We start from the raw sequence: 72,089 nt of genomic DNA on the forward strand, positions 1-72,089 counted from the left end.
CCTTTCCCTTCTCTCAGTTGTCGGCCTGGGAAGCAGTCGTGGGGGGGATCTCTCACAGTCGCCCAGTGTGCGTGCATTTGTGTGTGAGTGTGTTTGGCAGACAGCTGTGTGGACGGCCGGGAGCAGCCGTTACAGCAGGGACACACACACACCCACAGCCGTCTCATCTCGGCATCTCACCCCACCCTCTGCTCCCCTAATACTCTCATCTCTACTTCTCAGCAAAGGGAGATGTCAAATGAACAGAGTCTGAGGTGTGTGTGTGTGTGGTGGTGTGTGACTGTGTGTGTGTTTTATGTTTGGTATAAAGGCAGAAATGGCAGTCCAATGAAGAGATAGGATGTTACAGGTACTGCAGCTTATTATATGTGTGACAGTGTATGCCAGTGTGTGTGGTGGGGGTATGACCACCAGACGGCAAAGCGGTGACCTCTTTACAAGTGTGTGTGTGCGGGTGTGTATGTTGAAACAGGGTCATATTATATGGTTGAGTAGGTGTTCATGTACCATATACCATCTTGTCCGTGTCACCTCGTGTTTGTGTGTGTTTGCGATTATCTTCATGAGTCTAGCCAGGAGTTCTGCCACGAGATATGGAGGCGCATAAAGAAGGTCCAGCTAGAAAAATCAGACGCACCATTTGTTCCCTAAAGAACTTGTAGGCTGTAAAAACACCAAACTGCTACAGCGACAATCAAGTTTATGACCCCGAAAACTATGTTCCTCTGACTCTTTTTGAAGTTCAACCTTGTCATGCACATTATCATATATCATGTCTGGGCGGAGATGCTGCAGTTTACAACTTTCCAGCCCAGCTCCATCATTTAGCTTTTCAATGCTACATCACATGCCAATAACTGCACAGCCACCACATGCACACCAACAGATAAGCTTTAAACAATTTAAGTTAAGTAAAGGAGGAGTAAAAAGGACATTATAAAACAAATTTTGGGGAGGAAACTATAAGTAAACTCAGGAATGAGGAAAAGAAATCAAGCAGAATGAGAGTATGAATAATAATGAGACTGGAATTTACTGAATCACAGATAGATGCAGGGTTAGCTTTGTTGCTGCAGTCAGTCAGTGATAGCTGTTTAAGTTTTTGTTCTGTCAAACAACTTAAACTTTTATTTGTTAATTTATTGTGCTTGATTGCCAGTAAAGTTTGCTGATGTGCAGATTCATGATCAGTGAAACATCAGCCCTCTGAGTGAAGCTGTGCTTTTCTGCAACTACTGAATTTGTGTATCTGCTTTACTTTTCAGCGATGAACTGTCGAGCTGTCCAGGGTGTACCCTGCCTTTTACCCACAGACTGTTGGGATAGGCTCCAGCTTCCCAGCAACCCTTCATCGGACTAATGAATGCTTTACATCCCTACATTACAGTTAACAGGAAATGACATAACAATAGCAGCATGTTTATTCCTTCTACATTATATATTCAGTATTGAAGTATAAAATGAAGAAAAAGTAGAGGGAAGATAGACATAACTAGGAAAAATTAAACTGCACAATTGAATGCAAGATTTGCTGATAATTGTGCCAAAATTTGATCAACCCACAAAATCAAATTCTCCTTTTACTTTTTCTGTCAGTTTATGAAAATAAAGAAATGGCAATAATTAGCCTTCATATGAAGACAACAGAATGTTTACTTAAATTGAGCTTTAGAAGAGTACACAGTGTGGTTTGTCAGTCACTGTAGTTTAATCTTCACTTCACGGGGACGGTTATGTCCAGCAGCTGTTTTAGACCTCTTCAAATTTGACCTTTTTCATCAAACATATGCAAACTGATATTATTCCCAATCTCCAAGGTCTAAACCAACTAAATATATCAGTTATTTTGGTCCTGGACCTTGGCTATGCCTGCCTCATGAGCCATGCAGTTTTATTATTAGACGTTTTTCAAAAAAAGACATTATGTCCTTGTTTTCATTGTAGCTTCCCAGAGGTTGATACTGTAGCACTGAAAGTTGAACCAAATGAAAGCTATTCTACACCAGGCACTGTGTAACCACTGTGTAATCAAATTTACACTGTTGTTAATGTGTTTACAACCATATGCAAGAACATTTTATTAGCTTTCATTTGGTACAACTTTCAGTGCTACAGCATCAACTTCTGGGAAGCTACAATGAAAATAAGGACATAATGTCCCAAATTTTGCATTGTTTTTGAAAAACATCTCCAATAAAACTACATGGCTCATGAGGCAGGCATAGCCAAGGTCCAAGATCAAAGTAAATGATATATTTAGTTTATTTAGACCTTGGAGAATGGGAATAATATCAGTTTGTATATGTTTGATGAAACAGGTCAAATTTGAAGAGGTCTCATAGACACAAACTAAGATGTGATTTTAGAGTTTCAGTTTCAGTATAAAGATTATTGATGCTGAAAACTTTTGTTGGAGCAAGTGAGAATACAATGTTACAATGAGAATACAATATTTCATCAAGAAGCATGATGTCGAATTCACCTTGAATACAGACAGAAGGAAAGCTTTCAGTTTTCATAGAACTGCATGTTGTAGCAATTTTTCTATTGTTTAATCTTCAGTCATTGTCATTTTGAAATGTTTTAGTTTCATATAATCTGTGTTGTGGTAAAAATTAAACTATCTTGATCATTGAATGGTAACACACAGGTTGCTAAATTTTGATTGGCTATTGGACTGAGACTACAAAACAAAAGAAAAGAAGATCAGAAGCCATTGGACCTTGGAGCAACACAGTCTTTTGACCTGACACTGTGTTTCAGAGTGTTTTGTAGAAAGGTCTAGATTTAAGTTTCTTTGTGTAATGTTTTGGTTTTTATTTTTACCATTAAAACCACAGAAAGAAGAATTGGTTTCTATACTTTTGCTTCCTGAAGTGTGTTGATTGTAAAAGAACCCTGAGGTCCAAAGTTAATGGGTCAGCCTTCTGCAAATTCAAAATGTGCACATTTAGCAAGTGGACAATCAGGCATGGAAGAATTCATTAAAAATGACAAATTTCCTCACAATTTACAATTTGAAGAACAATTTATATCATTCAAAACATAAATTTTCCCCAGTTTCTCTGTTTCATCTCCTTGAATTGGGAAATCTTGTGTTGTAATCATAATGATTTACTGTGTGTTATTTTGAAGCACAGACAGGAAGCTTGCTGTGGGAGTCTTTGGGTGTGGGGGGGACAGAGGGAAGAGTGTGACCCCAGTGTTAGTGTTGGTATGACCACTGGGATCCAATAAAAACAGAGCTGTCAGTGGTGCTCCTGACTGCTAGGCTCTGCGTCAACCCACAGACCAAATAAACAGCAATCAGAGCTGCGCTAACTACTCTGTGACAAACACACACTCGCAGCAAACCCTAAAGCTTGGTGAGTGAACAAGGACTCAAATCACAGCAACCACACACAATGCACTCCAATACACACACACGTCACTCACAAGTCCAAAAGCAAACAAGCTGGGGAAGTCTGTCTAATTAATGTTTTGAACATGGCCTCTGACTGATGTAATAACAACACACAAGTCTTGTAGTCATACACCATCGGTGTGCAATGAGTCTCTAGCTTCCCACAAACCTGGATTTGACCATTGGTGTCTTTAAAGCACCAGCATGTAACCTCTGAATCTCACATCATGCCATAGATCTCATGTAATAAGAAATATCATAAGGTTGTTGGATTATTGAGAAAACAAGACAGATTCAAACTAATACTGTTGTTCATCTCCTTTCTCTTAGCTGCCACAGATGTTTTGAGGTCATTGACAATGAAAATAGTTCGTATCAGCTGGGAGCTGTTGCTTTGTTTTGTTTCAGGCAAAATATTTATTTTTTATGATAACAGTTTTATCATTGTATATGTTTGTAAGTATGGACAAAATGAAGAATGAATACATAAAGTTTGAACATAGTTAAACTCTGTGTATAGAAGCAAAAAGCAAACCTGATACCTGATACTTTCACTGATATCTGCCATAAAAATCATAGATATTGATTTCAAATGGATATCTTGGACTCATATAAATCTTTTGTGGAAATTGTACAAGCCACATCCACATGCACACTCACACCAGCTTGTGCAGCTCTGCTTATTAAAACATTTCATTAACTTCAATTCCTTGTACGCTGCCTAACCCCAACCTTTAATCGTAGTCTTAACACTATGTAGGGCCTCAGAAATTATGCTCTGGTTCTTAGGACAACTTGCTGGCTCCTGCTGCTCCTGACAAGGTTGCTAATTACCCTTGTAAAGATCCAAATGAGGTAACAAAAACAAGAACCCACACACGCGGTGATCTCAGTCAACAGCAGCCAAGCATCGCCACATTCCCTCCTGCATGATGCAAAGACATGTAGGCTTATGACCACTGACTGGCTGTTTCATCCAGTCCATTCTCAGGCCAGTATGATGACAAATTATATTATTTTAATGTTTAATGCATTTAAAGGATTTCTAAGGCCAGTAATGCTGCTCCTAATCAATACTGCAACATTGCAGGGCTGATTTTAAAGGAGTTAATCTGATTTGCAGGACAGCAGACATCAGATAATATTCCATTCAGCAATTAATTTTCTCTTTATTTGAACACTCCCAAAACTCTTATATAACATATCTGGCTATTAGCATCCTCATCCTTGTCATCATTACATATATATATAAACTATTGCATAATTTAAGAAGCGCTGTAAATTTTGGCTGGATTTTGGACAAATGTTTGCTCTGATTTTTTAAACCCACCTCAAGAAATTTCTGAATTGGGTGTGCCCATTTGATAGAGGTCCCATGTATAGTGAAGGGATCAGACATCACAAGTCCCAGCTATTAGATGTGATTGTTTCAAAATGTCTGTACAAAGCCTCTAAGAGGGCACAGACAGACAAATGGGCTCCCAAGATCCCTCTGTGATTGAATAAGCACAAAGAGGGATTGGTTTTGTCGCTGCCATTAGAGCCTGCAGATATGACTGAAGTGGTTGCATCTAAAGAGGCAGAGCAGACAGACAGCGGACTGTTGGCCTAAGAAAGCTCTAAGAGGAATAGCAGATGCTGAGGATGAAAGAGTAACCATGACTTCACTGGAGGGGTCTGCCTCACCGACTAACAGTCAAACACAGACCAAAACATTATATCTGCATCTGTCCTGCTCCCTTCAACACATTCGCTTTTCCTATTGGATGTATCTGGTTTCAAGTGTTTTAATTGGATTACATGCTATGTCAACAACATTAAAATGTGTTCAGAATTACATTGAATTACACACGTGCTTCAGTAGAGTGCAACAGAACATGGTCTTTGCTGGTAAGTAAGAAGTTACGCAATTGAAACAGTTGCACCTCAGCAAACAAGCAAATCAATCCTAGAACTTTTAGTTATTACATGTTATTACCAGTGTTCAAATCTTGATTTTCTTTTTCAAACTTGCAGGACTTGTCATTTAGTTAAGAGAGAAGAATCCTTGTTGCAATCAGATAACATGTGACAGGTAACACTTCAGTATTTAATGCTTTTCCTTTGGAGTATTTTCTAAGAATTTTATTTGAAACACTGTTCAAGTAGCAAAACAAGAACAAAAACAAACTTTGTACAGCAAACTCCTATAAATAAACAAAAATAATGGGGTGTGGTTTAGCTTTTATATGCACTAAATCAAACTTTACATTGGAGACTGGATATTTAGTCCAATGTGAGTTTATTCTTATAACACCTCGGTTTTCCTTTATCTTCCATTTTTTCATATTCATTTTCAAATTCAGGGTTGGATTGTGGTGCATACCACAACTGGGTTTACAGTGCAGAGTTGGCATACCTGCTCCATGCTTCCATTGGTTTTCTCCAAATACTCCTCCTTCATCCCAAAAACATACTTCTTATTTTAACAGGTGATTATTTTGTGAATACAGTATATGCATGCATCTTATTTATCTTGTTATTGAGTGTGTGTCTTGAGTGACAATGTGTTCAGGTCACCTGAACTTCTTACCTAAATGTAAAGATGGGCTTCAGCCTTCTAGTTATTCCAAGTAGGATAGCGCAAATATCAAAGATTACTGTAAATTAATGTGTCATTATACTTCTGGGGTGGGGGGGGTCAACTAAAGGTTTGCATACACTAAAACAAGTTTGGTCCTCAAGATCTACCAATCCTGCAGCTTTTTGATGCAGCTCTGTCCAACACAAGTAAATCAAATGAATGGCTTGTTCCCAGGCCTCTGCAGAGCTGGATGACATGAAGAAGAGGGAATTCAGCTGTTTGATTCAGGTGTGTTGGAGAAGGGCTGCATCTAAAAGTTTCCAATGGTAGATCCCAAGGACTGAACTTGGTCACCCCTGAACTAAAACATGCAAATTCAGTGCACACATAAACACATGTGCAATCTGATTTACTAACAGCATGCACTGAAGGTTGCATCTTTCAAAGGTGCAAAAAAGCACATCTGCATCCAGTTAGTATGTCTGTCACAATGAATATACAATAAAGGGTGTTCAATGCCATTTTGGGGGGGGTGTTGGGGAAAATGTAAATATATTAATTGAGTACCTGCAATTTGATCTATCAAACCTGAGAGCAATTTTGCTCATAGAAATTGTGCCTATTAACACATTTAAAAAGGAGGTGCAAACAGTCTGTGTGCATAATTGCACACATGGCTGCGGTTATTGTCACAAGAAGGAGACATTGAAGCAAAGCATGGAGACACAGAGAGCCTGCTTGTGTGAATATTTATGGGCTGAACAAGGAAACAATCATCAGAACATATCACTTGTCCAGCACTGCCATTTTGGAGTTGTTGGAGGAACTCATGATGGAGTCTTGCATACCTGCAAATGTTGCATGTCACTTGTGGAACTCCCCAATCCAATTTTTCAGATGTGCTGTCCAAGTCCTAAATGCTATGTGTCGCAGGATGGTCTAGGTTTTTTTTGTCTCCACGCACTCTGCGGTCTTCAACTGAGATCCAAACAAGGCTTTTTTTCTATTTTTTTTTTTTTCCCAGAGGAATGGGCAGTGCTTTTCAAAAACGTGTTACATTTTTAAAATCTGTAAAGCACTGTGTGCTACATTTTGTTGTATGAAAAATGCTTCAAAAATAAGTTATGATTTTGTTTTATTTGTGAAGCTGTCGTACAAATCATGCAGAAGAAACCACGTTGAATCAGTGAGTTTATTTATCTCCAAATTACATCAAGGCAACAGCTTTGCATGCAAGCCAAACAAAGCTTACCAATAATATTAGTCTTAGCCATAGTCTATGCTTGTCATTACTTGATGAAATCAACATGTTGTTCAACATGCCTTTTCTGATAACTTGCTTTTGCTTTGTTGACACGGTGAAAGAGACACCATGTCATAGCCTTGCATCAAATGGGTCTTTTTTTCACTGAACAGAGTTAAAGTTTAATTATTTATTAAATTATGAATATACCATCAAAGAACATTGTTTAATATTACAAGTCGTGGTCTGTCTGCAAGAAAATATAAATAAAATAAATTGGAATTAATAAATAAATATTTTAATAAATTAATAAATATTTAAATAAATAAATAAATCTAGATAATATTGTCAATTTGATCCAAAAAGATGGTGTGCGGGGCTTGTGTTTATTTTTGGGGATATTAGTATTTTGGGAGAGCTGATATAAAGCAGTTCTCACATATCTTTTTGCTTGTTTAATAATAAAAAATAACAAGGAAATTACATAATAAGAAACATTTTTATAGACCACTATGCGTTTTAAATGTTTAAATTTGGATAGAATTCTAAAGATCACAGAGTGATATAAATTATATCAAATATATCTGATGTGCATTTAATGAAAAAGTCATTTGTATCATTGAGTCTGAAACTATTAAGCAGTTGTTAGCACCCATAAATATTACTCAGTCTGACATAAGCAAAGTTCCCACACGATTATAAAGCAGACTTTTCCACTGCAATCAAATGCTGAAAGGCTGAGATCAGAAGGAAATCGCTGGTCAATTGGTGGTCATCAATCATGATGTGTGAATGTTTGAAAGAGTTGATATGTCAGCCTCAAGGACAACTCCCTTTCTCTGGCTAAGTATCTGACATGTTTAATATGCTGCATCAGTTGGCAAGTGAGTGAAAAGCTACAACCAATGAGAGCCATGCAACGTGCTTGGGGGACATGACAAGGGTTAAAGTCAGAAAAAGACAACTGCTCAAGAAACGGAGAACTTTCTTCAGTGTTGGCAAGATCAGTCTGATTTGATGTCACTGGAAAAACAACTTTACCAAAGGGGAAAGCTTTTTCATTAGATAAGATTAACATTTTTATTTCTATTCAAGATTTATGACTGATTTATTTAATAGTGTTTTTTCACCTTCATGATGAAAGAAAAATACACCTTTTTCAATAACTGTTGCTGTCAAGTAATTTCCATTCATTTTAACTAAAAAAAAAATCAGCCAACAAACATTAAGACAAACTTAAGATAACTTTCAACTTTTGGTGATTTTGCTAAAGTCATTCATGATAAAGTCGCATTCACAAATAGTTAATGATATTTGATCAGGTCAGTTTTTAGTGGAAAAAAGTAGCAATCACCTTCATATTGTGGACCTTTTCACATGTAGGTTCTGGCTTAATGGCAGAAAAATAAACCATATTTATTAACGCTACACTTTTCCTCTGGGTAATTCACACACTGAGGCCCCTCAGCACAGCATCAATGTGTGCTAACACCCAACAACCTGTCATTGCGGTGCAATGACCAACATTAGCTGCAGCTAATAAATTAACATAGCAATCTTTTTTACCTCATTGTTATTGCTTTTTCTAATTTGTTTGTCTGTCGTAAAATTTTTGTTGTTTTAAACTTCTATTTTCCACTATGACCCTTTGTCATCATCAGGAACGTTATTGTGTACATGTAACATGATGGGAGAGACTTCTCTGCGTGATGACTGTAACTGCTTGACGGAGATGAGTTGGGGGATAAAGTTTGGGAACATTCTTGCTGTGTGTAAACCTTTAGTTACATATCACGCATGTAGCATGGCCACACCCGGTCATGAAAGAATAAGGGTTGTTAGAATGAATGATACAAGCAAATTGAAAATCTAGCTATTACATTTAAAATAAAATACATTTGGTGTCCCACTTGCTTTATTTTCAGTTAAATCTTTTCACTCTACTGTCAACTGTTGGACTCATTTCCACTGATGTGACTTCTGCCACAGACACTCCCCTTCCACTCATGCACAACCACCACCACACATAAGTATAAATACACACCACTGGTTCCCCTGAAAAGATCAATTTCACAGGATCACACAGCAAGCTCTGGTTCCCAGGCGCTCCTCACGCGGTCTCAGATGCAGACGGTTCCTTCACATAACCTGACTCTTGACCCTCCGTCATTATGAGGGTCAGAGGACCAGCAACCCCTCACTGCAGCAGGAGAGGAGGGGGGCCACACTCTCTCCCAAGACTGCGAGGATGCTGAAGGGAGGGTTATTCTACTGGAGGCCAAATGTCAAACGTTAAGACATGTTTCAACTTTTGAGGCTTGTTATCGAATTAGTGAGTAAAGATGAGTGATTAGAAGTTTGTGTGCACTTGGAATTTGTGTTGTGTCTGTGTGGGTGTGTGGGTCTATGTGTGTGCGTGTGTATCGTCACATTTGACAAATGTGTGAAACCAATGTTGTTTTTCGCCTCACATTTCAGCATACCTTCATGTCAGGTCTCACAGATCACACAGCAGCCATATCAAAGGATCAGATGTAAAGCAATCGGAGTCGGTCATGGCATGAACCATGAACTTCTGATGCTCCTCGTGACTCCTGTCGCATGCCAGCAGGTTCTCCTTTCTCTAATCTTGGCTGCCACTCGTCCTATGTACTTCTATATTATATAAATTGTCAAAACAAGACATAATTTACTGTTTGCCAAAGGCACAAGGCCAGCTTGAAAGTGTGACCGGGTCAAACTCAAAGCGAATAATTACCTCAAGCTGAGATGAAAGTTAAATAACTGTCTTTGTTCTCGGACTTTCTCGCTCCTCTCACAGTGACCACCCACCAGGAGTTTCACTGACTCCAGACATGAGTCACATCCAAACCCCCACCCCCCAAAAGAAACCAGCCGCTCCGCTTCCCATTTAACCTCCACACTGAAGTCAGACAGCACTGATTATGGCCAGCAGGTACTTTTTGATTTGACTTGACAGGATGCAGCAAATGGGAGTCAAATGCCAACTTCTACATCCCATCCACCTGTTGAATTTAGATATCAAATGTACCAGACTGAGGATTACAGGGCCATTTAAAGGATCAGAGAAATGCAGATGAAAGGGTGTGTTCAGGTTTACTTGGTTTCCTGTTTGGGGGGAAGAAAAGAAAAATCACTAAAGTGATCCCTGTAACATATGTTGTTTGCTACAGGTGCCTCAGAGCCCTCACTAAAGTACTTGCATTTTCCTCAAAACTGTAGGGTTGAGCACATGAATAGACCTGCATGTCTCTCAATAAATGCAGAAGATTGTGGGAATTTTATCAACATGGATACCAGAAAAAGTTAAACGTTGACTGGTTTAACATGAAGTGTGAATCAATTGCACATCATTTCGAGCACGTTGTGTGTATTTATGTGTATTTTTGGCTGTAAATAAGGCTTGTTTAGATGTCACAGCAAACATTAGGGTCAAGGTTAAGATATAAAATGACACAAAACACAAAAAGATTCCTGCATAGCACTTTTTCTGTGGGTATTTTGGTGATAAAACTGCTTCTATTTGGACATCATTTTCATACTTTTATTCTTCTCCCTGAACGCAACACGACATAAGATTTATAACATTACAAGTCTGAGCTTCTGACTTGTTTTGATGGCATACTGACATTCTTAACATACATTCCTGGAGCTGCAATTGCCATGCGGTATCTCGGGGCTGAGAAATCGCTTTTCGCAACGTTTGATTTTTCCAGCCCAATGCATCATGTGATGGCTAAGTTTTAATTTATACCATGCCAAACAAATATACACCAGCAACTGGATATGAGCACACTGGCCATTTTAGACGCGCACTGCAGCTGACTGAGCAAAGAACACAAGAGGACATTATCAGAGAGCGGAAAAGAAAGAAGAAAAATGACAATGAAGTGTCAACATCATACTGACCTTTACTTGCTGTAGAGTTCAGAGAAGAGACAGGATGAAAAACAGATGCCAAATTAGCTCCTGCTGGGGGGTGGGGGGGTTACTAAAGTTAGAATATGTTCAGTAGTGTTGCTTTATTTTTATTCCTACTTTCTGTAGAAGCCAACCAGTGCAAGGGTATTGTTTTTCTCCTCCTCTGATGATGCTGTTTGCCTCATTTTCCCAGCAAATTATTCTAATATAACATATATCAAACATATTTATCAGATATATGTTTGGTGTTGTAATAATGAGATAATTGAAATCCTGCCTCCAGTCCCTCAAAGAAGTGATTACAGATTTTAAAAGTTGATGTTGTCCCGGATTCAGTTTTTCAGGGCAAAAGCATGCTTTTTTGTCAGCCAGACTGGGGTGTGAGATTAGACGCTGATTGAAGCGACACTGCGACTACATCAGAGTAGAGTTAGCCGTTAAGAAACTCGACTTGCCGTAAAGTTTGTGACACTAACTGAGATTGGATCGTAATGTAAAACTTAAAGACAAACTTGGAATAAAAAGCATCTACTTGAATCTGGAAAAGATTTTCTTTGGTTGTACATGTTCGTCTTTAAACTAACGTTTCCTTGTTTTTGCCTGTCTCTTGATGTGTGGGTTTCAGTGTGTGTGACAGAGTGGGAGGCCCTTCAACACTTCCCATGGGAAGACAAGACAGAGATGAGTGTCACTGGGTCAACTTTGACACGTCCTTCACTTCCTCAATACACACATGCACACTGACTGATCTGTTCTGTGTGTAGTTAATGTGAAAATGGGGAAAAGAATAGGAATCAAGAGGGGTGAAGGAGAGGATCTCGTCAGCAAATTTCACAGGGGAAACCAACAGTGACTGACAAGGGCAAACAATGCAGCCACGTTCAAACCCCCACCCGTCTTAAGGACAATACCAGGGTGTCACATGCACATACAACCCTCACCCCTGCCTCACAAACAACCCACCCTCTTAAAGACACTCACATTCATGTCTCCCTCTCTCACACACCCCCACCTCGCTGAGGGACAATGGTCCGGTGTCATACATGTCTGGGGCAGAATTAGCCGTTGCTTCCTCTCCCTGTCAGGGGAAACAAAGTTAGCCTTCCTCAGTGCGCCACACAGCTCTATTTATAAACAATAACAAGGCTCACCCTCCGCAGGGTTTCACCAGAGAGAGGCTCAACATATTGTTTCGAGCGGAAGAACATCTGTCTGTGGCTAACCTGCAGACGCCGCAGCACTCAGCGTCTGCGGATTCGATGAGAGTCAAATCTTCAAAAGTTCTGCCATTTGGTTTAAACATACCCAATGCAACCAAGTCACATCTAGTCCTGCTGCGCTGTGTAGTTTATTTAACTTCAACTGTGGGAAAAAACTGTAGAAACGAAGAATAAAACTTTTTAAGTTTTTCAGTTTTTTATGATGAGTATAAATTCACAACGTATATGAATAAACAGGAATTTCTGACATCACAAGTTAGACCAAGTAAGGTCTGGATTGCTACCAAAGTAGTTTTCACACATGCACTGCAGCCCTGATTCCAGATATCACCTAGAATCTGTTGGAAAGGACATAAATCAGCTACTACCAATTAGCTCTGCAGGGTAAAGTTGATGCATTTTAATGTCCTGTTTAGACTGTGTAGCACGAGGCAGGTCTGCAGATTCCCCTGCACACCAGCAGCATGAAATAGGAAGAACAGAAATACCCAACAATGCAAAATAAGAGTCATTAAAGACCAGGAAAAAATGACCAGCGTCAAACTTTCAAAAAGGAACAACAAGGGTACTGCAATAAAATGTAAGGACTAGTAAGATATTAAACATATATGATCAGATTAAAAGAGAGATTACACAGAAAAAGGAGCAGTTCTTGTTTCATGTGCAGATGCCATGTTTCATCTAAACCAAACTGCATATTTTTAGTGGTAAATAAGTATCTGACTTGGAGACTCTCTCATATGAAAAGCTCATTCCAGACTGTATTAAAACCTGATTCTCTTGAAATTTGATGTCTTCTTTAGTGAAAGCAGCTCTGGATGAGTTTGATGTGGAAGCTAAAAGCCACTGGCATTCCTACACTCAGAATTGAATTCATGCTACAGCAAAGAAGCTTGAAATCTTTAAAAGGATCTTTATTTCAGCTGATGTGGTTTAAAAAAATGTCATTTAAAGAAACTATTATCATTTAAAGCAGAGAATTTTTTTGGATGGTTATCATTTCAGGAAGCTGGTAAAAGCGTTGCTGCTTATGTTTTGATCAAGTTTACTGTCGTGTAAATCCTTAACTTTTCTGTCAGTTCACATCAATATTTTATCATTTGCTATTACAGGATAACAGCTTTTTCTCTTCCACCTCTGACAAACGAACAGATACAAGTGGGTCAAAACTAGAGACTAATTCATTTAATCTAACTTAACACTGAAGTTTGATAGCAAACAAGCTCACACCGATCAGCCGTGGCATTAAAACTTAAATTCTTATTTTGCAATAATCCACTGGGAAAATCTGTACCTTGCCACACAAGCATACTGGGATGCCTGCTACCCACCTAAACATCACTGCAGACCAGTCAAAACTCCATCAAGCTGCAGTCCTGCCCAATTGAAACAGCTTCCCCCAATAGGACAAACTGCTTAAAGAGGACTCAAAGAGTTTCCAGACTCTCCTGATACCACAATGATTGAATGCAATGCTATCTGTGGGAATCAAGGTTAAACCAAAAACACCCCACAACCCACAGGACCCAAAAGATATAAATACACTCCTGTGCTCCTGTACACTCTAGGACAATCTCAGATGATCTGGGTGCTTGCCATGACCAATCAGAACTCTTGTAGCTCATGAGAAGGACCTACACAATATATAAAAAAGGATCTGTCCACAGAAGACCCTGTTTGCCTCATTTTCCGAGCAAACTATTCTAATATCAAATAACATTTATCAGGCAAAGATCAGCTTGTTGGCTCACAAAGTCTTTGCTGATCTTTGAATATTTCCCCTTTTCGCTGCCGATTTCTTTAACTTACTGAATCTGGAAAATCTAAAGATGAACACAGAAATTGATTCAAATTTGTAAATATGCTTTTAACAAGTAACTTAACCAGGAGTTTTTACTGTGTAACAAACTCTAAAGATCCACTGAGAAATTTCTGACTCATGACTTGTTCAACTGCTCAAGAGTCTGTAAACAGACAGAAACTTTTGACACAACATTTTTCTGTGTGACATCACATCATTTCCAGCCATCTATGTACAAACATGAACTGGAAGCAGAATAGAAAGACGACAAGCACGATGAACTGCCACAAAGAGGATTACAGCTGGATGTGCGGAATATAGGTTTACTTGTAGCCGTGCTGCATTATAGGTTGTCTTCTTCTCACTTCCTTATTACAGGCTTTACATTGTTCTTTATAGTTCACAGTGAATAAGCACAGAAGTGGAAACTGGTGTTAAGTGCCAAATGAGGCAGAAAACATCTGCTGTCAAGATCTTTTGTGTGTAACTCCATGTTTCTGAGTGATTTTAGCAGCAACAAACAGATACATTAAGTTCCCCTGTGAATAAATGCATCAACATAAAGTGCTGTTAATCCCCCTTTGCTGCCTTTTCACTCAGTGTACCATAATATTGTCATTAAAAATCATTCATAAACCCAATGCCAACACGGCGCAGACATTTAAAACGGTTTGACTTACAGCTTGAGTTTCAGGTTTATGTCTTGTTGGTGCTCGAGAAGCATCAAGTTTAAGCCTCAGTCTCCAAATACTCGTCATGTGGTGCACAAATCCAACTGTGTTACTGGCAAGGAAACGCAAACTGCATCCACAGAGCCAAAATCACTGGGTCTTTATAGAAGCTTGGAGCACAAAAACATCTGCTTTATAAATGGTAGCAGTGGTAAATGTGCATGCACTGGCTGAGGCGTGCTTCCTAAAGAACGTTAGCATCCGAGGAAATCTGGGAACTATGACATGACAGGTTGCTCAGAGAAAAAGTCTCAAGAGCAAGAGTTGAAGACTCCTGTCGAGAATTACTTCCTAACATGTTCCTCTAACATGAAAATGTTGAGACATGGATGTTTATTTTTTTAATCTGTGGGGTGATATTTAAGGTGATGCTACATTGTTCTAAGACTACAGATGAGCTAGAAAATATAGAAACACATGCCACAATCCCTTTAGGTTGAGTTTAAAGGGCCTGTGTTTTTCCTCAGTCATCCAATCGTTCTTATTTAACAACCCTCATGCTGAGTTTTGTATGTTGTATAAAGACAAAATAAAACTCTTCTGATGCAAAAACAAAGCTCTGAGTTTACCTGTTAGTTTGTCTTCTGTCATATTAAAGTCAAGACAAGCACATAAGAAAATGAACAATCCTGCAGGAAAATCCCTCCTCCCGTTCTCCTGAAAAGGTTTAGGGTTTTCTGAAAGCAGTGATGATGCAAAGAGATTAGAAACTTTTAAAAGCCCATTGTTTTCATTGTTTAATTCTGTATCAGTCATCATTAAGCTGAATCAGTCAGGAAATAATTCATTTGCCCAAATGAAAGCAAGCTGAGCAAGTTCGAACACAAATTAATGCGGTGGCTTCTCTCAGTATTGTTGCTCAGGGATGATTCCCATTTTGAATATTTATTTATGTTTCAGAGACATGAGCTCATTTGCCTTGTGATGATGCCATGATGTACATTTTACTTTACTTTTTAATGACACAAATAATCTTATCTCCAAAAGTTATCCCCAAATAACTCTGTCATGTTAATATATTTGACTAGACGCATGAACAGGGACTTCAGGGACACTTTGACATTTGAGAGCTTGACATTTTTCAGGACTTATTTAACTGAGAGTTCCTGAATGTGACATCAACTCCATTCATCAACGTTGCTCTGTCGGCACTGCAGCCTAGCTCCATTTATTCTCTCTGAACTCATGCAGAGTTACATAAGCTCTTTGCAGGAAATCACATCTAAACAAGCCATTACAGCTAAACACCTGATGATATGTGGATAACTATGCAAATACGTGCAGCAAAAGTAATTACACTTGATGTGAAAAATATGTACAGCACCAAGGTGGGCTTATTGGTGAAATCCTCCTTTAAAACAACTTCAAAGCCTAAATGTTCAGAAGCATTTCCTCTGGTAAAGCAGTCTAGACTCCATTTGTCTGAACCAACGGCATGTAATCACTGCTGCAATGCACCCTCGGCTTTCAAATAAGCCACAATGCTAACTCTTTTTTTATTGTACTGTGCAACAAGGCGAAGGATGTGGAAATGTATGACTCAGATGGGGGAAACTTAAAGATATAATTTCTGAATAACTATCTCAGTGTCTCCCATTTGAATGGACCCTTAATCATGTGTATCAATAGTCTGCTTCGGAGGGGATTTGGCGTCTAATGAGTGTTTGAAGGCACTAAATTATCTTTGATTTCAATCTTACAGCAAAATTAGTCATTGGGACAAAGCAGAAGCAGGGTGAGGGCATGTTTCAAGAAAAGAAGACACGAAAAAAGGTGAAAATACATCAGATATGAAGGAAAAAAGAGAGATGAATACATGACAGAGGGAGCAAAGGAGGTGAAGCGTCATTGGGTTTGATTCGATTTGGTGGCCTGATTTGCAGGGGGAGAAGAGGACGGACGGGGATTTGATGATGTGGTGTTGCTGGCCCTCACCTTCAAAGGGCGGCCCCTGAAAGGCCCAACTAATCACAACATGTGATGAGACCAGTAGAACAAAGACAGCCGGGCAGAAAATAACAGCGTGGGAACTCTGGGTGAACTTGAAATACAACAAGAGGGCTCACACCCCCCTCCTCATTCTCCTCCTCCTCATCCTCCTCCCACTCCCGCTGGTTTTGCACACACATACACACACACTCTTGGAGCCAGAAACTGATGTGGAAGCACACCTGTGTTTATTGAGACAAAGGCTTTTGGCTGCGTGGACTTGGATGTGTGTGAAGGCAGCTCACAGTGCTCCATGCGCATGCATGTAAGACAACTCTCCAATGATCAGCTCACCAAACATTGTCGTACATCTGTGTGTCTGTCTCCCTAAGTGCAGCCTTGTACGACAACAATAAGATGAAAACAGTCCTAAGTGCTTCCTCTCATTCATATAAACCAAACAAGGCTGCCTCCTCTCTCTCTGATGACTATTGCGCCTTTGGCTCCAACTGATAAAGATCTGTGTGTGTATGTGGAGATTCTGATTCAGGTTTTCTGACGTTATTTATTAGCATGAGTTTAAAATCTCAACTTACTCAGTCCTTCAAAGAACCAATTGAAGGGGGGGGCGGGGGGTCTTAATAAAGCTTGTTCAGTGGTTTTCCTTATTGCATGCTCATTGCATAATTACTTGATTTGTTCCAAAACTTTTATTGCCGTTGCCTTGTGCAGATTAAAGAAAAAAAAGATTTTCTCCTCTGTCTAAATTACTAGCTGTTTATTACTGGCACTGACAGTATACAAGTTTAAAATATTTCAAATTATTATTGCTATTTTTTTTTTTTTTTTTTTTTTGGTTAATTTAGCTGTTTCCCTTTTTTCATATAGACTTAAATTCAAACCTGTGATGGACAGGTGACCTGTCCATGGTGTACCCCATGTCTCACCTGATGATTGCTGGGACAGTCTCCAGCTTCTCCACAACCCTGAAAAGAACTAAGCGCTATAGAAAGTTAATGAATGGAATTCAAACATATATCAGTATGTAGTTTAGTAAAAAAAAAATAAAATAAAAAAAAGAACAAGTTTTGTTTTTTTTAAATAAAAAAAGTGTCTTTACTTTACTACTACTACTAATAATAATGAATATATATATATATATATATATATATATATATATATATATATATATATATATATATATATATATATATATATATATATATATATTCATTATTATTAGTAGTAGTAGTAAAGTAAACTTTATTTTAATTAAAAAAAGTGTCTTTACTTTACTACTACTACATATATATATATATATATATATATATATATATATATATATATATATATATATATATATATATATATATATATATATATATTCATTATTATTAGTAGTAGTAGTAAAGTAAAGACACTTTTTTTAATTAAAAAAAAGTGTCTTTACTTTACTACTACATATATATATATATATATATATATATTCATTATTATTATTAGTAGTATATATACATATATATATATATATATTCATTATTATTAGTAGTATATATATATATATATATATATATATATATATATATATATATATATATATATATATATATATATATATATATATATACATACATATATATATATATTCATATACATATACATACATATATATTCATTGTTTAATAATTCATTCATTCATTCATTCATTTTCTGAACCGCTGATTCCAATTCAGGGTCGCGGGGAAGCTGGAGCCTATCCATATATATATATATATATATATATATATATATATATATATATATATATATATATATATATATATATATATATATATATATATATATATATATATATATATGTATATATATATATATATATATATATATATATATATATATATATATATATATATATATATATATGATACAAACTGAATCTCAATCTTTCATATCTATTTTATAATTATTGAGTCATTGTCTTTTTATTTAAAATGTATCTGAGTCTAGATTGATTTTTTAATTCCCAGCATGTGCAGCATGTTTATGTGAAAAGCAGATCTACATTACATTATCCTTGACAAATATACACAAATCTTCTGCATGTGTGTATACATATCCTCATATTTAAATGACTCAGTATGTTATATACTACAGCCAAAGAAGTATTTGTTCATCTTAAACTTATTCTGGTCATAGAAAATCAACACATCTTTTTTAGAAATACAGGTTGTTAATCCATATAAAAAATTAACTGATTAATGTTTTCTCTAAATTAGTATTGCAATGATACACAAAGCAATGATTAAAATAAATTTTATGTTTTTTCACATTTGAACAAAACTGTAATATTTGTAATATGAAAATGACATTTTGTGGGAACAAGTGACAGAAACTATGACAATTAAACATAAAGCAAATAATGTAACTACATTAAAAAAGTAATCACTTTATTTTCTATAGCTGTAATGGTAACAACTTGCGTGGCTGTCATCTGACTGAAAGATCAGTTTTGTTGAATAAAAGCTAAATTTCATTTTAAAAACGGTCCTAATTTTACCAAATAAAAGAACATGCTGGCCTAAAATGTGAGAGGACTCCTCATACTTTTCACCTCTGCAGTCTGCGTGATAAACTTGGTAATAACTCCGTTTTCTTGCATGTTGATAAAAGATGTGGACCAGCCCATCTAATCTTATCACTTCTGCAGTACTTTCAAAATAAACTCTCAGATAAATAACCACGTTTTTTGGCCTGAAGACTCCCAGCTCCACATGCAGTAACATGATTCTTTCATGTATACAAACATACACCGTGAACCCTGTCAAATTATTTGGTGAGTGTGACCAGTATAGGAGCCACCAGTCGTGCTGTGGTGATGATGTGGAAACTCCAGGGAGAAGGGCATTATGGACTTTTGTTGGCTGCTCTTGCAGAGTCCTTAAAGTGGCCACGGAGCCTTTACCGTGCATGAGGTCTCTCTGTGGGGTAAGATTAGACTTGGTGGCTTCCTCTGGTTGCGGCAGCGCTCCCTCCGTCTCTCCTCCTGGGCTGAGTTAGTATTGGATTACAGGTTCACACGCTCGCTCGCAGACCGCCCGTCGCCCCGACCAATTGCTCCATTCATTCCAGCGCCGGAGACGGCCGTCGGCCTCTGATTGGTTATCAGCGCCGGTTAGGGAACTTTCCCACGGCCAGCGCGTGCTGACAGCCGGCCAGCCACTCCTCGTCACCACCGGGACACATACGGGGGGGGAGGGGTAGAGGGGGCAGTCACGGACCGAAAGTCGACTGGACCACTTTCAAAGTTTCGCCAAAGATCTTCTATGTTAAGAAGAACAACCACTTGTATGTCCAAAACCAAAAACACGAAGGTGTGAATAATTTGGAGAAAAATCTATCCACTCCCACAAGAGCCTGACACACACACACACACACACACACACACACACACACACACACACACACACACACATAACTGGTGTCTCAACTGCAGCATTTTTAAGACAATCAGTTTTCTTGTGGCAACTTTGCATCAGTTCAAGTTGTGTGAATGAATCATCAGCTTAAAAAAACAGCAGCAGTGGAGAATGAATTATGATGCTGTTTTACCTCAGTAAATTGTGACATAATATCAACCTCTGGAGACAAATGTCACTGATAATAATCAACAAGATTCAGGAGATATTTTTTATAAAACTTAAGAATACATATAACTGCAGAGTATAAATGATAAAACAGGGTTCACATGTATTATCTTTTCAAAACAAGAGTTTGCTACGTCAGGAAAATTTCAAACTGTTTGTTTTAGCAAGAAGTGAAAGATACCTGCGGTCCCATCATGGTCTGATTATGAAACAAAGGGGCCCCCAGACCCCTACAGAGGAGCAAGACTGGCAGACTTAAACAGACTATAAAAAAAAAAAAAAAAAAAAACACAAACCACAAACTCTGTCATTTGTATTCATTTTATGTCTCCAAGGGAATATTCTGCACATGTTTTGCATTTCTTTGCAGTTGTTTTGTGGATTTCTCCCGGTCATTGTATGTAGATTTCACTTTGTATTTTGCATAATTTTTCTTTTCGTTTGCATCTTTTCATTGTCATTTAAAGTGTGCTCATTTTACGTCTCAGGTGGCTGTTTTTGTCCTTTCTGTCGGGTGTCTTTTAAGATAAAAGCAGTGGTCGTGTGACACAGCATTATGGACACTCAAACAAACCCCAGAGTAAGACGTCTTACCATTTTTTCTCCCTCTCAGATTTCTCAAAGCGCACCAGGATGTGTTTGGGCCAACCGCGCTGTCACTCAGTGGGGATTCTGCTTGCTGATTGGCTGGTGTAATGTTTGGTCCCGCCCTTGTTGGCCAGCAGCAGTGTTGAAATGACACCGTGGGAAAGCCGAGCGCTTCAAACGGAGGCACTCCGGGCAAACCTGTGCAGACGCACGTCTGGCAGACACAACTGACACACTGAAGGACTACTGTGGAGAACTCAAAATGAAACGGAGTCACGATTTTAGCTCCTCGGACAGCGAGCTGGATGAAACTATTGAAGTGGAGAAGGAGAGCGCGGATGAGAATGGGTAAGTATGGCCCTTGTTTCAACTGCATTTTATTTTAGGCTAGTTTAAATGGACATGTGTTCTGTAAAACTAGTTCAGCCTTTTTTCATATTCACTGAACATCATCTTCCTCTTGGTTTAAGGAACGTGAGTTCTCCTCTTGGTTCCATGTCTCCTACAACATCAACTCAAGTGCAGGCGAGAAAAAGGCGTCGAGGAGTAAGTAGATCAGTGTTTTTGTTTTAAATCAACTAGTGTGTCATTATATTTTGTTGACAGATGAATATCTAACGTCGATTAACAATATTGTTTTGGTTTTTTTTCTTCACAGATCATCGAAAAACGTCGCCGTGACAGAATAAATAACAGCCTCAGTGAGCTGCGCAGACTGGTTCCCAGCGCCTATGAGAAGCAGGTAAAGTCCCAAAGCCAGAAGGGACATTAAAGTGCCCTAACACCAAAAACGCGTCATTTTTCAGGCTGTGAATAGTTAAATATTCTTTCTTTTCTCACATTGAAGGGTTCAGCCAAACTGGAGAAAGCAGAAATTTTGCAGATGACTGTTGATCATCTGAAGATGCTTCATGCTGCTGGAGGCAAAGGTAAATTTATTTAACCTACCAGATACACACACAGCCGCCCAGTCTGTGCTTGTCTGACCTGCCTGGCAGTTAAATAGGTCTTGTTTTTGGTTATTACTCTATTACATTCTGAAAGCTGGTGGCACAGTGAGTCATAGCAGATCTTAAATGTTGACTTCTGGACAAACCTGTTTTGTGATGCGCCGTTAAGAGGTTTTTTGGTTTTTGAAAATCTAATCTGTTGTCTATTGTCACCTTCTCGGCTCAGGTTACTTTGATGCCCATGCCCTGGCGATGGACTACCGTGGTTTGGGTTTCAGGGAGTGTCTGGCAGAAACAGCCCGCTATCTGAGCATCATTGAGGGCTTAGACAGCACAGACCCTTTGCGGATGCGCCTGGTGTCCCATCTCAACAACTATGCCAGTCAGAGAGAAGCTCATTCTGGGCTCAGTCACCTGGCCTGGGGGTCTGCTTTTGGATCCCCTCCTGCCCACCTGACCCACCCCCTCCTCCTCCAGCACCAACAGGGAGCTCCTTTGGCTCCTCTGCCGCGCAGCACGACCAGCAGCCCGCAAAATCCTCTGTCGTCCACATCAGCTTCATCTCCCTCCTCTTCCTCCAACTCGTCTTCATCATCCTCTTTGGTTGCAGAGACTCACATCCAAGGCAGGCGCAGCGGCTGCACCACTCCTCACTCAGAGCAAGGTCCGATCCGGGTTCCCTCCGCCTCTGCTGCTCCCACCACTGTCCTGCACCCTGCCTTGGTTCCCTCGTCAACGTCCAAACTTTCACCTCCTCTCCTGTCTTCTCTCTCAGCGTTCCCCTTTGCCTTCAGCGCATTCCCCATTATCTCACCCACTACTGCAATCAGCCCCCCAGCCCAAACCTCCAGCAAACCCTACAGACCCTGGGGTATGGAGATTGGAGCTTTCTGACTAAAATGAAGAATTCATTACAGTCTGCTAATAGACTCCACTTACATCCCAGCTGAGCTGGAATCAAGGACAACTTTATTTTCCCTGCTAAGAAAATGCTATTTTTTTCTATTATGACATCCCACAGAGGATAGAAACAGATGGGTTTTTTTCAAATTGTCTTTGTAAAGTTTGTTTCCCTGTACAGAAAATAATATACACAGAAGAGGGAGGCCGCGAGTTAAAAAGCAACAAAAGTGATTTAATGTGTTGATTGATCTCTGTTCTTGCCCACCCCTTTGGAAGTTTAACCCACTGTAGTCAGCCTATCGGAGATGGCTTTTCCAGATGGTCAAGCAAGTTCCTGGGCGAAAGTGTTTCTCCCCCTTCTTTGTTTTCCTGAACTGCAAACCCAAGTGTTGGTACCCTGGTTACAGCAAAGCAAGAGGGGGGTTGAGAGTCACCCTCTTTTACAGCATTTTATGGGGTGGAATAACTGAAACCAGGTGTTTGTTTGACTAAATACTGGGAACAGAAGTTAGCTACCAGCTTGGCTGAACTAATCATATGGTGCCTTATTGTTCAAGCTTTCTTCACTAAGTTATGTTCCTTCTCTACAGCAGATTCTCTCCTTTCCAATCAATGCCTCGCATATGTTTTACCTTGTGTTTCTAATGTAAATGATGTTCGGATGTTTTTTTTATCACGTATTTGTTCAACATTATCAGCTTTGCCAGAAATCCTCAAGTTGAACTCAGTCATGTTAGTTTCAGCAGAATATGACAAAATGTTAGAACCTCTTAGAAACACCAGTGCATCATCTCCGCTTTATATGTTGGCTTCCATTAACAAGCCTCACTGCAATTTAGTACATTTTATGGTTGTACAAAGCATAATGAAGCTCTGAAAAGTCTGACTTTTTTTTTTGCCAGTGCTGGTGGTAACGTCAGCTTCCCTACAATAAAGAAGTTCTTAAAATTATTTGTGGTTTTATCAGCCTTTGTTTCAGCATTTAAGTGTGTGTGGTACTCTATATAGTATGTGTGTGCTTGTTGATGCCTGCGGTTGTTTTTCTGTGTGTGTGTGTGTGTGTGTGTGTTTGTGTGTGTGCTGTACATATCGACAGCCCGTATCAGATGAGGCTGCTTGTTTCTCTCAGCAGCCCTCTGTGTGTGCACAGGAAACCATTAACAAGGAGGGGATATCCTGGACAATAGCAGCCCGCCTGGCCCCATGTGCTGCGTGGGAACAAGAGGAGGGAAGAAGGAGGGAGGAAAGGTTGGAAGAGAATGAAGAAGGAAAAGATGGAGGGATGGAGTTTAGAGTAGGTGATGGAAAGAAAGGGGGAAGAAAGAAATCAATAGAGAAGGACTGGGGAACTGTGTGAAAGGAGGTCCACAGCAATGAGTTTGGCCTCTTTGCCATCGTTTTAGCTCGCAGCTGCACCTTCTGTTCTCAGCTTGGATGCACCGTCTGTTGTCCTGCTAGAACAAGACTTCTGCTGTTACGGCACACTCAGCAGTCTTTCATTTATTCTTCTAAAACACGAGAACTTTCTTCCACCTCCAGTCTTTCTCATCATGCTCTGTATTGTCTGTTCCCACCACTGGGTAAGACGGCTGCAGCCTTACTACAGCTACTGATGTTAATAGTGAGTGAAACTTGACATTTGTCTCCCTCTGCTGCTCACAGCCCCTCATCTGTGGAGGTTCAGGGGAATATGAAGAAAAGCCCATCTAGGGGAAGAAGTACTGAGATTCTTTAGCAACCAAAACCAGCTAAAAATAAAAGGTCTTAAATCAGACTTCACAAGTTCAGTTAATAATATATTAGTCTTTTTTGAAAATTGTCTTTTGCCGTTGTTATTTATACAAATTTGGCACAAGTAGTGAGTAGAGTTTGTGCTTGATTGGTTATTCCTCTCATTTAATAATACTGGTGTAATATACATGGTGCCTGATTAGCCACATTTACAGTTCAGTATAAAATATGAAGATCATATTTCTTTGGAACAAGCTAAATATTAGAAAATGAAAGTTTGAGGTTGTATTTATCCAAGTATCCTAAAGTTTACTTTCATTCCTGGAACAAAAATTTGAACATTGTATAGAGCTACATTCTAAAACTTGTGACTAAAATGTCAAGTCATCAAAGGCTGGAAGTGAGACATTTTACTATTTCATTTTACTATTAAATGAAAAATGATTGAATCTGGTCTTGACTTTGGTGGTAGCATAGCGGTTAGTATTTACAGCATCTTTTTTTTTTTTTTTTTTTTTTTTGCTGTGTTTGCACTGCAAACTTTCTATATAAAAAGATGTGTCAACCTGAGATGCATTGAGTATTTGTGACCATCGCAATATTTCATTTCTTTTGTTGAGTAGGCTGTTCTGGGCTGGCAATCACCACCTCTGTATTTTTAAACTGGAAAAATTAAATAACCTGCTGCTCTTCATTAAAATCAGCAAAATCAATTTGAGCGTGAATTCATGATAAATTTACACATGTTCATGTAATTGTTTTGGAATTATGAGGTGTTTTTTCCAGGTGTTTTTCAGTTTTACAGACTTTGTAAAAACATTGCTAAATGTGAAAATAACAAAAAAAAAACAAAAACAAAACAAACAAAAAAAACAACACAAAAGCGCTGAATACATCTATGTGTGGGTGCATCCTGTCACAGGAGATGTGGCAAGCCTTCTATCTCCACCCTCCTCAGTCTTTGCTTAATTATAGAAGCGATAGCTGGTTTGCAGGTGTTTGGCTCCAGCTGCCTCTCATTTTCACTCACCTTGATTATAAAGAGTGGGCTGCAACTCTACAGATTGTAGCCTTGGTGATGTTGCTGGTCATGTTCTCCAGAATGCACATTTCCATGTTAAGTACATGCTTACCTGCTTTTCCTGTCACCCACATATCACTTTGACCTGGCTTCTGTGTGTGTTCACCTTTGGACCCGGGAAACCCTTAGATCCTGGAGTAGGACCCAGTTGGACAACCTTAACCCCCGCTCCTCCCATTTGGGGTCTGACCACTTCACTGCTCTCTTCATACTTTGCAACAAACATTAGTATTTTGTCACAGAATGACCAGGGAATTCTGAATGCTTCGCCAAAAAAATTACTCTTGAGATGAGTTTCATTCATTGAATCCCAAATCTTTATTAACCACTGCTTGCTCACAAAGATATATGTGGAGAGGGGGGGAGGGGACACACACAAATGGACAGAGAAGAGAAAGAGAGGAAAGTAGGATACTCACTGTCTGTGTTGAACTTCCTGACAATTGCTCCTTGCTTTTATGTTTGCTTTTAATTGAACCGGATCAATATCACATGGCACAAACACTACCCGCCCTTTCTGAAATACACTCACGCAATCACTCACACACATCTATGGGCCAACTGTGCGTGTGTGACCAACAGCGTCCAGCTTCAGACATCAACACCCCCTGTTACAAATGATTCACATCCTTCAATACACTCATATACGCTTTTACAGATGGAAATATCGTGTGCATGGATCATTGTCATAGTGATGCCTGTTATGGCTTAAATATATTCCTTGTGCCGGCCTTCATGTGGAATTTACAGTGTCTTGGGTGACATGCAATGATTCCAGTAGGTGATGTGAAGAGCTACTCTAACCTTTATGAAATGGAGAGAGCTGGGACCTCTCTGTATTTTCTCCAGTGTGGATTCACAGCAGTAAGTGGATTTATTTGCACACCAGCGTACTCAGGATGCACCTCAACCTCAGTGGCGTTGCACAAGACAGTTACAAGTAATTACACTGCAACTGCCAGCTGTGGAAAACCATGAGGCCCTTTGTCGGGACTGGTTTATGAGTTTTCCGGTTGCAGATGAACAAGTGAGCTCCTCCTGAGCTCTGTGCTGTAGTTGCCTATATGTGGAGAGTGTGTGAGTGGCTGCTTATGCAGCATACATGTGTATGCAGAGATGAAGACTGAGGGAAGGAAGATGAAGATGGGCTCATTAAATGCTATAGTGTTCTCCTGCAATTACAGTCACTACCTATTTCACAGGAGTGGATATGCAGCAACGGCTTGCAGTCCCCACAGCAAGCAAGCAAACTGTCCCCTTTCCTTCTGGCAATTTTCCTGCAAATGTTCCTCACTAATTGGAACATTGGCAAAAAACTGGATGGAAAATCAGTTTGATCCAATTTTGCTTCCAGGTCTGCTGGGTCATATAAGTGCCCATTTGGAAGTGGTGGGGCAGCAAAGGAAAGGAGCCAGCAAGCAGGCTTGGTGAGGATGCAAGCAGTCACAGCAAAACATCAGCTAGCTGGCAAACTCACAACAAACACTTAAGCCTGTTACACACGAGAGAAACTTAAAAAAAAAAAAACAACAACAAAAAAAAACATTCTCAGGCTGAAACCAACAAAAATATGAAAATGAAGAGATTCTTACATCCAAATATATGCAGGGAGAAGAAACCTATATATAAAAATGGCACACTGCAATCAATACTTTTGCTGCTTGTATATAACAAAAAAAAAAGTATTTACAAAAACCATTGTTGTTTGTCAAATTGATTTTTTCTTCTCATTTGAGCAAAAACATTCTTTTTGGATGGAATTGGTAGGAGACATTAATTTTTTTCTTCTTTTTTTTTTTCTTTTTGTAAATCTTTCTATCATTTTCCACCCTAACCCCATTTGAACCTCCTGCTGTCTCAGGGTGGTGTCTCCTGGTAGTTTTATTGTAGAACAATATGGGGCTTAAGGGTAGAGAATGACAGGGGGAAGGGGTGGAGAGGTGGGGACATGTGGAATAAGTTGGAATAGGAGGTGTTCCTCAGGGCCAGGGGTGGTGGTAGAGGGTGTGGAAGTGGGACGTAGACGTGGGGCTTCTTATGGCAACAACTCTTCTCTCAGCTCCTTGTTCCTGCGAACCTCCTGGGCGTGCCTCTCCTACAAACACACAGTTTAGGATGTCATACTTTTCTCAGCTGCCAGCTGCTTTCCTCGCATTTATTTCTCACTGCATGTCCACTCTCTGACTTTTGCTGTGTCAACTAATGTAAGCAGAAGTGCATCTTCTTGCGCTATTTGTGACTCTAGCTTGAGAAAGTGCGCCATCTGCTGAAAGGGAGCCAATCAACTCATCCTATAGTTTCCCCCGTGTTATCTCCACTTATCTATTTTGTTCACCCTTTGTTAATAATCAACACTTAAAATTCCTTCATTCCTCCAACCAATGCTATCAATGCTCCTCGAGAGCTGATGCACCTGCCACACATTTCCATTCTAACACACTCAAAACACTCCTTAAACAGATGAGGTTTGTGATATTTTATGGTACGATCAGCAGCACCACATCAGCTTGTTCGAGCTATTACAAAATATTTACAGCCACTAACTGTCAAGTATAACTGCTGTATACATACTGTGTCATGACCATGAAGGTAAAACTACATTTAACCTGCAGTTAGACACATAATGTACAACATTATGTATAATGCACAGAATATTTTATAAAGTCTATATTGACAATATGTACCGGTTTGAGAGTCTCATTATCTGTGTTAGCCTTGTGGTAAAGTGGCAAAATTTCCAACAATGTACCTAATGGCAGCTTGGGCAGATTCCAGTCCCCTGCAGGTCTGAGTAAATTGAAGCAAGTGTCCAGCTGAATTGCATTTCATTTAGATATAAAAGTGGAACAGACTGGAGGTGGCAGTCATGATGAGAGATGGTTGTATTTTCTCATTTAAAAGGAAAGACGCTTAAGTGTTTTCTTTATTATCTCCTTCCGCGCAAAGTATACTGAACCATAAACTGTAAAAAGAAAAGGAAGAATTGCTGCTGCAACATGAGAAGTGATGCTTGATTTTCATCCATTTGCTCTGACTGGTATTCATGTGAATAAATATAAGGACAGAAAGATGCATGTGACCAGTTCAATTGTTGAAATGAACACTGTTAATGAAATGATTGTTTATATTTCATTAAACTAATATGAGATAGGCTCTTTCACAAAGAATGATTTAAGAATGAATTAGGTTGGGGAATTAATTTATTTTTATTCTTATTCTTTAATCGGTATTTGAATAAACACAAACCAACATAACATCTGATTTTAAGCTTCCAATTGTGATTTCTTCTTTTGATTTATGTTTTAATAGATTCCTAGTGTTGATACAAAAAGGTCAAACAAGGGAAAGAATAACATATAAATATATCAGTCAAGTGTTAAAGAAACAAAAATGATTTTGTTTTGAATAATTAAAGAAAATTTTAGTTTTTATAACAATAACTACGGATTTCTCATAAATGATTCCTGCACATAGTCACATCTCATCACATACAGAGGTGATGAGATGCCTCTAAAAGCTAACTGACCTATCAGAGGAGGAGATTCCACAACCTACACAGATCTCTTCTAGCACTTATCCACTGGTGTGTTTACAAACTGATGAAATGAAACCAGATATTTCTTAATAAGTTCAAATTGAGAACTGAATTTTATTACAGCCCATATACTCTGGGTTCATTATTTGATCACACCCCCCCCCGTATGTGTCAGCCACTGTTTAATTGTGATCACCATTCCACTCTCTGCACTCCAGCTTTGAAGCTTGAGTTTTCACCATCCTAGTTCTTTTGTATGATCCTAGTATATTCTTGATTTCTGCTTTTTGACTCTGACCGCACTGACCCCTCCCCAAGCAACTTGACCCTTGCTTTAGAATAAAACTCAGATTTTTAATCTAGAGCCTCTCTTTTGTCCTGCATTTTGGCCGTCACAAGCCATTGCACATTTATCATTTTCTTTGCTGTTTCTCACCTTCTCCTGCAGACGTTCCATCATGGCAGCGATGTAGGCCTGCCTGTTCTCCTCGATTTGCTCCATCTTCAGCTGGAGCTTCTCCTCGGCCATGCGGCTGAAGTTGCTGTTTTCTTCCATGGCCTTCAGCAGCACCTCACGCTCATGGTCTCGCTTCTCAGCCAGGATTCTAAGTATCTGAGCCTCCTGGGACTGAAAATATAACAAGTCAGGAAATAAAGGAGGGTGATATCAGCATGAATTACTGGACGTCACTTAAAGGTATTTCTAAGAAGAGTGGGTGTAATGACTCACATGATCACATAAGAAAATATTACTAATATTTCCATTTAAATTAATATAAATGAAATTTAGTGGACATCTTGTGTGAAAAAATCTTTTTTAACAGTGCTGTTGATTCGTTAATGATCATCTGATTGATTTCTAGGTGGGTTACTGGATTTAGCGATGCTGGATGAACTGTATTGACATTTGAATGTGATGCAAGAGTTTGCAAGTAATAGATCAAGTTTCTCATTGCAGCAGCAGTTGATGTGACTCACTCGTGATGTAAAATTAGACGCACGGGGGAGTCAAATTGTTGTTTGCGTAAACAATGTTATGTAATGTTATGTTGCTCTGAGGGATTTTAGGAGAAAAGAAAGGTTTCTGCGACTTCTTGAAGCTAAGCGAGTTAGGACAGTAAACATCCTTACTCTCCTTCGGTCTTCAGCTGCCTCCAGTTTCTTCTGGATGTCCTCCAGGGAAATGTCCCTCTTTGGGGGGCTGGTGATACAGTGGGCTGCTTCAGACATAGGGGAGGGTGGCTTCAGGATGACCTCAAAGGCCTGGCCTGAGGCTCGCTTGTTAATGGGCTTGATGTCCATGTCTGCTAATGTGTGCATAAAAAAAAAGACACTCTCAACGGTGTTCATCTGGATTTCCATTTCAGTTTGTTTGCTAAATGGAGAAAATATTCACTCTGACTACCACTTACCTTCAAAGTCCCCCATGACATTTTTGCGGGTCTCAGGGTACAGACAAGAGCAGATGAGTGAGAGGACAGAAATCTCCTTCATCTTCTCTTTGTAAGCTGTGGAGGTAAAAAGGAAACTCTGACTCCAACTGAGCTGCTCACACATGAGCGAAATATTAACCTAGTAACGCAGAAAAAAGATGAAACGTCATTAACCTACTTCTGCCTCCACAGGAGGCCCCTTGATGTAAATATGAAAAAATTTAAGAGGAATAATTTATTCACTGAGTCCTCCGAAAGAAAAAACCTCATCATCAAAGGATGTCTGCTGCAGCTGAGCTGTTCAGGGTTTTCGCGGTCTTCTTTTTCTTCTTCTTCAGGCCTTTTGTTTTCACTGCACTGTGAGGGGAGTGTGATGAATGTGTCCTTACTTGGCCTAATTTCCCGAGCAGCAGAGATGCTGCCATCCCCACAGGATTCTCCACACATCATCGGCAATGCATTTGATTTTGATGTATTATTTATTAACTTTTCCAGATCGACGCCCGTTTGGCTCGAAGCCATGCTCTAGCTGGGTGCAACAAAACATCAGCGATTAGTTTAGATGATCGGAGGATGCTTAAAAAGGAAAGATGCCCAGAGTTGGGATATATATTCAGATAATCTGTAGGTTTCTCTTATCATCTTATTCTGTTGTTTATGAATAAACAATAAGGGTTTAGCTTATCAGCATAATATGACTGCCCCTCCCCTGACCCATTTATGATCCAAAAAGCTAATAACACACACAAAAAAAAAGCTGGCATCAGTTCTCATTGGCTGCTTTTGGCAACCTGCAGCCTGCACAGCGGGGATGTGTAAAGTACTCTAAAAGGCTGACAGGAAGAAAAGTAAGAAAAGAACAAACAACCTTGCTTACCTGTTTTTTTTTTTTATTGTTTGTTATATATATTCTTGTTTTTGGCACCTACTGTGCTGTAATATGAGCCTCAAGTTCAGCAACAGTCCCTGTAGACAAATATAAAAATATCTGCAACAAAATGCAGGTTGTGACACTTTCTGTGTTTGCATATTGTTGCTTCTGTCAGGTACTTTGCTGTGGTGCAGAGCTGCATGCCAACTGTCACAGAATGGCATAATCCATCACCCAGAGCATGAGGCCCGCAGGGCTGAAATGTGCCACTTTGATTCATGATTTGCAGCGGGCTACAGTAGAGAATCCAGAAATGAGATTTACAGAGAAAGAGCCTCTCCATGGTGGTGCTACGGTGTACAGTGTGATTAAACCAAATCCTCCTCGGCTCTCTTCTGTCTGTGTCTCACTTTCTGCCCTGCAGACTGGCAGACGCCACAGTAATGTGATAAACTCTCAGATGTAGCTCTCACTACTCTCTGATGGCCTTGTTAACCCCTTCCCTCAGGAGGAAGCGGGAGAGAGTGGTGGGGGCGTGACAAAAAAAAAAAAATTTGGAAGAAGAGGTTGTTGCTTGAGAGACAGAAAGCTAGTACCTTCTTCTCTCGGTGGAAGGAGAAAAAAGCAGGGGCTGTTTGGTTTCACGACGATGCTAAAATCACAGGCGGGAGGATTAGATTCCAACAAAGCAGGAAGCTCCCAGTGGAATAGCAGCTGCCCTCTGGACAGCTTAATGGAAACTGCCACCTCAGGTGGAGCGCACTTCAATTGGTAATTAGAGGACGGCACCATTGCTGCTGATGGGCAGTGGGGGGTGGGCACATTTGGAGTGTTGTCGCTGGCTCATTAAAGGCTGTGTATATGTCACAACCCCAGCAGTGGTTTCCTCAGACACACAAACCCTGATGACAACTGAAGACTTGGTTCACAATCAGTGAAAAAGGTAATGTAGGTCAGACGATTATTGACCAGATGTGCAATTATGTTTTATTTTTATTGCTTGGTAAAGTTTAGAGCTGCATCTGATTATTCTTTATTGTTATATTAATTTATGCTGCTGATTTGTTGGTTAAAATACTACTGCTGACAAAAGCAGATTGCAAGAAATATCCAAGACTTAAAGATATTCTCTATTGATATATCAAACAAAGAACTAGCTAAACTATCTAATTATAGCAGCTCTAACCTGCTTTAGTTTTATTTAAGATGCAGAAGATGAGTTTATGCAGCCGCTATGTCTGAGATTTTATTCTTTAGTTGTCTTGCACAATAGCTGCTTTCTGTGAACTGAAGCAGCCAGAGGCCTTTTTTTATTTATTTATCATAATCAAAAATAGATGAGACTTGCTATTGTGCAAAAATATTAAAACGCCGCTGTATTCCTCATGAGAGAACTGACACTCCCCCCTCCCTCAATGTGATATCAGGCTTTTTCCCAGAAGATAAGACAGATAAAAAATAACAAATGATCCACAGCAACATAACAGCAGGAATATCTGTTCAAAGGTTTTTGTGTAGTTAACACATGCTGCCTCCTCACACCAGGAAAGGTTGAAACAAAATGTCAGACAGAGACTACATCACTTTACAGCTTCCACTTCTGCTCTGACAGGGTGGTTTCAACCAGCCAGGTCAGCATCATTCCTCTGACAGGACAGCTCCTCGCATCCTGTCCTGACCACAGACACAGCCATCAAGCTGCACTTCCTCTTCCAATCCATCAGCCAAACAGCACAGATCATCAATATCTACTGTGCACCCCCCGCGAGAATTTCTCTCTTCTGGCACCTTCTGCATCCCAAATCCTCCATCTCATCTGTTGCTGATGCATTCTCAATCTCATCCTCTCCTTTTCAATTCCTTTCTTGATATTTGTCACCCACGCCCTCTGCATTTACGGTGTCAGCACAAACGGTCACATCTGTATTTCTCACTTTTCCTTCCCTCTATTCCTAAGCTATAGCCTGAATTCTTCATCTCATCTTAACACGTGAATTTTTATAGTCACTTTGAGCAAAACGAAGTGCAAAGTAGCAATTAAAGGCATCCAACAAAATGTGTCCTTGTGCATCAAAGTCCTATTGGCCCCATGGGTGTTGTAGCTGCACGGCATCATGGGCTTGTGTGTGTTGAGCAGTTTTACAGTCAGACCATCCAGCAGCTATATAATCACAAAATTATGACACTATCATAAAACCAGAATTGGCTATTAAAGGAAAATTATACCACCCATCAAGGACAGGTAGCTGGAGGTAAGATTTCAAATACTTTAAATCAACCTCGCCAAAAAAGAAGCTATTTTCAATTTTGCCACATCTGTAAATAAAACAGCCTTAAAAATGCAAAAAATAAATGTCAAAAAAATAAAAAATTGATATAATAAATCAGTTTACCATTTACTGAAGATTAGTGCTATAGATCTGCATAATAAAACAATATTAAAAGAGCTAAATGCCTTCAGTTTACAGCACACAGAACCTGTAGTAACATCTTGTTTGGTGAGTACGCTGACATGTCTTTTATCCAAACATTTACATGGGATAACCTGCTGACAAGCAAGCAGCACTCCATCACAGGTGGATTGATGTCACCTCCACCTCTCTGCCAGGCTTTAAGAGCAACAGTCATCTGAACCAGTAATGGGAGTGTGCCGCACAGATCGATCGGACTTGGTGATAAATCAGGATGAAAAATGAGTCTGAGGAATTTCATGTGGTCCATAGTAACAATCAGGATAAAGATCAAAGGACGACGTAAACAGCAGAATATGAATGTGATTTAATGCTTTTGTCTTGTTGCTTGTGATTCTCTGTACAAAGGGATTGATTTTAGGGCTTGAGTTGAATGACCACACCTAACTGGATATGACAAGTGTGGGTAATAAGGAAGGAAGGAAGGAAGGAAGGAAGGAAGGAAAAGTGCTTAAAAGCCTTGAGACTGTTTTGAGTTTGGTTTTTGGTATTGATACTAAAACCATATAATTCCATAAACACAGTGGTATCTATCCTCCCTTCACATTCTTACACATATTCATTCACTCATAAAGCCTCCAGAGTCCTTGCTCTGCATCTCATAACATAAAAAAGCAGAATGCATCTATTTATCTCAGCCTACTATTCTGTATATAGTATAAAGCGTAAATGAACTCAGCGACCTGGTGAGTGATGACTGGCATGATGGCGGTTTTCTCCCTGAGTGTCTGCTCTGTGCCCATCCCATTCTGCCTGTCCACAGCTCAGAATCATGGAGAAAATAAAGAGGAGGCTTGGAAAGACGAGGACGAAGAGGAGGAGGAGGAGGAGGAGGAGGAGGAGGAGGAGGAGGAGGAGGAGGAGGAGGAGGAGGAGGATTGGGGCATGAATCTAACAGCCAGTGTTTAGTTGCCGGTGTCCCTGAGCGGAGACACTGGGACCCTTACCACTGTCCCCCTGTATGCTCATCCATCCATCAAGTGCTCTCTGAACCAGAAAACAAACAGACTAACCCCGAGACTGGCCAAACACACACACACACACACACACACATATTATTTGACATTATAAACAATGCACACACATCTCCTGTCATTTTGGGGTATAGTTTATAGTCTGGAGATGGCTCTTAAATTGAGTAAAATGTTAAAAAAAAAAAAAAAAAAAAAAAAGAATCAAATCTAGACAGATGGCAAAATATCTTTCCTTAATATGAACATTCACACTGACACAAATACAAGGCCTCCCACCTCCTTTAACATGCAGTGTCCTTTTTATTTCCTCTATAATTCCTCCAAATTCCCTCATATTAGAGTCTGGTATAAATTGTCACTGTATAATAACACAGCTATTCATACCAGTCCTCTGTTACAGTCAATAACCTTCCTAACAGGATTGGAGTCTGATCATCTTGAGACGACAGTCTTTTTCATTACAAGTCGTATTTTTTTCTTTCTTTTTTTCCGACTAAAGCAATTCCGAATAAGGGTGTTCTTTTCTCTTTTTCTTTCATGTCTGCAGCGGTCACCCACACAATTGGTTCTGCAGGCTTTTCACTAAAGCTACATAAGATGGCCCAGTTTTCATAAGGAGATTTGTCACACCCTGGAGAGCAGCAGGGCTTTGAAAGGACCGGAGATGTTGGGTGGGGTCGCTGGCGCTGCATTATGCTGTGCGGCTCTGAGTCAGGCAGTAAGGAGCAGGTGCGGCAGACATCGATGAAATGCTGCCGTGTGAGAGGGGGAAAAAAAAAACCTTGCTTTTGTTTATAAATGTGTAATTACCTTAAAACGAGTCTAAATAAAGCATGCGTCACTGAAATGGCAAACTGGTCGTCAAACTAACCAACACTGAGCGGCGCTGGGGTTGGGATCAAACAGAAACGCGTAAAAATTGACACCCCCCCCCCCCCCCCCCCCCCCCATTGATCAAATCATACAAAGTAGATTAAAGAAAATTCTGCTATCGTTTTACAACTTCGTCGTGAAGTCACTTAAAGTGGAGTTTGGCCGGTCCTTCAGCCGTCAGCATCCTTTTGTGCCATGGGTGTCGCCACTGCCTCTCATCATCCTCATCATCATCATCATCATCATCATCCCTCTCAAACCTGTGCAGGTTGTGAGAGGTGGGGAATGATAAAAAGCTAAACTCACCGATTGCGGTCTTGGCCATTTCTGTAGGTTGTTGACGGGGCGGGCTGACCGGAGAAGAGCGCGTTGCTTGCTGGATGCTGTATCACAGGGAGAAGGGACTGCTGTTAAGGCACTGAGTCAGCAGAGACGGGGGCTGCCGGTGCGCCTGGTGGTCTGTGATGAGCTGCGTCAAGTCAGCGTCATTTAACATGAACAAGAGCGGAAGTTGGTCTGCTCATCCTCTGGAGTAAAAGCTTCAACTCCCCCAGTCTGAAAAGTAAACGTCCTTCCATCCAATGGCGTTTTTGGTTGGAGTGGTATGGGATGGGGATGGTTCCTGCAGTCTATATATGCCTAAATGTTTCTTCTTTGTTTACAAAATAACTACTATTTTATTTATATGGTGGATGGAGGCACATTTATTTTCAGAATTAGCATTGATGGATGGATGGATGGATGGATGATGTAAAGTTTTACAAAATGTAATTTCATCATCTAATTTTCTTTAAATAGCAGCTGCTTCTTTCAGCACGTTTTTCCTTTACGAACCAAAATGTCCAAGTTGCATCCTGCAGCCCTAAAACTTCCCTCTGTGTTTCTTTAAGCTGGGATTTATGGTGCATGACTGTGTTCTGTAAATTCAAGAGCCAATCCTGAGCGATGACTGACTCATGAGCCCTTTTTACACTGCCAATCTTTGGCAGGACAGCAGCCCACTGTGTGCACACAGCTAATGGTTACGTTTTATTTATTTATTATTTATTTTTATTCTTCCTTGGCATTTGTGAAGCCAACAAGTAAACAGTGTAATCCTCGACAGCCTCCTTCACATACATACAAGGCATTTTATTTTGACATTAAAAGCAGGAACTCCTACCATCTGATCTATCTGGCTTGACTCTGAGCCAGTAATGAGTTGCTTCGGCGCCTGCAACGCATTCTGCCACACTCCCCTTCACAGCCAAACCCCGACAGACCTAACGTCCTCTTGTGCTTCAGAGCTTGGGCCCTGGCAGCTGAAAATGTGGGTGTTTCCTTCTTTGTTTCACGATGTTAACCAGAAGCAGAGCACGCACAGTCTGCATCGTTGGGTGGGTTGGGGGCTGTTATGACGACAAACTTTGAAGTTTAATATGTTTTAACTATATTTTCTATAAGTATAGTCGTCCAAGGCTATATATTATTTTAACTTATACTGTAAAACAGCATTTATGTGTATTACTATTATGGAAAACTGCATGTTTTCCTGTGTTCAGGGTTTATCTAACACAGCATTCATTAGACAATCCCACCATTTACCATCATTGTAGTTACCATCAGTCAAATTAATGGATGGGATCGTCAAAGATTGGAATCCTACCACAAGATGGCAGCAAATCTTCCAATTTAAAGGAACGAACGCATTTAGGGAAATTATTTTAAAGATAAAGAATCTAACATAGATTTGATTTCAATAGGCTACGGTATCAGTAATTATACACTAGACACGTGGTTTAATTTGACTCACATTCAACCTGACATTACTCATTGATATTGTGCCCAGCTCTTTGGTTTCACGCAAAGTTTAACACAAGTCCAACCCAAACGACGAGATTCTTATCAAAAAGCATGTGTTTGCGCAGATAACAACGTTACGTTTTACTGTTTATTTAAAGTGTATGACTAGACGATTTAAGAAGAGCCATTGATTAACCAGGGTAGAGTTTTGGTTTGGGTGAACAGAATAACTACGGGGGAGAAAAACAGGAAACTCAAAGCCAGGTGCAAGCAAGTTTTACGAGTCTTAGCAAAAGTTCATATTCATCAACACTTTCATGTTGTGCATATTGTCTCAGTTGCTATATCACTACCAGCACAACTGGAATGGGTCTACTAAGAGTTGTTGATGTTATCACTTCTTCTACAACAACAATAATACTAATACTACTACTACTACTGCTAATAATAATGATGATGATGATATTGATTATGATGCTCTACTGGCTCCTGTCTTGTTGCTTGCTATGGGTGGTGTCAGCCATCCTCTGTGGTTGGTGATGAGGAGGTGGAGCAGATGTTGACTGCTAAGAGGTCTAGCTAAAGTTGGTGACACATTCTCGCAACGCCACACATGGTCGTAGCTTCCTTTGAGGAGGGTGAGACACAACGAGGTAACTACCGTCTTCTCTGTTTTATTGATATATTCACACCCTGTCGTATGCATTTAAACACATGTGCTCTTAAAGGAAGTGTTTGAGCGAGAACTTAAGTTAGTCTGTATTAGGTGTACTTTCTGACGTTAGCATGATGGAGCAACAGCATCATGTATGACCATCACCTAGCTGTTAGCTTCATGTTAAATGTGCATGGTATTGTGAGTTTAAGTGGGAATCGTTTGGATGCTACCAGTGTTGGTTAGTGGATTAGAGTACGTTTGGGAATATGACATTTAATTGATCCCTCGCTGTCATTTTGAGTCTTACCTCAGGCCAGTGCTAACGAGGCTATGTCTCGCGCTAATCATTTACAACACGCGGTTATTTCGGCGTTGCAACGGAAAAACACGAGTGCCTTATCAGGATGGTTTAGATTTGCAGGTAACATACTGATCAATAGGCGTCTACATTTTCACGCCAAAAATCGTGACACAGCCGGTAAGTGATGTGGAGAGTGTCCAGTGTCTGTCCACGCTTCCGACCCCCCCGCGCTGAGGGATCCCCCCCTCTGCAAGAAGCAGGAAGACCTCGGTTGATGCTGCGCAGATCACATACCGTAAAAATATATATATATTTTTTTTCTTTTTTTACAACCTTTTAGGTGATAGATTATTTGGTCGATTATTTACATTTTTGAGCGTTTTCTTAGGTGACGTGTACGTGAAAAGTTCACGCAAACGTTAAACTTCCTCATCTGATGACGTTTAAGTCCGATCATGCTTGTCCTAAAAGTTTGAACATGTATATCTGAATTATTGTGAATTATTTTCTAACTGTGTATTTTGTTCTATTGTTTTCTATTAATGTACTTTAAGAATATATTTTAAATAAAATTATCAATAAATCAGGATGTGAATATTTTTCTGAACAAATATTAAAATGAGTGTGTGTGTGTGTATGTATGTATGTATATATATATATATATATATATATATATATATATATATATATATAAAGCTTTTGTATTGCAGTCAAGTGTTTCAATATGCAAACAAGTCAGTCTGACTCCATACACAGCTTTGTTTAACTGTCTAATGAACAAAGTTTAAAACAACTAGATAGTAGGTTTTACAGTGGAAAATTACGTGGCCTAAACTTTTCATGGAAACTCAGTGGTTTGTTATAAGATTAGCTTTTTTTGTTCTTGCCTAAGAGCAAAAAGAGTTACAGGAATGAATGTCAGTATCCCATTAAAACTTGTGAGAATCAGTGTTTCATGTTTGGAAATTCAAAGTAATGTTGCTTTACATAGTTGTACTTTAAAGTTTACATTACATTGATATATAATTTGTATAAAGTCAAGAAAATATTGACTTATCATCTAAACTTTTAGATAAACCTTATGCTCACTGAATGACACAAGCATTTGTGTTTCTGCTTCTGATAACTTATCAAAAACTTTAAATTAATTTACGCAATGTGCATGTGACCTGATTGATGAGTTAAAATAAAAGACAATAGGTTACCTCGAGCAAAAATCACCCTGTAACATTAAACAGACTTTTTTCTAATGTTTTTTTCTTTTTCTATATCAAGGCTCAAACTGCTATAAAAATGTGAGAATGCATGTATTTTTGATGATCCTCAGATGTGTTTTAAACTTATTAAACAAAATTTAAAATGTAATTTAAATGTTAATGTCTGGATTTAATGCAGCAATCCAGATTGGTGTCAGTATTAGAACAGTTAAAACCAATGAAGTAGGCTCCCCTTCTGCAGTAACAACCCATTTTAAGAGGACTGAAAACCTTGTATTGGTTCATTTCTGTTCATTGACAACTGGATGCTTATAAATCAGCATTCAGTCCCACACCAAATGACAGCAGTAATCCCAATTTACAAAAACACACACAAACTTCAAAGTACTTTTTATTAGGCTCGTCACGGTAACAAATTTTCCCATGCGATTAATTGTCTCAAATTTTTGCAATAGACAATAACATTGCGCGAAGCGATTATTGTTGTTAATGCCATAATAATGCAAGTACACACTTTCAAAGATCAACAAACTTTCATTCAAAGGAACATTTAGCTCGATGTGCAGACTAGTTTATGCAATATCCAGTCCCCAGTCTGAAACAACTGATCAGGATTTCTCCTGGGGTTTTGGCAATGTGGTTATCTGGAACATATGGTCTCTAAACATGATGTAACACAGTTACATAGTCTATGATCAAGTTATATAAGGGGACATGTTTGGACTTGACCAGTGGTAGAAAGTTAAAATTGAATGTCTTTTATCGCATTCACTGTGTCATTTTTCATGTCATTGTAAAGTTGTGGAATTGCCATTTGTAACATGTATGTTCATCCAGGCAATTCACACTGGCTGTGAAATGTTTGCAACATTTTTCATGTCACCTTTTCAACATCATTATGGCTTTATCAAAATCAAGATTTGTAGCAAATGGCACATACTTAATTATGTGATCATTTTTTTGTCAAGCCAACTAAACACTGTTGGTCAAAATGAAAAACACTCATCCTATTGTCTATGGTTTGTCATAATACTAAAATATTAGGGCGGGGTTGTTGCACGAGAAATGGTGGCTGGTTTCTGACTGGGGTGGCAGAGGAATGATGTGAGCTCGCGATGTTTCACACTATGACGTACTGGTTTATATGATGGTCTGCCAGAAATGTAAGAAAACGGTGTGTGTTGTATCATGCCATGATGGTGGAGGACAATGTGTGTATTGGAGATGCCAGTGCACATTGTGATGTTCACACCATGTTGACCAAGAACATCTACAATGGCTCTGTGACCAGTAACATTTCTTCCCTTTGTTGTGGTCTTCAACAGGTTGAACCTGGCCGCATTAGTAATGATGAATTCATGGGATTGCATGAGCATCCGCTTCTAGTACTCCTTGAAAACAAAGAACAAACCAGTCTGTACAGTGTTGTCCCGCACACTGAGAAACAATGTTGTGTGTAGTGTCCTGCAGTCAATATTTGCTCATCTGAGCGCTTTTGCTTCTGAGTGTATGACATAGTGTGGATTTGCTTACATACCAGTACGCCATTGTAAATGTGCAGATGACAGAGGTGACCGTAAAGCAGCCCTGTCCAGCCTGCCAAAAAACCATAAATGGATGTGATGATGCCACAAAATCATGATAACCACACATTGTGCGTCAGCAAGGCTTGCAGGATACAGTCGGTGCCAAAAAGTGAACAACAAAATGAATGTTGTCCATCATCAACACACCTCTCAGGACAAGTTCAGCCTATTGGCCTTCACAAAAGGCCAAAAGGCCATTAACCAGTTTGTGGTAACAAACTGGTTAATGGGTTTTTCTGCTTGCATAAGATTGACTTTATTCTAATGCACTATGTTTGTCACTTTACAGCATGTTTACAACTTCTCTGTTAAACAAGTCAAACACAAAGCATTTTTATCAGTTCTGCTTCCCAACCAGCTAAAGTAACTGCAGTTTGTGTGCTTCAGAGTTCACTTATCTGGTAGGAAGGAAGGACTCCTGTTACACCGGTGGCCTCTGAGCTTGAAATGACCTATCAAACCAGTTTCACTTACTCACATCTGCTTAGCAAAATAATTAAATGTGTTGTTTTTTTGTTTTTTTTTGTCTTGCAGGCTGTCCCAGTGGAGAGGTGCACCTTGGATTCAGTGTCTTTTTGAGATGAGAATAGTCCTAGCCTCCGTGTGAACCAACAACCCTCCATTCTCATCTCTATCATATTTGGTCCAAACAACAAAGGAGTGTGGCACCTAGTTTGTGTCAATTACCAGGATCTACCTGTAACTTCTTCTAAGTTGAGTTAAAGATATACATTTCTCAGAATGGTTGCAGATGTGGACACAGCATCTCAGGGCAGTGGGGTGCGGCTCAAGCAGGAGATTTCCCTCCTCCATGGGGTCTGCCTCATTGTAGGGAATATGATTGGCTCTGGCATCTTTGTTTCACCTAAGGTAATGGTCCAAGCTTAAGGTTTAAAGCTATGAAAACTAATTCAGATAACAATTTAAACATCCTCCTGCTCTGTTTTGGTCTTTTATATGCTAATAAGATTCAAGCAAGGTTTTCAGTGTCAATGAGTTGCTTTGTTTGGTTTATTAGGTGTTCACATAAGGGTCAAGCTGTCTTTTCTATGTTGTTTTTACTTATTAAATATTGTATTTATTGTTTTACCTGCTGTTAAATTACTAAAATATTTATTGTGAAAAAGGGGTTAAAATAGAATGTTTTATTATAATCCTGCATGTTTCTGTGTCAGCTTTTTGTCTGTATGCAACGTGTTGCATGGTGTCTGCTTGATGGACTCTCCTCTGTTGCTCTGCAGGGGGTCCTTCAGTACACAGGCTCTTTCGGCCTCTCTCTGGTGGTGTGGGCCATTGGAGGGGTATTTTCTGTGTTTGGAGCTCTATGCTATGCTGAGCTTGGTACTACCATCCGTAAATCTGGAGCTTCATACGCCTACATTCTGGAAGCTTTTGGAGGCTTTTTGGCGTTCATTCGGTATGTCATTTATTTTTTAAAATTTTTTTTTTGTTTGTTTGCTGATTACTTATTTAAGCTTTTCATCTCAGAACTTCAACATGTTATCTCCCCCAAACTTCCATGTCTTTGGTTTTTCTCAGTTTGTATTTGTCAAACATGGAAAAAAAAGCCCACCCCAGTTCGAACCTGTAATGGTTTATGGTTTATATAGCTGTCCGTTACCGCTGATGCTTGTTTCTACTGGGAGGAAATATTAGAAGCCTATTCAATTTGACATTTCTTGCAATATCAATGTATTGACACAATAATTGATTTGATTTTCCCAATAGGTTGTGGACGTCCCTGATGATAGTAGAACCAGCATGTCAGGCAGTGATAGCCTTGACCTTCTCCAATTATATGGTCCAGCCCTTCTACCCCACCTGTTCAGCGCCCTATTATGCTGTCCGCCTGTTTGCTGCTGCCATCATATGTACGGTTTTCCTTGTACTGACCATGTTTTGTTATTAGTCTAACTTAGTGGATGCTAATGTTGAAAATGATTTGAAAAGGGGGCCAAATATGTGTGGTCCAACATAAATGGGTTGTGTTCTCACCATTTGCCGTTTGTTTGCGAGTTGTGTTTTCAAGTTCTGGCAACAAAGTGATTGTTGCCTGCAAAAATACATTTTTGTAGTCTTTTATTGCTCAAAGCTTTCATGAAAGCTGCACAGCTTCATATTTAGTGTTTCAGCTATGTTGCATTGGATTTGAATGACTGCTGTTCCTTAAACATTCAGCTGTCTGTAAAGGATCATCCTGGTTGGGCTGGAAGAAGACGTGGTTTAAATTCTCTTAATTTCTTCGCAAAGCTTTATCTGCTTTTATTGTAGCATATTAAACACTGTAGTTTGCAGTTGTAGAACTTGATGTAGTGAGCCCAAGAGATTAAAACAGAACTGTTTAGTAGAAAAACCAATTTTCTAAAAATGCACATTAATACACTTTAGACCTCTTCATCCTGCTGTAATCCTACGTCAACACTGCAGTGTTTTGTGCATGGAATAACTTGTGATGCGGGATAAAGTGCACAAAAAAAAAAAAAAAAAAAAGCAAATATACATGTTCTGTTTTAACCTGGTTGGTTTGCTTTGGGAGATGTGTTTATACAGGAATTGTGTGACTGAGCGTTGTGTAAACAAATTGGCAGGTTTGTCTTGTGCTCCTACTGTTCTACTAACAGCTGAAGCTGCAAAACGTCTTAAACACCATCCCGTTTTTTTTCTGGATATAAATTGTTGAGCTTTCTCACGCAGGCAGATTGTTTTTTTGCATTGAATTGAGTGAACTTGTTAATGATACATGTATAAAGGACCTTTTTGGTGTAGAATTGCCATTTATGTCGTCTTTTCCTCTTTCTATTCATCAGGTTTGCTGACTTCTATAAACTGTATGAAGGTAAAATGGGGGGCTATACTTCAGGTCATCTCCACTGTGGCCAAGGTCCTAGCTCTCATCGTCATCATCATCACTGGTCTGGTTAAGCTTGGCCAAGGTGGGATTTTTATTATTTCATCACAACTTTTGTGTTTTAAAAGTGTTGCTGTTAGTTACTCATTAGTTTGTAAGTAATACTTATTCGACCAGAGGGCTCGAAGAAAGATTCTTATATGATACAGTAGTCATTTATGCATCTTGAATTGCAGCTTGTTACATTCTTAATTTTGTGTTTTATCATTTGTTGGTTAAGGTACACTATAGCAATGTGTTGAGAAGGTTTCTTTGTCTAGTAGCTACCTTTTCCAGCTGAAACACATCATATATCCTGCATTGTGCCTGAGATGATGAGAGCTAAAATGTCTGATTTATTAACGCATCAACCCTTTTCTTGAATAGGTTTTGATCAGAACTTTGAGAACTCATTCAAAGGCTCCAAATTAAATCCTGGTGACATGGCCTTGGCCCTGTACTCGGCTCTCTATTCATACTCCGGCTGGGACACACTCAACTTTATTACAGAGGAAATCAAGAACCCAGAGAGGTATAAAGCCGAAGGTCTAATACTTCTTTTTTCCGCTTTGCTTTCCCTTTCCTTTGCTCTACATCACAACATGTATAACCTTATTACCATGATAATAACATTGCATAAATCTCCCATCAAGTCTAACTGTAAACTACTTTTTCTAATTACCTTTGTAGGAATCTACCCTTGTCCATTGCTATTTCCATGCCCATTGTCACAGTGATCTACATCTTGACCAACATAGCTTACTACGTTGTCATGGACGCAGACACAGTGCTCAGCAGTCAAGCTGTTGCTGTGGTGAGTGTCTGAAATTAGTCAACCTTCTACATTGTTCTCAGCCATTGGGGAAGAAAACAAAAGCTGTATACTGTGAAAGAAGCATGTGCATTCTGATGTCTACGTATTATCCCTGTCAGTTATCTTATTACCCTAATTGAGCCCATCTGTTGAGCCTCATGAACAGCAGGTTTGGATCTGTCCCTCCTGTCTTTCTGTCATCTCATTCAGTCTGGCTGACGACCACTGGCACTTGCATCTGGCTTTGGTTCTCCTGTGATATCACGGACTCAGTCAAGATGGCAGGAATCTCATTTAGCTAAATACGTTAGCGCTCCACACAGGAACAGGGGAAACTAAATGATGCGATTAGATCATTGTTGGAGTACTTGTACTCATGTCTGTTGTAAATGCCGTTTGATGATCTTCTCTTTTATTAGAGCCTTTATTATGATGCTTTCTAATGTTCTGCCACAGACCGCAGGCTATGCTCTGAAATCATGCTGAGAGATGCTGCATGAAAATGGCTGGAGACTGGATCTGTCAGATTTTAGAAAGCAAGCATTTCTGTGTGTATTGCATGCTGGTTAGAGTTAATAACTGCTCTGCACTAAAGCCTGTTTTAATAATGTCAGTTTCTGTATCATCTTCTAATATCTCATTTGATACAGTCAGTCTTCTGTGTCGTAGGTGTAAGCATCTCCCCCTTTCACCTATTTTGCACTTGTGGCTTCAACAAAAGCAGCGTTTTCTCTCTGCATAGCATAGAAAGCTACAGTATACTGCACGTTTTCTGTATCATTGTTACACTACTGAACCGTGGCAGATTTCCAATGATGTGAAAGACAGCAGCTCCCCGGCCAGAAGTCGGACTGATGTTGACTTTTATCTCTTGCTCAGTCACTTTTCTTTGCTTCCTCCAATAATAATGTTCCCTTGTGTTTCTTTGCTGATTGTCGTGTACATTTAAAACAGCCTCTGTATTGATGTTGCTGAGATATGACTCGGTTCCATGAAGTGAAACGCCACTGTAGCGTGATGCTCTGAGCTGGAAAAGTGATTTTCAAGTGTGGCTTCTCAGCTTGAGACACTTCAGGGAGATGATGACTCCAGGAATGTACATAATAAATTTCAGTTTGCAATTAAAATGAGTAAGAAGCACAAAATTTAAGGTTTAAAAGTGTTGATATGTTGCTTTAAGAACATATCAACACATATCATGTTGCTTTAGTAACTGCTTTAGCAGTTACAGTGGAGCTTCATGATTTTTAGGTGAAGATTTCTTTCTTTTACAGTTTTAGTTGGACTGCTGCTGTGTTGCATACTAATAATTTCGTCACAAGTGACTGAAATTACACTCTGCTGCATGCAAGGAGCTTGAACTGAAGACCTTTTAATTGATGAAGGACGCTTCCTCTAATCTTCCTCCTTGTACTAAGTGTTTGTTCTGACTTTACCACATTATGTCTACTTCACAACTCCTACAGCTTGTTTTAAAACTGCTGCTGCTCTATCACAAGAGGAGCTAATTGTACCCAACTCCCTCACAGCAGCTGTAATCTCTGGTGCCATGCTGGGCTGCTGAATTGAGCTTTTGTATCTACTACTCATTTGTGTTCCCACGGGGTTGACAGATCAACTCCAGAGGGTGAATTTGAATAAATAGTTTGATACTTCTGTTTGAATCTTTCATGGTTTATTGCACATATATTTTCACATCTGAAGTTCTTACAAAGCCTAAAGCATAAAACGTACGTTAGTCATTTGTTAAGTGTCTCCTCAGACATTTGCAGACGAGGTGCTGGGCTGGGCCCGGTGGCTGATCCCCATCTCGGTGGCTATCTCCTGTTATGGGGGCCTCAACTCTTCAATCATTGCTGCCTCAAGGTCAGTGTCGTGTATTTCTGCACACCCACAATTCCCAGTTCACATCCCTTAAATGTCTAAATAAAATGAGCCACATGGGGACTTTTTTTTTTTCTTGCAGGCTGTTTTTCGTTGGTTCCAGAGAACGCCACCTACCAAACGTCCTGTGCATGATCCACATCAAGCGCTTCACACCAATTCCTGCACTTCTATTCAATGTTGGTATTTGAACAGTTTAGTGAGTTGTATTTTTTCTGTCATGATATATTTGGTTGTAGTTGTGGTAGATTAATTTCTTTTTGTCTTGATTTTTTTTTTTTCCCTCCTAATAATGTGTGTGCTCTTCTTCAGGGTGCGATGTCCCTGTTATACCTATCGGTGCCTGATGTCTTCCGGTTGATCAACTACTTCAGTTTTAACTACTGGCTGTTCATCGGCCTGTCAATCGCAAGCCAGATTTATCTTCGCATAAAAGCACCTGACATGCATCGGCCTGTTAAGGTAACAAAATTGTATCAGCATTAGTGCTGAGGTGGAGTTTTAACAACTATGGCGACACAAATGTAACCGTCTTTATATATCAAGTGAATAGAAAGTTATTGCTGCTGGGTAGTCTGTTGGTGTGGGGGGGGGGGGGTGTGTGTGTGTGTGTGTGTGTGTGTGTGTGTGTGTGTGTGTGTGTGTGTGTGTGTGTGTGTGTGTGTGTTTGAGTCATTGTTTATGAGACACTTGTTGTGAACCATCGATGGAAATTAGATTATGTTTGAAAGGCCACCGTAGTAGTGATGCACAGCTCAGTGTACCGTTTAGTGCAACTGTGCTTGCATTGCACACTTCATCTACAAGACGGCTCAAATTTCTGCACTTAAAAACATTAAAAGTGCTACAGCAAAGTGCAAAGGAAATATTAAAAAGTAGGGCAAATGCAAAGAGAGAAATTAAACGGGAAAAAAAAATGAAACAAGATCTGTCTATCTTGGCTAAAATCTACACACTACCTTCTTACCCTGGAGGTTTTAATTACTGGATTATATCATGCAGTGTGTGTGATCATGTTTACACCTACCCCTACCTAAGAGATGTATGCTTAGCAAAAAAGAAGGAAGTGTATGGCATCTTTTTTTTATTTTTTTTTATTCTTTATTCAAGCATTTTGGCTACCACAGATGTCTTTTGTCATCTTTTCGAATCTGAACATTCACTGCTAAAGATTCCAAAACACGTCTTTTGCGGTTTCTGCATATGGAAAGCCGATATGGCCGTGTGTGCGTGTGTTTGGAGCTCACATATTATGAACACTTTTGTGAACACGCTCTGGGTGCATACACTGAAAACGCCTGAAGCACACACCCGACCACATCAGCCCTCCATATCTGTAGTCCCAGAACAGAATATTTTGTGAGTCCCGTAAGGTGAGCCAAAATGCTCCAAAACACTTAATGTGCGTCATGCTATGATTTTATGCATCATATAAGCATTTTATACGTTCTATCTATATTCTCAGCAGCACTTTTGATGTACTCACTTCCAACTACACCTGCTGTCATTTTTTTTTTTTTATTGTAAATGATCTGATCTGTTTTTTTGTTTTTTTCTTAATCTGATTTAAACGTTTCTGTCTTATTCACAATTATAAGAACAACCTCATTGCATTTTGGCTGAAGAACTAAAGCCACAGTAGAGCCATCAGAAGATATTAATAATCATTTTGTCATTTGTCTCTTTCCTCATTTTCTGCTTCCTCTTTTTCCCTTCTTGTTTCTTTGTATTCCATCCCTCCCTACCCATCCTCTGTCTGCTCCCTGCAGCTGTCTTTGTTCTTCCCAATAGTTTACTGCCTATGCAGCGTTTTCCTGGTGGTGGTCCCCCTCTACAGCGACACCATCAACTCCCTTGTAGGAATTGCAGTGGCATTATCTGGTGCACCAGTCTACTACATTTGCATCCACCTGCCACCCACATCGAGACCAGCCTTCCTGGGCAAAATTCTCGGTAGGAAACACTTTATTATTATATGTCAGTTGCTTTGTCAGCACTTTGGCTGTTTGTTTTGGGGAACTCACCAACCTCCTTGTACATGTTTGTCATTACCTTTCAGGCCACTATTTAGATATGCAATAGACAGTATGTAATACGTCTTAGGTTGCTTGTTTTTTAAATGGCTCATTTTAGGGTAATGTTATTTCCCACCACTTAAAAAACAATGATTATTTAATCCAAAAATGGGAAGTAATTCTAAATAAAGGCAAATAAAAAATAAGTAAATAAAATAATAATCAAAATGGAAAAGTTGACAACAGCTTTTTTAAATCAGTAATTTCTAGTGGGCTTTATGGGAATTCTTTTTGATTTGGGGATCATTTAGTTCAATTCAGCTTTTTCTGTATCGTGCCACTTCACAACAATGTTATGTCAGGGAGCGTTAGACACATCTGTTTGAGCAAATTCATAATAAATAGCCTAAATAGGAAGCCAGCAGATTGCATCAAATCTCGACTGATCCCTATGGAGCATGCATGCATCCATTAGAGCTTGTATCTCCCCATAGTAAGGAATACTTCAAAAGGCTCCAGAATCAAGGTGGTGATCTGGATCACTCCCAAGATCTAATCACCTGTTCCTTATACCATTTCTGAGATTTCCTGAAAATTAATCAAAACCTTAATTCTTGAGTTAACAGGCAGACTGACATACAGATAATCCAATGCTGCCAATGGAGGTAATCAGTCAATAGTCACAAAGAGTAATTACTTACAGTTACAGCTGGTAAAGAAAGTAGGGATCGCTGTACTGGGTTTTTTTTTTTTTGTTGTTGCAGCAGAGCTGAAAAAACGTCTGACTGAACACAATTTGTTGTTTGATCACTGTGTTGAACACCATTTGTACAGTTTATTGCATAATGAGCTCCAGAGTAATCTTCAACAAAGAACCAGCCTTCATTATTGGTTTGTTTATAGGATTTGCAAAAAAATCCCCAAGTGTTAATATGGTCTGGTATTAAAAAGGCTGTTTTAGGACAATGTCCTGTATTTTACTTTAGGTTTTTCGAACTATATTTGCTTATATTTGGTGTTAATTGCACTGGTAATGCTGTTTTCCTGTCTTTGTATCTGGGCATCAAGAGAAATTCTCCCACTGATCCAAGCTGATTGATGCTTTAACTGTATGATTGTGTGCTGGTGAATTGTAGAAAATGCGCTTTGACTGTTTAGTATTTCACATAATTAGCATCAACTCTCCTTGTAGCAAAGGACATACTGTTGCACAGTGAACATTAGCGATTCAGCTATACATACTAGATTTTTACATGGTCTTGTTGTTCACAGTAACATTTTCGGTTCTGAACCAAGTCCGTCTCTAAATGTAATGACAAACATTGTGTTGAGTAACTTGTAAGTCTTGAAATTCTTACGGAACAGCTGCCATCGACACAAGGAAAGTGCCTTGTTTCTGTACTTGGGAGGAATTAAGATTAATGTTTCAAAGTTCAACGTACTGTAAAGCCCAAATACACTAAAGGGTTCGTGGTGTTTACATGTGTTTAATTGTTAAACCCGTGCAGTTGAGGAGCATGCTCCCCTAATGCTTTTAAACCCAGATTTACAACAATGCGCCACACATATTACATATAAGCCCTTTATCCTACCACCATGTTTATGTTTTCACAAGTACTGCTCCTGACTTTTTTCTTCTTTCTTTTTTTTTCTTTTTCTATGTTTTCTTTATTCTCTACTGTCACTCCAGATAAGATTTCCCTGTTCACCCAAAAGCTGTGCATGTGCTGCGTGGCGTCACCAGATATTGATCTGGACAACATTGACCCTGACAAAATGGAATGATGCAGTGACAAAGAAGGAGGAGCAAAGAGCTGTGTGGAAAGAAGAAGAGTGGCGAGAAGAAGGAACACCTGGGAACAAATGATCAGGGTTTGGACGGCTGTTGTTTGATTTTAGGATGGAGAAACCAGAGGAGCAGTGCATACCATTCACCCCTCTAATAATCAGCAACGCCGCAGCTTTTTTTCCTTTCTAACTTGTTCACACAGCTTTGTTGGTCGTACAGTTCCCTCCACATCTGCACTGCAAAATAAACTTTCATACATACACATAAACATTGGCCATTTACGGCTCTGAATATTTTTCATCAAGTGTTTTGTTTTTTGTCGGTAAAAGTGTGGCAGCCGTAGCGTGAGTGCAGACATAGTGGTAGAACTTGGTGGCACAGGTCCAAGAGCAGACATTTTTGCACAACTTCCAGTTTGTCATGCAGGTTTGTAGAAAGCTTTGTTCTCTTTTGTTACTGGACTTGAGGACCAAATGGATGTGTGGAGCTTTCTGTTATGTCTGTTTTGGAAAAGGAGATCAACTAAAATGCTGCTTATTGCCTCTTTTTTTCCAATATGTGCCGCAGTTTACTGACTAGTTTATTGGACGTTCAGTTAGTCCTGACATAACAAAGAGCACATCCGTATCACTGTTTCTTTCCTTTCAACTGCGGCGGGAAAGCTTTTACTTTTATATTATATTTTCATACCTACAAACCTTTTCATTGCATTTGATTAAGTTTGATTTGCAGATGCCTCCTTATGGCAGCTATTGTTAACATCTGTCATCGAAGTAACAATTCCCAAAATGTCATTCAAGTCTGTTAGCACATTTCTGTTTACGTTGTGTCTGCAAGAGTGAAAGTTGCCATTGAAACTATTTTAAAAGTTATTGTTTCCGAATGAAGGAAATGCTACTGGACCTACCTTTTTGTTGAGCATGTTGTCTTTTAACAGAAAAACCTCAGGTTCACTTACACAGATAAGCACATGTTGCTGATCCCACCCTACATTTTTTTTCTTTAAAGATTGTATCAGATAGTTTAATATACCGTTGCCTTCTTTTTAAAATGTATAACTAGCTTTCACCACTTCTCCACCGCACACCGAGAATGATCTGAAACAGTGTCATGGTTGGACCGTCTCTGCTCCTGTAGCGAGCTTGTAGCAAAATGTTCTACTTCCTAATGAGAAATTACAGCTGTGATGTGGATTCCTGGTAGAAATGTATCAGACTTTGGTGTGTGTGCCCTCATGAACTGTATGTGCCTTCTGTGACTGTGGTCAAATGTCCTGCCTTCTCTCTATATTGAAACCTTGTGTTTGTATCAAGCATCTTGAGCACAACCATGCACACATTGCTGCAGTTTTTTGCCAAATGAGCTTCAGGTCGTACGTTTTTTTTTTTTCTCCCACCATGCAGATGTTGAAGTCGGTTCATCACCAGCTGGAACTACTCAAGACTTTGGTTTCATAATCTCTTGTCTCTTGACATGAGCACTTATTCAACACAGGCTAACAGAAATCACAGAGTTCTTCGACTGTAGGTGGTCATTTTTATTCTCAAACCAAATGTTCATTTAAACCAAACTTGTTACTTGTAAGAGTTGTTTACAGTAAACACACATGCCCTTATTTGCGTTTTTCCCTGATACAAGCAGGTGAATGTTGCAACATGTGTTTTAGGTATCAGTTGCTTGAAATGTGGATCTAATAAGAATTGTCTGAAGTGCTTGCTATGTTTCTATTTATTATTTTTGGGACATGGACAGACCAAATAGTAAGAAAAGCTGTTCGGTGGTTGAAGTCCTTTTTTTTTTTTTTTTTTTTTTTTTTTTTTTTTTTGTCCAAACGCAGGCAGGTGTGTGTTGTATGTTTTTATCATAATAAAGTCAAGTACAGACTGTACATTATATCCTTCTGTTCTCTCTGTTTCTGTTCTTTTCCATTGCTTCTCATAATGTTCGATGTGTATTCTCATAATGTGTATTAGTTTGTTAAATGGCAAAGAGTCATATTTTTATTTTGTTTTTGCCATATACCTTCATACTGTATTCCAGAGATTGAGTGAAAAGTCACCCGTCAAGATCACATGCCCCCTTCTGGTGTCAAATGGTTTTAAATCCTGATTTTATGACCACAGGATAATCTAACATAATTACCATATGAGCAACCTAAAGACATTTCACTAATTCGGTTGTACATGCATTGATGATTATGTCATACAGAGAAAATCACAAGTCTAAGAATATCTTGAACATTTTCTCACACAGCCCGTTGTGTCTCTGTTGTTAAGACATATTTTAGTCGATATATTGATTCCCTTCCTGTGTAAACTGGCACAAAGGAGAGTCGACCAATTAACAAACCAAATCAATTCATGCTTTTATCTTTTTTGTCCAGGTAAAAAACCTGCAGGATGACAATGTCCACCTTAAAGGAAGGCAGACGTTTCCCCTGCTGAATGTTTGAACCACCTCATTTATAGTTCAGGCTTTGCTTCTAGTAATAGTCTACACCAACAGACCTATTTCAGTATCTTTAGCTGAGTTCTATCCTCTTCAGGTAACTAGTTGAGCTGCACGTCCTGTGCATCCAACCACCTTGCCTCCCAGGAGGCTCACAAGCATCACATTTCACCGCAGTGTGCACTCTGCTCTTCAGATGCTGCCTGTCGATAGGTTTCCTGGGCAGAGGCCTGACTACGTTCCTCCCAGAACTGGAGGAGTTGGGTTCCACTGACTCATGCATAAAAGATAAAGCAGTGGAGGGGAAATGTAGCTGAGCATCACACCAGCTACTGAGTGGGGAACTGACTGCAGCTGAGGTGTGATATTAGTTTTAAAGGCTCCAGGTTTGTACGGTGGTACTTGGAGCAGCTGATGCTCTGGAGGGAGTGTCTGTCCTGGGGATGGGCAGGAGAAAACGGGTTTTGTTTTTTGATGGATGAGTGGCTCTTGCACACTGGCACCGGCTTGGCAACATGGAGCTGCCTCGACGCCTGAACTGGATACGAAACCGACCCTGGAGGCCTCATGCCTCCCGCAGGAAGTTCAACCGTAAGTTGACTACATTAGAAGACTATAAAGTGTTTAGTTTTATATTCATTTGTGTGTGAACAACTCAGTTGGCATTAATGTTCCATGTCTGCCCTCTAATAGTCTAAGTGCTGTTGTGAAATTGAGAGGCTCCCAGTGAAGTCATCGCTGTCATGTTAAGTGTTGTGTCTGTGGTGTTTATGTCTGCTGCTCAGAGAAATACGTGTCCTCACACTTTGAATGATGAATATATTTAAGCAGGGTTTGTAATACTGTAAATTTATTCTACAGTCCTCCATGTCTTCTCTGATAAATTGGTCTTGACACTTATTTATACACCCCCGCCCCCCCCCCCAACAATGGAATACAGGTGTCAGATCAGATCAATGTGACAGAAAACACTCCTAATTATGCATCAGTCTGTCTGCAGATTTGAAAACATGACAGGTATTATTGTACTTAAAGGGTAACCAAGGGTAAAGACTAACTAATAAGATTGATTTTATCAAGAATGTTCAAACTAGGCCCCGAAAAAGCAATTGGTCATTTTCCTAAAATCACTATTCCTTTGAAATCGGTTTAGCAGACGGATGAGATGTACCACTGAAACAGCATCTGTGTGGGAAGATAGGATGAATTACCCTAGCAGTTTGATTTTAGATTAGTTTTTTTTCTGTATGTGTTATGCTAGCAAGCTGGAAACTAGCTGTCTAAATGTTTTTGGAGCCGAAAGACCAGTTGATTTGCACCAGTTTAGGTGTAAAGATTTTGCATCTTCATCTCATATCCTCTTTAGAAGGAAGGCTAAGGGTTCATTGTGCCTCAGTCTGAGGATAAAACTGTCTCCCAGCATGCTTCTGAATTCAAGTATGAAATATTCACTCAGGGGAACCAAAAAGAGCTCTGTGTTCAGTTGTTTATCCAGGCTGTGTGTGCATTAGTGTGGGTAATGGCTTGATAGCAGTAACTGTGTACTCAGCATTACTGAGTTGTTGTTGTAATCATAGTGGAGGTGGGCTGGGATCTGAAATGATCACAACCTGTGGGGGATTTCAATTAACCTGGGTACCATTTCTTGCTGCTGTTAAATAGGACCCATTACTGTTTGAAAGGTACTTGCTATACATCAATAGGAATTCCTGTAAGAATTGAGGGATTTTGAAAAAATAGCTCTGCAAACAAAAGAGACCGGAGATGTTCTGCAGCACTGGATGATGAATTATTGAGCAATTACCTAAAATAAGCTCCTGAACTTAAGTAAAACCATTTCCTCTGCTTATACTGTTGACAAAAAACATCACTATAGAAAAAAAAAAACTCTTGAGATTACCATAATTGTGATCTTTGGATTAGCTGCTCAGTTTTTTTTCTACATTTTCAAACAAACCAATTGCAGCAACTCTTATTATTAAGTCACTTGTAATCTGAGCATTTATCCACATTCATGCTCCAAAGAAGACACTGAGTTTGTGTAGCCCTTCTTTCTTTCACCAGAAATCACTTCAGTTCACTGCAGTTTTGTGTCTCTGTTTTTGTAATACAGACCTTCACCTCAAAAACTTATCAAAACAGTTGTTTAAGGTTTAAAATCTAATAAATATCCCTGATATATACTGGAAAAATATTCTACAGCTGTTTTAAGCATCTGTTTGGAAACAAGCTTCAGTCCAGCTGCTTTTAATCTGACCATCAGCAGCAGAAGTGCTGGTATCTCAGTACTTGAAAGCAAAATACATTAAGGGTATTGATTATTTCCTGAGGACAGAATTTAAGTGGCTTTGTGTACTGATGATAAGCTTAGTATCTATTATTAAGGGGATGTAGCTTCAGGGATGTAAGCTCTCTTATCATTGAGTAAGGGGCTTGATATATTTTGTATTTACAGCTTGTATTTATACACTCAGCATGAGACATTAACAGATGTGTGAAGATCAGACTAAATGAGTACATTAGAGTTATAGTATAGTAAAAAAAATGAAGATTTTGAAGGCTTTAATCTGTTGTCTTATTTTCAAACTGAGGCTAAAATAATTACTGACAGAGTGAATTAATGCAGAAGCTAATAGGCGACAGTATTCTTAAAGCCAAAAATGAGGCTTTTAGGAGCTAAGTGATGTAAGGTTTCTCTTGGTGTTTTAAGTTGTAGACTGTCTCATACTGCACTATACAGTGGTGATATATAATATGAAGCATTCCCCATTGTTTCTGTTGTGACATAACTATAAAAACATCTGTTGTATGGGAATATGGTATGTTTTTTATTAATTTTTAACCCATAAGCTTTCAAACATAGCCAGCCTCCAAATTTCTCACAGGCAAAAAAAAAAAAAAAAAAAGTCTTCTGATTTAGAAATCTATTCCTTAAAAAAAAAAAAAAAAAAGTATGCTTTAGATGTGAGTCGCTTTCAATAGTCTATAGATCCTTTGCTGTTTTCTGCAGGACTGTGTGGTCTGCAGGGCCATTTACCTAAAGCATACCTCAGGTATCAAGTCATGCATGCAGCTTTTTAAATGATAGAACAGTGTTCAGTTGTTTATTGTCTGAGTTAGCTTTAATATTGCTGCTGATGACAGCGATGACACTGACTTCTGCAAATGTTTCAATGAAAGTTGACAGATTTAAAATGAAAAACACCACTTTTTTGCACCACAGTATTATATTAGTACTTATAAATCCAGTTAAAAAAGGTTATGAATTATGATGAAATATAATTAAAACATAAAACAGATTTGTAATCATGTTTGCATCAGAACAGAATGACAATTTAGACCCTGGTATTGGTCAGAAGAAGAAGCAAAACTGATAAAGTGATACATAAAATGATTGCAAAGAGACACAGATGTGTTTAAATGACCCCAGCTGGACGCAGATAACCATGAAGAGGATTTAAAAGATGTCAAAGACACACGACTGAACATAAGAGAAACAAAACAGCAATTCCTGAAATGTTGCCAAATCTTACAGACATGAGACCCGGTGCTTTTAATAATGTATTATGTAGTTTATCAGTTATCACCTCGTATTAATGCGTATCTAAATATACTTTAACACAATCAACAAATTGATTAATTTCATTTAGTGTAAATGTAACCTTCAGAAAACATTTTTAACCACTTAACCCTTATAGTTCCAGTACTCACCAGCAGAGGGCCTCCACATTCAGGAAACATGATAACAGCTCCACACTAACCAACAATACACTCTTGATGTTTGTTGTTCTGCTCTGCTTAGAGGGAAGTGAAGCAACTCTAATCAACTATGTCTGCTAAGGTGATGAAAACTGCTCTCTTCCTGCCATGAAGTTTGCAGTGTTCTTCCATGTTGTTTCACCACACCGAAGATAAAACACCAGTCAAGATGCTGACAGTTTTTTTTTGTTTTTTTTTAATAAACATCCATCAAGCTCAGTCAGCTACTGAGAGACTAATGTTTTCTGTGTTTTTACTTAGAGCTATAATGGAGGCTACTGAAATAAACCACTTCACTAGATTGTGTCATCATGTTCCTGTGACCTGCCTGACTCCCGTGTCCCTCACCCCTGCCCTCTTTTGCATTTACTTTATTGCTTCTTTTGTCTATCATCTCTCCCCCTGCCTCTTCACCCATATCATTTTACTTCCCTACAACTTCCCTCACTCTGCCATAATTCTCCAGACCATCCCCTCCTCCAGGTCTTCATTATCCCCCTCTCTCTGCTCTCCTCTCTCCAGCCAGATCCGTAATGATGTTCACTCTCTGAAAATCTTCCCACTCCATAGCAACGCGCCTCCTCACCACTGTAGCCTCTGCTACCACTGATGCAGGAGGCGGTGTTGGGATGTTAAACTACATCAGAGGAGATTACATACTGCCTCAGCTCATTTTCCAGCTGTAGCTTGAAATTAATCGCGTTCTCGCAGGCTGCTCACACATACTGCCCTCCCATTTTCTCCCTTCTTTTTGTTTCACTCTGTTTTCCTTTCTTTCCCAACCTTCCTTGCAGCACATTATTCTTTCTTTCTCTTTGCCTGAGATATATTAGTTTCATAAGGTTTCAAGATGCAAATGAGTGAAATCATATTGGCCCTTTTTTCTGTTATTTCACACAATAAAGTCAACAAGCATGGCCGCTGCGTGGGCTGCTTACAAACTCAGAAAACAGTCTAATGGAAAGATTATGTGACCCAGGGAGCTAAGAACAAAGAGTAGATGCAGTATTTGTGCATCTATAAAAAATGTGGATTGCCCTTAGTGTCATATAAACAATGATTTTAAGCAATATTTTGTTATTCTTAGGCATAACATTAGAGAGCTGTGAAAGAACATCCAGTTAATCTATTTTCTGTGAAGAATATAACTTTATATAAACTTTACATAGAAGTTTCCCAGATCACACAGACACACAAAAAGTGTTTCTGCTGGATTATTTGTGACATATAATGTTGGGGTTTTTTTTTTTTTTTTTTGATTATGTGATATTTGTTTTATCTTTTTGATAAACCTAATATGGACATGAATATTTGTGATGTTCTTTGTTATTAAAAATTTTGTTAAATTACCTTTCCTCTTGAATATTTGGTCTTGAATTTTGGGTGAACTATATTCTTAAACCTACATCAACAGACTTTTTTGGCTGCTCCTGGTTAGCAGGACTAAGCTGCACACACAGTGCTTACATATGATCGCCTGATATTAGTTTAATCTGAGTGAATACAGTGGTTTAAAGTTGGAGACCTTTTCTATATTTCACGGACCCTCACACAAATGAAAGAAAAATACCTTACATTGCAAAAGAACCATACGATATGTGAAGCATAGTAATGGTAGAATTTTCATTTGTACTTGTTTTGATGCATTCAAATCAGTTTAACTCGTCATCATTGACAAAACAGTGAACTAAAAACATATTGGAGCTGAAACCGTTCAGTTTAAAGGAATGCTGTTATTGGTACTCATGATGCTGAGTGCCAATAACCAATACAAATTCATACTCAGAAGAAGAATATTCAGTTTTCTATGACCACAAACACTACACAGACAACAAAATAGCCACTCACAGTCATTAATTCAATGTGCTTATTCAGACGTGAATAATAAGTCTTTGCTGAATAGCATCAGACTGACAAGCCCAACTTTATTCTAGCTGAAGCATCTTAAGGCCAAGACTGGAGGAGTTGGCATCCTCTGACTTACACTGGCTCATGAGCTCATGGTTCCCATGTCACTGGGTTTGGACCAGGTCACCACTTTCTTCTTTGTGCTTCTCAGTGGAACTCTGGGATTTTGTGGTGGCCAGGATGTGGCTTTATTGAGTGTCCATTATCCTGAGAGGCATGCCAGTTTTACATAATTGAGAGTGTGTGTGTGTATGTGTGTTTTCTTGCATGCAAGAAGGGAAAGGGATGGCCTTACTTAAAGCCATGCTGTTTCACTGATGACAATAGGAAAACATTCAGATGCTGATGAACCGGAATGAAGGCCTTGACTCGACTGTTGCTGTGGGAGATTTTCAGTTCACTTCCTGCTACTGAAATATATTTATTTTAGTGAGCTTTAAAGGTGTTTAGAACTAAAAGGTTGTTATTCAGACGTCAACTTTAAGTACCAGAAAGGTTGCCAGGTTGTTTGTTTACCACCAGGAATACTACTCAACTTGTAAAAGCAGTTATGAAGGAGTTTTCTCAACTAAAAAAAAATCATGAAAAATCTGATATTTTTGCAGTTGTTGAATAGTTAAGTCATTGAGTTGAATCTCCTTTGTTTAGCCCTAAAAAGGAACTAAAAGTCTCAATATCTCAACCTTCAGTTTCTATTTTGACCATCCTTCTTTTTCCAGCTCCACAATTTTACTGGATTGAAAAGTTGGGCCTTTTTAATTGACGCTAACAGGAGTTGTAGTAATACCTGCTTGTTTTCATCAATAAGAGGTGCAGTAAGCCTTGGTCCGAGTTAATGACATGTCTAAATGTAAGTACAGTGTTTAATTATAATACTTATCATATTAATCCAAATTGGGTTTAATAAAGTATAAACATATTTCATTATATCTTCCAAAATAAATGGAAAGAAACATCATATTAAAATATTTAAGTAACATACTCTAAATCAACCAATAACATTTAAATCAAAGTGTGGGCTACTAAGGCTTTCCCAGCTAAATTAGAGATGTAATCTTTCCAGAGAATTCTTTACCTGCCCTGAGGCCCCCTCCTGGTATAATAGGTGTGAAACGCCTCACCTGGGGGGCGTTCTGAAGACACCATGAAGCACCTGAACTGGCTCCGTCTAATGAAGAGACATTAGTACCGGTAGCTCAACTCGGGGCTCTTTTCAGATGCTCCTCACCCGACCCCGAAGGCTGATCCCAGACACTCCTCTGAGCTCATTTTTGCTGCTTGTCTTTGCAATTTCATTTTCTTTTTCACTAAAAACAGTACACCATGCACGAGTTTCCAGTTTATCATAGAGATAACACAAAGACAAATGGGACTAACAACCGAGCATGTTCACGCTCGTCCCTACAGTAGTTTAGGACGATCAGTTAACCAAACATGCATGCATTTGGACTGTGGGAGGGACAGGTGTCACAAAGAGAACAGCCAAATGGAGATCCAAACCAGGACCATCTTGCTTTTGTAACAGTATGAGTATTTAACACATACCGGTACTTTGCTTTGCTGTTTTATCTTTGCAATTTAAGCTGATAGGACAAATAGCCTCAACTTCAATGGTGTTAAAGAAAATAACAAAATAAAAAATAGACTTGCTGTCAAGAGCAAGTTGGCAAAATAACAGATATATCTATGTAGGTCATGTACGCTTGGTGTAACCAGTATGTTTTAATACTCCAGGGAGAAGGACAGCTGTGTAGTCACTGCAGATGTCATCATTTTGAAGTGAACTGATGCAAAACAAGAAACCGTGAGACAGTCTTGCATCCATACAGACTTTTAGATGATTTAGCCGATGCCTTCATGCATGATGAGCTGTCACCACTGCTTCCAGGCCTCCTCCTGCCCTTGTTCTTCTTTCAATTGGAGCAAAAGGGCAGCATGTGTGGAAATAGTGACCATTCCAGTCAGAATTGCTCACTATGGGAATAAAGTGTGCATTATGCAAATTGGTGGATAAAAAGCTGCAACTGGCACGCACTGTTATTTTACACACCATTGCCCAACCTTCCTTTCAAGTCCCCACCCTGTTTCTCAGAAACTGTGCTGAGTTCATCCCTAAACATCCATTTGATAGAATCTGTTCAAACCTATGGCTGCTTCCCATCTCTGCCCACCGATTTTCACGACATTAAGGTATGTGTAAGGTTTGTGCGTGAATGCTCTCAGCACACACAGCGATGCTCGTGTGGCCAGAACTGCCCATTTAGAGTATTAGCTATGTGTCTTATTTTTTTATCTGGTTTTGAAAGCTGACTTCCTCTTTGTGTAGCCAGCAGGTGTTGGCCGCATTTGGGGATGTGATGGGTGGCGTGGGAGAGGAAATTGCGGTTTTTCAGTGCTCTTCCCACCCTGTTACCCCACCCTGCTTCAAACCTCTTCATCTGGTTTTTGTATGTCCCTACCAGGAAAATGTCTCCCTTTAATAAATATTGCAGAATTTTGCAATATTGAATGACCTACCTGCACTTGTGGTTTATTATTTGTCAGAAATCTCCATACATATGGTGTGATGTATTGACCGCATCATGTAAATACAGTAAAACTATTGTTTAATATGCATATTCTGGCATGTATTGCACATATGGTTAAAAAAAAACCCAACAACTTCTGAAACAAATGTGGGATCCTTGCAGATTCAGTCTTTTATGTGAGCCAGTTCAGCAAGTTGTAGATATGGTGATGGCATTTGCAAAAATTTAAGACTGAAGGTTGCAGAGAAAAATGAAGCAGCAAAGCCGTGATCTGCTGATTCATTTGGTTCAGTGCTTCAGCTGCCTGTTGTCGTCTCCCTCCAGGTGGTCCCAGAAGCAGCAACAGCAGCAGCAGGCCACAGCAGTGGTGCTGCCGTCTCTGTGGTGCCAGCCTGCACAGCTGGCATGCAGCAGCTGTATTGTGATCATTGTCTTATGCCCTCTGTGCCCTCTAGGTCTGCGACAGAAAAGCAAAGAGTGAAAGAGCAGAAGAAAAGGATTTGATTGTGAAACAAAGAAAGACAAAGTACAATAGGGTCAGGGAGATACAAGGAGAGACCACGAACATAAAAACTGCTCATTGGGCTAAAGGAGTTGTTGGACATACAGTGGAGGAAGACTGGCTCAGAGTCTGTAAAATGTATTGCAGAGTCAGGACATACAACCATGTAAGGATGAGAGGATACCGATATACATACCGTGGGTATTCACTTTTTGTTCTCTTGTTGTTACTTTAAAAAAAGACACATTTGTTTGTTTGTTTTTTATTTTCCCTGAAAATAAGCAATCACAGTGTTTGTTTATCTGGATTTGGGTTACTTTTTGTAGTTTGTCTAAATGATGCAACACTGGATGCTGCTGAGAAACTAGAAACTAAACTAAAAAGAGATTAAAACAGATCTGTATCCTGATTAATATGTATGATAAAAGGTTTTTGTCAGATCTTTATTTTACAGTCAGTACAGATTGTATTTTGTTTTATGAACTTTTAGTCATTCAGTATTAAACTCCTCAGGTCTAAGATGTAGATAAACAATGACTCACCTCCTTGTACTTTTATGGTATAATCCCAACTGGAGCCCTGATTGTTTTTTATTCATTGCAACTGTATTGAAAGTCGCTTTAAAAGTGCTGCCTCGTGTGTGTCTGAGTGCATGAGTGTGTGAAAATGTGAGATGCAGTTTATGGTCGTTTTCAGTCAAAAGGAAAAAAGAATCAAAAATGTGTCAGAGCACATACACAAACTAAAACACGTGCACTTCAAATGAGTTAGAGTTCCATGGCAAATTGGATTTGCTATGCAATGCCCTCATCATTGTTACCGGGGTAACCAGCCACCCCTTCGAAATCATCCTATTTTGTCATCTGTCTTAAAGGCAGAGGGAAAAGGCACAAGCTTTGAAGAGAACTCAGTGGGAATGAGAGGAGGGAGAAGAGGTCTAATGTTTTCTCCCTCTGCTATTCGTCCTTGCATTCATTTTGTCTGTGGGAATTATTGAAAGTGACGTGACATTATGAGCCTTTGCATCCATCCTGCTAGAAGGAGCCTCAAATGAATCTCCGTCTGTTTGGTGTAGCAGAGGAAGTTAGTTTGACATCAAACACTTCTTGGTAAAGTTTTCCTTTCAGTCTCCTCCTTAAACTTCCTTCCTTTTTACAGACTCCCCGTGCATTTGATGTCTTTGAGCCTGCGTGACATGGTGTAACAGCACAAACTCGCTCAAGTTCTCCGTGCTCATAATTTCTATGAATTGGCTTTTCTTATTTTGTTGATGCAGCAATATCCTGTGTGGTGGGCGTATTTTTCTTTCATTATCTTTGTTTGTAGTTTTTAATCCTCGTAAGAATACATTAAAGTAGACCAGGAAGAAAAATAATTAAGCTGGTGCTCTTAAGGTGTATAAATGAGGATAATTTAATCGTATTTAGCATTTAGCTCACCGGTACAGGTTATTCTATCTCAGTACAGCTAGTGAAAACTTGTTTCACACTGAATGCATTAAATCCTGATAGGTGCTGGGCTCTTCAGGCTGACTTTTACAAGTTTCTCTGATTGAGTGTGTGTGTGTGTGTGTGTGTGTGTGTGTGTGTGTGTGTGTGTTAGCTTCATCTGACATAGGCTTTTAACTTGCTCTGCGGTTGTTTACAACTGAATGTGAAACGCCTGAACTGAAAAATTTAAAGTCAGATCCTCAGCTGCAAAAATGTGTACTGCCCAACTCAAGTTTGAGATGTGTTTTTGTGGAGTTTGTTTTGTTCTTGCGTAAGGGATGGTTGAAGCAGGAACTTGAATGTCTGCAGTCATGCAGACGCTGTTCTAATCTTTCATGCTAAAGAGGGAGCTGAGCCTAAAGTATGTTGTAGATTTATTGATTGATCTGTATTCTACTCTCTTCTAAAGTAACAGGCTTTAAGTACTGACCAAGAAGGATTGAGGTTTATGAGCTCAGCCATTCATGAGGAGCTTAGCAGACTCACTCAAAACGACGTGGTTAAGCCACTTAGAGTTGGCACTTTTCTATAAAGCCTCCCAGATATTATCTAGGTGTGGTATTTCAGGCTGAGACCTTTGTACTTCGAAGTCACTGCAGTCTCACAATTCAAAATGACCTCAAATGAGTTTGAGGGTTAGCTTGGGTGAAGACAGGACAGTCTTTTGTTTTCTATCCAAATTAATAGACACACATTTACACACTATACATTATATTGATTATTCTAGTTAGTAAAATACATTAAATCATTGAACGAGGTGTCAGCGACACAGAGACAAATTTTTTTATTCATTTAGCTTCAGATCAGTCCCTAAGCCACATAACACTGCATTCTCTGTATTTTTTCTTTATCCATGTCAGCACTTCAAGCTTGTCTATTTCTTTAGTTAATAATTTCACATTTCCTGTAAGAACTCCAGTTTTTTTTCTACTTTGTCTCTGCACTGCTTTCTCTTTGTTTCCCTTTCAACTCTTGAGAGATTTGGTGTGGTATTTCACTCATTAACTTGATTTTTTTAAGAGCTTAATCAGTTGATCCCTCTGGTAAACAGCTTTTGGGATCTGTGAGTCAGTACTTGCTTTTTATCATTTATCATATCATGTAAAATAAATCATGTGAAAAACAAGCGTGCATGTCTGACACTATTCTAGATTTGACCGTAGATGAGGCCAGTCAAATTTAATAGCACTGTTATTTACTTCCTTTAGTTCTCTCTCCCTTCAAGTTGCTGCATGATTTCAATTAGCACGCCATAATTAGCCTGGATGCTAATTATGGCTGTGGAATCCATGCTGATTCCACAGTGACAGGCAGCGTAGTGATGCATATTTTCAGACCAGAAGAGCGACTGTGTAGGAGGCTGAAGCCGCTTATTCATCCTCCTGTGATACTCATCATCTGGCTCGATTCAGATGGCAAAGAGCTCCATTGTTTGACCCCATTCAAACAACACTATTGTACCAAGTGGGTCTGACTGTGTGGCTCTCTGCAGTTGCCAGAATCACAAATGTGTTGTATGGATATGGGTGTGTGTCCTTGTCTGTTTGTGTTTTGGTGACATTGTGTGAAAGTGTTCAGCATTATTACATTAAAACGTGAGTGTCTGTACATGTTTACATCCCTGCAGTGTGTCTTTGCATTTCCTGAAGCAAAGGGTTTTCTCTGGTGACAGCAACGTATCCAGTCATTGAAATGCAGGAGGGCAAACAGAGCCCGAACATGACCCCATTTTTTGACATCTTAGACTGCAAAGTAGCCTATGGTCACGCTAAGCTGCTGGTGAGGATGATGAAAAAGGTCTGTGTACCGTGTGTGAATGCTCAGATTGGCTCTGCCATGTTTTACTGGGTTTATGCAAAAAAAAAAAAAAAAAAGTTCTGTGCATGAGTCCCAATGCAGTCATCAGAACATGAGATGGTTATAGCAGTGAACAGATGGGAGTGGGATGAATCTGCATAAGACAGTAGGCTTTGCTTTGCATGTGTCATTGTGTTTTCTGACTTGCCTGCATGAGCAGATTCTCTTTCCCTGCACCTTGTTTCCAGTCAAAATATCTTTACAATTAGCTGTGAAGATCCAGACTCAAATGCTAAATAAAAACAGAATTAACAACTTTGTTTTACATATTCAATTTCCGCCATAAAATCTAAACCTACAGTTTAATGTGTGTGTGTTTCCAAACAAAGGAATGTGAGGTAATATGGATAGTTATTAAGACATAAGATTACAAAAACTGTCCTTGGAGTAATGTTATTAAACAAAACCATTTGGAAATAAATTTACTGCACTTCCAGATTGTTCTCTTATTCTTTTCAGTGATTTCCTTTTGCTGTTCTGTAGTAATATATAGAAAAAGTTTAAAATGTCTGTATTTCATGTGTATTATTCCTTTGCATTTAATGTTTTCTGACTATTCTCACTTTGGTCTATGATATTGTACTGTTAAAGAAAATGGTGTGAAGCCATGGTGGAAAGTTGTGAAGTACAGTTAGGGCAGCTTGAGGAGTGTACATTGCGCAAATCAGTGTACAAAATAAATAAAAAGCTACTTTTAAGATTCACATACTTCTCATGCATTGCTTTTCGCATTATGGCAGGAACTAGAAACAGCAGTATTTTCAACAGTATTTTCACATCCTATGTTGGATATTTTGTCATATTTTCCCATCACAATGTCTGTTCTGGTCAAATCCATAATACATCTTGTCTATACATATCCTTAATTTCTGTGGACACAGCTGATCCTTCACAAAAGCACAAAAACAAATGGTAGCCATCATAAACATGCAAATGCTTTTTTTGTGTCTGTGGCACCCATCCATTATTGTGCAGCTTCTGTATTGTCTGGAGTCAACGTATGTGAAAATGATTTAGCTTTTAGGTTTGTTCCCTTGAGCTTCGGGCTTAAAGGGAGGCAGTGACATGAGAGAGGAAGTCTGAAAGAAAAGTGATAATGAACTGACTTGAGGCCTAGTTTCTATTTTGGTTGTAAATTGCTTTGTCCAAATGGGGTGAGTCAGAGAAACTGTGTACTGAAGATGGAAAGATGTAGAAGATATGACTGCTTTCATTTCTCTTTTTAAAATAGTGTATAAAACATTTTTTAAAGACTACATTTCTTCTCATAGTTTGTGACCAGTAATGATATATGATGATGTATGAGGTCTCCTGGAAGCAAATTAAAATCCTTTAAAATGGTAGGGAGAACTGTTTCAAATTATATCAAGGTATTGATGTTGCTTATGCACTGATCCCAGTCTGTACCACTTACTAAAAACCTTTCTGAGCATCTGCTTCAGGGACTGATTAAAGCGCTACGTCAGTCCACCAGTTTTGGGGTGTTATGGAGAAGTTCTCAGGCTTTGGATACCTGAAAAAACTGATCAGCTTGTTTAAACAAAGTTAAAATGAAGTTGGTACCTTGATCAGTTAATATTTCATGCAACAGAAGAGGCTTTTGTTGAGGGAACATCTCTCAGTACCTCAACTATCTTTAATAATAATCTGTTGGGAGGAGCATGTAACGATTTCATATACTCTTCTCAACAGGCGCCACAATGTCCAGTGGAAGGTGCTAAAAAGAGGAACCAATAAAAGGAAATGGCTGGAGCGGAACACTAGAGGGAATTTTAGCCGGTGTTGCCTAGCAATGAGGGCAATTTTTATGAAATTGACCAACATCTTTGTGCATGCCTGGCAAATGGAAACGGCATTAGATGCAAGCTGTGGTCTTGTGCTTACCAAGATAGAAAGCCCCAAAGTGAGGAAGGAGTTTCTAACCAGCACCACAATCTGCAACATTGATCCCTGCCAACAACAGTGAATCTTCTAAGTCTTCTGAGTCCTCCTAAGCTCTTGGTTCCTTCTTTTCTTTCTGGAAGAGAGATGTTAAAGAAATCAGATTTGCAAGAATAGCAATGTCAGATGGAATATATTATATAAAATACTATAAGCGAAACAGCCTCTGTGTTAGCTGGTATCTCTACAGGTGACCATTTGACTTCTTTGTCTATGAGTTTTTCATTCATGCAGTTGTTTCTAGCTCTTCGTTTAAAAAAAAGTTGGGTGCTCAGGATGTCAGTCTGATTACTGGTTTGTGTAGCACGTGGCCTGGTAATAGCAACATTACATTCACGGATTTGAGCCAAATTAAGCAAGTCAAAAAGGTCAAAAAGGAGGTTATGTCTGAGCATAGCAGGACAAGGCAGATTGTTTACAACACCAACATTCAGAAGATAAATCAGATCCTTTTTAGTGTGCATATCTGCATCTCAACATGTTTGGCCTGCAGATGACATCAAGCTGAGAGCCTTTTAATTTGAGTCAGGTCTGTTTGAAGTAAAGAAACATCTAAAACCTGCAGGATTGCAGCCCTCCAGAACCAGTGGACACCTGGTGAAAAAAATTGGAGTGAACATGAGACCAAGAACTCTCAGAATAAAGGGGAGCCTGAGTACAGCTCTGTTCACTGCCGTTTGATTCATTTTAACAAAAGCATCACTCTTCAGCTCAGGTTCAACATAAGGGTGAGGCACAAAGCACATTTTTACTATTTTTGCTGAATTTTTAATAAACTTTTTGCCAGTTGCTTTTTGAAGTCTGGTTGACTGGATAAGCACTAATATCACTGGCATATATGCTACTAATGGTGTGATAGAAGCAACTATTGGTTGTCCATTGAAGCTTTGCATGAATCACAACTCCATGGTTGCGCCTTCTTCCAGGAAGTCAAGAAGACATCATGTAGCTTACAAGCATGCTGGAGTGTGGGTGTGTTCTCAAAATCCTAACCTGAAGTTTGGGTGACAATTACAATAATAAAAAAAATATTATAATAAAAAAATATAGCTCCAAAATAATGATCTAAGTTATGTCTTGGATGGTTTTCTCTTTTCTTTGGATTCACTTCCCATGAGAGTTTCTTTACTCCTGGGTTTGGTTTTAAAATTGTTTGGCACTTCCAGTAATTTATTAAAAAGCATGAAATACAAATCTTACTAAGACACACACATTGAGATCTGTGACTAAAATAAAAAAACTTGAAAGCTCAAATGTACCTTAAAACCTACAAGTATGAGAAGTTTTCCCTGATGTCTAAATCTAACTCTGTCTTATTGAAAGCAGGTGAAAGTGTTTCCTCGCTGTGTGAGTTGGAGGTTTGTTGGAGGCTTTCAGCAACAGCAGATGACGCCAGACGTTATCGGTACTGCAGAGACCCCCTCAAAGTGGGCCAAATGAAAAAAAAATAGACGGTGCAATCAGTGCAGTGCCGTGATTTTGAGTGAGCTGTGAAGGAATGACAAACGGAGCCACCTCCGTGTCTCACACACCATGCCAAGCACAAACACACACCTTTGCAGCTTTACATGTCTTTGCTGGCTCAAAACACAGAATCTAATTATTCCTGTTAATTGCCAGGCGCTTGAGCTGACTCACTGTAGAGCCGTGCTGTGTGTATGGACACACATGCACCCTCCCCAAACAGTGTACTCGCACACATGCGCACACTTACTCATACAAGTGCTCTTCAAACAGAACACTCTCACTTCAGCTTTTCACAGGATATTATGAAATCAGCACCACTGCTGAAACTTAGTGAAGGTCGCTGGGAGTTCTCCCTCTCACCCACACACACACATGCACACACTTCACCTGACACACACATTGCTGTGCAGAGAGCTGAAGCTCGGCTCAGTCCCAGTCCTCTCCCACTCGTGTGAGGAGCTGCCGGCGATCGGACTATTGCTTGAAGCAAATAGGCCGGGCCGGAGTTGATTCGATTTTACAGCCCAGTCACTCTCTCAGAAGCTCCCGTTTGTCAGCCCAGAAAGACAAGAGGGGGAAAAGAAGAAGAGGCTGTAGCGATGGCTATGACCGACATTGCAGAGGATGACCTGGATGAGATGATGCGAGAAGAAGCGGAGGATGTCTTCTATGAGGACGGTAGGAAAGCCAAGGGTCAGTTGTAAAGTGCTGGAAATAAGCGTGGGTTTACTGGTTGGCTGCAAATAGCTTCTCTACGAGTACTGCATAGTCAGACTGTGTTTCTTCTTCTTTTTGTGTGTGTGTTTGTTTTTTCTTGTGTGTATGTGTGCGCATGAGTGAGTGTCTTGCACTTGTGAGCTGGGTGAAGAAAAGGGTAAATGTGATGGTTGAAGGGTTTCCCTTGGGACTGTCTTCAGCTGTGAGGTGGGGTTGATTCCTATATGGTTGAATAGGCTCTGACATACACAGATGCTTACAAAGAATTGATCCATCAGAGTGTGAAAGAAGAAAAAAAAACATATTTGATGCAGTGACTATCATAGTAATATTTTGTTTCGTTGAATTCTTCATAGAATTTGTCTCTAGTTCTCCCTTTTGGTGAAGATTGTTTTGACATTTTTTCCCCAAGTTTTACAGTTTAGAGCTAAGTAGAGCCATGCACTCAGCAGTGTGGGCGTTCTTGTATAACAGGCGGATGTTTTAACCAGGCATTATGCACCAGAAGAAAATCTACTTTATGTGAGATTTAAAATCGACTGTAAACATAATTCAAAGTCAGCCTTGCACTGGAAGAGCAATGAGTTGTGGGATTGCAATTTACCTTGGCTTAGAATTATTCAGGATTAGGGGAAAAAAAGTGATCAGACAATGCAGTAATCTTCTTTTTACATTCTGATCTCAGGCCAGAACTGAAACAATATCATAAACAATAACAGTGATTTGAAAATCTGTGTCCAGTCCATGTTTGTCGTTTAACATTAAATCCATTTATTCTGCATCACAACGGGCTACAGGCTATCCTTGCAGCAATAAGAGAACATCTTAGTCACCAGTCCATAACTGGACCAGTATATAAAGGGCCAATCATAGCAATGCATAACTGTCTTGGTTCTGATTGTTTTCTGTTTACCTGTTTGACTAATAAAATACTGACACTGAGTTGTTTAGAAAAGGGATGCCAAAGTCTGATCCTTGAACTCTACTATGATGCAACTTTTAGATGCAACCCTTCGCCAGCATACCTGAACTAAATGGTTTAGATACATGTCATCCAGCTCTACAGAAAACTGGTAACGAGCCATTCATTTAAATCAGGCGTGTTGGAGAAGGGTTGCATCTAAAAGTTGCTGGATAGTAAATAGTAGATCATTAGTTGCGGTAGCTTGTCTTGCTATACATCTTATACATATACATGTACATATGTATGTCTTGTAGTGAATCTATGTCTTAACTGTACAGTGAAGAGCAATTGGACATTTGTATTTTCCACCAATTAATAAGCTGTGGTATGTAGCTAACAATTCTCTCATAAAAGAACCAGGCTCATCATGACTTTGGTCTTGGTAAGACAAAAGGTTTCACTCTCATTTTTTCTTAAACTTATTCTTGTATTGGTCTATTATCTTCACATTGAACCAGTTTAACAGTATTTCTTCAGTGTGAATGGTTCCTCACAAATTCACAAACCCTCCCCACAACACTGCAGTGCAATCACATGATCACAGATCTACAAGTGCTCTGCTATGGTTTTAGAAACCATAGCAAATATTGTTTTAGAGCAACAACACATTTATCCATTCATATTTAAGATCTATTCAGCAGCTCCCCAAATCTGAAATAGGCAGTTAAGGAGGAGGGTGTTCCCAGATGTTGCATCATTTGGTGTGTAACGTATGTTAATGCCTCCACTGACCCAGTTTTGACTGATATCCACTGCTAGTAACGTGACGTTTGCTTTGAAGAACGGAGCCAGGAGCTACGTGGCCAGATGACTCTCTGTAACAAACCAGCCAATCAGAGCACACAGATTCATGGAGAAGTTGGCCTGCAGGCATCAGTGTGTTTATTCATAGATGAAGATGAAGGTTGAAGAATGTGAACCACTTATATTTTATGTTCTAATTAGCTCTTTGGATTAGCGATGGAAATTATTCTGAGTCTTGTGTTGAGTATTCAAGTGCTGCATTCTTATTGGTGCTCGATGCAAATATGTTTCAGATGGTCTATTTTCTTTCTTCATCATTAGTTTCATCATTAGTGATGAATCTTCTACCGACTAACCCACTTTGCTACAACATCTCAATGTAAAAGATAACATGTTGGAATCTTTTAGAGCTTAACCACAGACTGCTTTGCAGTTGAATGAAAGCAAACAAGTCTGAAGTAACAGTGGCAAGTTGCCCTCATGGTGCTCTCATTTAGATGAATCAGTGAGGAGTTGACTAACAGTTCTTCAGAAGGAGAAGACAAAAAATAGAAATAACTAAAATCCTAAAAGTTTTATGTCAGTGTGAATAAACTATAATGTGTGAGTATGACATCAAATCACTTTTCAATCAGACAGTTGTTTACTCTGTCATAAACTGAAGTATTTCTGTATCCCTACCCATCATAGAAAGGACCATATCACTGGACCATGTGTTGTGCTATTGTTGAGTGAAAAGCATGGAAAAACACAAACTCTTACCATGCTTTAAATCTTTCCAACAGAGGTGCCCGCCAAAGTTATTTGGCATTTCTGAGACAACTCTTTAGTTGAGTAAGATAAGCAATAGGATATGTTGACCAGCATGTGATGAACGCAAGAGATTTGACAGAACAACATCCGCACTTCTTGGCTTAGATATGAAAAATCAGTGTTTATAACAAA

The 72,089-nt window shown here is 39.3% G+C and overlaps 3 protein-coding genes across 3 annotated transcripts; 2 read left to right on the forward strand and 1 right to left on the reverse strand.

The window, feature by feature from the left end:
- The first annotated feature begins 21,275 nt into the window (after window positions 1–21,275).
- On the forward strand, window positions 21,276–23,807 carry hey1 (hes-related family bHLH transcription factor with YRPW motif 1). The gene is made up of 5 exons (XM_079259008.1): window positions 21,276–21,412; window positions 21,535–21,610; window positions 21,723–21,806; window positions 21,912–21,993; window positions 22,241–23,807. The coding sequence occupies exons 1-5, from the start codon at window positions 21,327–21,329 to the stop codon at window positions 22,906–22,908; spliced, it is 996 nt and encodes a 331-aa protein (XP_079115134.1). The 5' UTR covers window positions 21,276–21,326; the 3' UTR covers window positions 22,909–23,807.
- A 3,957-nt stretch (window positions 23,808–27,764) lies between these two features.
- Window positions 27,765–31,122, reverse strand: stmn2b (stathmin 2b; the record flags this gene model as incomplete). Its single annotated transcript, XM_079258718.1, has 5 exons — window positions 27,765–27,824; window positions 29,701–29,892; window positions 30,396–30,568; window positions 30,677–30,836; window positions 31,087–31,122. 5 exons carry the CDS (start codon window positions 31,120–31,122, stop codon window positions 27,765–27,767), a joined length of 621 nt encoding a protein of 206 aa, XP_079114844.1.
- Window positions 31,123–42,171: 11,049 nt separating this feature from the next.
- On the forward strand, window positions 42,172–50,815 carry LOC306770457 (Y+L amino acid transporter 2; the record flags this gene model as incomplete). The annotated part of the gene is made up of 11 exons (XM_079259305.1): window positions 42,172–42,300; window positions 42,672–42,847; window positions 43,159–43,301; window positions 44,238–44,363; window positions 44,705–44,849; window positions 45,008–45,131; window positions 46,894–46,997; window positions 47,098–47,194; window positions 47,328–47,477; window positions 48,785–48,968; window positions 50,721–50,815. The coding sequence occupies 11 exons, from the start codon at window positions 42,172–42,174 to the stop codon at window positions 50,813–50,815; spliced, it is 1,473 nt and encodes a 490-aa protein (XP_079115431.1).
- Window positions 50,816–72,089: the final 21,274 nt, after the last annotated feature.

Source organism: Telmatherina bonti (assembly GCF_933228915.1).
Source record: "Telmatherina bonti genome assembly, chromosome: 19".
In the NCBI taxonomy this organism is placed as follows: Eukaryota; Metazoa; Chordata; class Actinopteri; order Atheriniformes; family Telmatherinidae; genus Telmatherina; species Telmatherina bonti.

Bases quoted from the DNA above. Each gene is read 5' to 3' on its own strand.
- hey1 (XM_079259008.1), top strand. From the start codon at position 21,327: ATGAAACGGAGTCACGATTTTAGCTCCTCGGACAGCGAGCTGGATGAA. The intron at 21,413-21,534 runs GTAAGTATGGCC...TCTTGGTTTAAG, and splicing joins GAGAGCGCGGATGAGAATGG to GAACGTGAGTTCTCCTCTTG. The intron at 21,994-22,240 runs GTAAATTTATTT...TTCTCGGCTCAG, and splicing joins TCATGCTGCTGGAGGCAAAG to GTTACTTTGATGCCCATGCC.